Source organism: Melitaea cinxia, chromosome 7 (assembly GCF_905220565.1).
Source record: "Melitaea cinxia chromosome 7, ilMelCinx1.1, whole genome shotgun sequence".
Lineage (NCBI taxonomy): Eukaryota > Metazoa > Arthropoda > Insecta > Lepidoptera > Nymphalidae > Melitaea > Melitaea cinxia.
This window is the reverse complement of record NC_059400.1, coordinates 98,496-170,584: the sequence shown is the minus strand read 5'-3', so window position 1 is coordinate 170,584 and position 72,089 is coordinate 98,496.

Here is a 72,089-nt window from a genome sequence, read left to right as displayed (position 1 = left end):
ACGAACTGGGCAAACAGCTGCCGCCACACTTTGATTCAGACAATCAACATTTCCGGTGCTTTGCTCACATTTTAAACCTTGGTGTACAAGATTTATTAAAGACCTTAGCATTACACTGTGAGTCTGACACTAACGCGCAAGATCAGAAGTACGAAGACTATGCAGACGAAACTGAGGATGAGGAAGATGAAGAATCTGCACCAAATATTGCTGACTCGCGTACATCTGTAACAAAGTTACGCAGTATTTCCAGTAAAATAAAAAGAAGTGAGATAGTGAAGAAGAAGTTTCAGTCTGCTTGTGAAGCAGCTGGCGTGCCATCAAATCTAAATGCCATTCTTGACTGTCCAACGAGATGGAATTCCACACATGATATGATTGGATTTGGTTTAAAAGTGAGAGCGGGCATTGACATATTATGCAGTTCTGTCACCGAATTAAATGATTTTCAAATCACAGCTAATGAATGGCAGTTACTCGAAAAATTACATAAATTTCTAATAAACTTTAAACTTTTAAGTACAAAACTTGGTGGAGACAAATATGTTACATTACCGCTAGTCATTGTATCATTCAATCTCTTGCTAGATAAAATTGAATCCACGGTAAAACAGTTAGATGAGAAACCTAATCGATCTGAAGTGGATGAAAGGCTCATTCTAGCTTTCCAAGCAGCTCGAGACAAAATGCTTAAACATTACAAGAAGAGCAACTGGATTTATTGTACTTCTTTAATTTTAGACCCAAGGCATAAGGCTCAGACTTTTGACCTGACAATGTGGGGGAAGCAACTTAAAACAGAAAGTCTGCGCAAGTTCAATGAACTTTATGAAGAATATAAAAGTCTACACTCACTGAACAAATCTCTGGAATTACCAGAAAAAGAAAATAAAGTATGTGATGAAGATGAAGACGTAATAGACTTTGATAAACTCTATGAATGTCCCTCGACGTCATCTGGATCTTGTCTTCAAGGCTTAGTGATAGACGAGTTGGAGGAGTACCTGAGAAAACCAAGAACTGCCAGCTCGGAAGACATTTTAGATTGGTGGAGGACGCATGAGACAGAGTATCCGATTTTATCGAAAATGGCCCGTGATTTTCTCTCAATACCTGCAACTTCAGTACCTGCTGAGAGGTTATTTTCTAAAGCATCATTAGTAATTAGAAAACATAGAAATAGGTTAAGTGATGAGTCAGCCAGATGGCTATTTTGTATTAATTCTTGGTCAAAAAAATTGATATAAAGTATCATAACCTAATGATAAAGCTGTTGATTTGTGTTGTATTTTATTTTTTATTCAAATAAATGATAAATCGTAAAACTTTTTTATTAAATTTCTTATAAGTTGAGGGTTCAATCTCTTTCTAGACAGATAAGTATTGTTCTTTAAAATACAGTCAAGTTATTGTAATTAATTTGTTTTTTTACATGTTTTAGCAAATGTAAGCTTATAAATCATAAATGTTTATTAAGAAACAGTTACTTCCATGGAAAACGACATATAGGTCAGTTGATTTTTCTAATTTCTTATCAAATCTTCAGTTATTTATTAATCTGCTTGATCTTTACTATGGCTATGTTAATTCAAGCTCACAATGTTCCAATTCTAATACGTTTTTCTAAGATTTAAAGTAAACTTTAATAAATAGTAATAGACTAATAGGTAATTGCAAGACTTGCAAGACTCTTGCTGCAAGACCAAGACCAAGACCAAGACTGGGAGCGCAAGACCAAGACCAAGACCAAGACCAGGTGTATTGGCGCAAGACCAAGACCAAGACTGGCTAAGTCTCGTCTTGTTCTTGCATTTGGGCAACACTAATTTCAACTTGTCTATCTCCACTCCAGTGGCTATAACCACGGATATAAATTATCTGAAATCAATTATAAACCAAATTTTGTTAAGGTGTAACACAATGGACACACCCACTCCAATTTTATCCCTTCGACTTCCTATACATTTAAAGAATTACAGAATCTAGTAAAACCCACAACAAAATATTTGTTCTAAGCCCTTAGTACCTTTCGTGTTATTAGTATGTTTAACATCACACAACGGTTTCAACAAAAAAAAAAAACCACAAGCGGCGTGTGTCTGCGGGACGCTGCGTTGCAAAGTTTTAAGCTTTATTGTTCCCCGCGCTTGTTCCACCGCTATGTACTTCTGCGACGATTACGCGTGATTTACGCCCTCGCTGCCGCCGGCCGGCGCTGGGCCGGGACCGGGCCGGGTCGGGTAGGTATCGTTGGACCGCGTCTATTCATACGAGGTATATGAATCTTTCAAAACGAAATTGGGAGTGTCTCTTCAATTTATGTTTGTTTATTTATTGTTACTAACCCACGTATAAATTTGTTATTTCAATAACGATTTTTTTTCTAGAATGTGCACCTTATTACTAAGTAAATACTCTACTATTATGCTACTTTAGTACCTTACGTTAATGTTTTTTTTAAATAAATTCTGTGATTTTGTTTTAATTTAGTTACTTAAATATTCCACCAAAGTAATAATATAACAGTGAATTATACATATTCAAAAGGAAATACTTAAAGTTTAGGTAGGTAATCCTATGATGAATGTGTCCAAGATACGCATCTGAGGTCGATCCCTCTCGTTGACCCTCACATAAACAAGGTCCTCTGGTACTCAGCCGCCAACTTACATATCGTTTTGATTTATTGCGGAATTTTGGTTAGTTCTGTTTACGTTCTACATGCTTGAAATAAATAATGAAAATTTGTTTGCTTCAGACGTCACGAACAAATTTCATTAAATTTACAAATGATTATTTAATTTAAAATATTGACAAGATACAATCTACTTATTACATTACATTACGATTTTATATTCCAAAGTTGAACGATTTACTTATCTGAAGTGCATCCTAGATATAAGGCAAATATTTGGAAACATGTAGGTAATTCTCTTGGTGAATCTTCTTACATAACATACACATTACATGAACGTCTTTGGAAAAGAAAGAGCAAAAACAGCGCTGTACATTTCCGAGAGTCAATCAACTTTCCGTCCTTGTAATAAATTACATTTATTGCTAACAAAATTACAGCCAGAAACAGGCGAGACAAAATCATATTGAGCGCGTCAACCAGTCACAGGACTGAGCGGTGGCGGAACTTGTAATCTTATTTCCAAATCCTTTGTGAAATGGCATTAAGCTACACATGTCTCTTTAGCGATAAAGCGGTCTCTACCCGGCAGCAAAACATCGACTTCTTCAAAGGGAAATATGTAAACAAATTCTTCAAAGGTATTTGTGTCGTGCCTCTAATAATATTGAGACATTATTATAATTTTTAATGAAAAATAACATTATTGGTAATGGATTAATTAAGTAAAAGCTTTTTTTTCCTAATTAATCAAATAGGCGATTATAAATTGTAATTCATTATTATAATAATAATTCGTTTTGTTAATTAAACAAAAAAAAAAACACACCAGTAGTCAAGGCTAAGCCCGGAACACCCGTGACTCATATAAATTTTAATTAAAAAGCAAATGCTCTGGTTACAATGTATAACCAGTCTTTGGTCTTTACACATTGTTGTCGTACTCGCTTATTGGGTTATGAGTTAACGTTAACGAGTGTGATGTGTGGATGAAAATTACACAACAAATTATACGGCGCTACTCCGAGATCTCACTTTGAAAACGGAGAAAATAAGTAAAAGTTGTTTTATTGTTAACAAGCTGATATAACAGACACTGTTAATTCTTAATTTGATAAAACACGTTTCTCATTATAATAAAAAAAAAATTGCATGCGTAGAAAGTAAACATGTAAGAAGTTAAACTTCTTTGGAAACTAATTTAAAAAAACTAAAAAAAAAAGTCACGCGGTTTTTTCTGGCGGTCACCCATCCAGTACTGACCGCGCCCGACGATGCTTAATTTCCAGTGAACCGGTGTATTCAACGCGCTATGGACGTTTAAAAATTCGTGACGCGTGACGCGTTTGATCCGTAAAAATTTTACCTCTCATGCGCCTACAGAAGTTACACTTCAAAAACTAATTTTGATTTATGCCAAGATTTTTCGAGTATCATTTACAATTTTCTTCATAAATTGTTTCACAATGCTTAAACGCGTTGTCGCGATTTGAAAGAAATTTTCGAATTAAAAATTTATGTATATAAAGAAAACAAATATATATTAAATAAACTGTCATCATTTTCTGAAGAAAATTTATAATATACAATATTAACTTTTTCATCGTGCCTTATTTATTTCCCGTCATAATCTGTACTTTTATGCCTATTGTACAAAATAATTTCGATGTTTCACATCTCCCAGCTGTCACGTGACGGCTCATATTTTTTTTTGTGTCGTCGACAACTCACATTATTACATCTAAACAGAAAAAAAAGATAAATGAGTTAGACTAGGAGCGTTGTGTCAATAGTGTATAGTATAAATCATTCATCATCATTTCAGCCTATCTCAGTCCACTGCTGGACACAGGCCTCTACAAGTTTGTGCCAAAAATGGCGTGAACTCATGTGTTTTGCCCATAGCCACGCTGGGCAGGCGGGTTGGTGTAAATACAGTAAAGTAAAATTAGTAAAAACACCAAATCTAACTAATAGTGTAAATATAATGCTACAAAATTATTTTATAAAATTTAGTTTAAAAATGTAGTTAAGTAATATTATTGCAGAGCCCACGGAGCCTCCATCCTTATTCATACATTCGTTATCCATGGGTCCATCGATGAGCCTATGCAGGATAACCACATCAAAATGTTGTTAATCTGCTCGATAGGGAGTTTAATTTAAAAGTTTTAAGCCGGATATATCCTCCGCTTTGATCCGGAACTGAATCGCGTGAATCTTCTCTAATTTATAAAAATGGAACAAATTATGTTTGTTATTTGGTAACTTGGGTAATTTATATATACATTTTTTATTTTTATTACCATACAAACATGAAACAAAAGTACAATTTACACATTCACAAAAAAACCAATTAGGTTTACATAGGTATATGTCGTTCAACAATCATTCGCAACACAAAAATTACAATACAGTTCTTAATCAAAACAAAACAACATAATTATGAAGTTAGTATTAAAAGAAATCCGACTCAGTAAGCACTATAAAAAATATACATATACAAACATGTTAAATATACAGAAACAATATTGATACAGGCTGTTATAACTTTTTCAAGAAATGGATCTTAAGTTTGTATTTTATATTTGATGGAGTTATATTATTTCTTAATTCTAGATCAAGATCGTTGACTAAAACCGGAATCAAATAGGCGCTGGTACGTTTGGCGTATATATTTTTGATTTTAGGTATATTTAATTTTTTGTTTGTGACTTCATCATTACAGCCTATACAGTCCACTGCTGGACATAGGCCTCCACAAGTTCACGCCAAAAATAACGTGAACTCATGTGTTTTGCCCATAGTCACCACGCTGGGCAGGCGGGTTGGTGAAAGCAGTACTGGCTTTGTCGCACCGAAGACGCTGCTGCCCGTCTTCGGCCTGTGTATTTCAAAGCCAGCAGTTGGATGGTTATCCCGCCATCGGTCGGCTTCTTAAGTTCCAAGGTGGTTGTGGAACCTTGTTATCCCTTAGTCGCCTCTTACGACACCCACGGGAAGAGAGAGGGTGGCTAAATTCTTTAGTGCCGTAGCCACACAGCACGTTTGTGACTTGACGTGTGGCAATTTTGTGTTCCTTTAACTCTTGAATATCCAAATTTAAGAATTGTTCTTTAGGTAAATTGTAATTTACAAGGTCGTGAACGGGAAGTGTTTTACACATTTTATTACTGGACGTACTCAAGCATACTTCTGAATAGTCCAGTTTAAGCCTGTCTTAGATTTCAAGTTTTTTCTTAACAACCTAAAACATCGAAATATGTAGCTTAGCATTCTATACACCAAGAAGTAAGGAAGTGAACATATTCTCTACTTATTATTTGAATGTATATTACTATAGTTTCAGATATAATGTTAGCTAATAAGGAAACGGTTTTAGATAAAGTCATTTTCTATTCGATAGCGGTACGACGCGCTCTTAAAAAAGTAACCTATTAATTCGGTTGAATGTTGCGATATTTTCGTCGATTGTTCGCTAAGTTTAATGATTTTCTTATTGAATACGTCACACCCCGAGGGCAGTCCCGCTTCAATGAGATACATTTCAATAGAGAGCGCGACGCGACTGAGGACGACTTCAAGTACAAATAACTTCGTCTTTAAAATACGACTCCTATTGAAAATATTGCAGGAATCTGATATCAAATCAAATTTAAATAAAATTCGTTCAATAATTATTTTCGTATCATTAAAGTGAAATTGTATGCATCTTAAGCAGTATTAGTATTACTTTCTTATATATTTATTTTCAGTATTTATATTCCCGGTTGTTATCATGTACACCTTATAGCGATCGATAGCGTCTCATAGTAGGGAATATATCCGCCAACCCGTATTGAAACAGCTTTGTGTGAAGTAGCTCTGATCCTTCTCCTACATGGGGAAAGAGGCCTATGCCCAACAGTGGGATATTACATGCCGAAGCGTAACAAAAATATTTTACCTTTGAAATATGCATTTGTTTTTGTGTCAGTTTGTACTTTTGTCTATTAAACTATGTGTATATATTATGTAGATATTTCCAAAATGATTTTTTATTCTGTTTTCGTATTGTACTCCAGCCGGGTCATCAATTAAAGACGTTCACAATACAACCGAAAAGCGTGAGGAGACAGGAGGAGAGGCGGGGAGAGAAAATTTAGGGGGGCATTCCTCAAAGCTGATTAATTGTAAAACTAGGTGCTGGCTGTAACAAGGAAATTGAATTTGTGACTACACAGCTTATTTAGCTAATGTTGCAAAGGATCTTAGATAACGAAGTCTCTCCGCGAAATTATATTTCGTCCGTGTTACATAATAATATTTTACTAAGATTATACGAGTAATACTACATTTCTCTTTAAGAGTTTCCCGATTTTGAATTTTATATACAAGATGATATATACAAGAATTGCTCGTTTTCAGGTATTAGATTGACAGCTCAGGCAAAACAGTCGAGTTTTTACGGTCTAGAGATTTAGGGTAATTGATAAACCGATGGAAATTTTTTTTATATATTCGTATACATGACAAGAAAAAAAAAATAGCCGTGGGAATAAAATATTTAGTATTTATAAAAATGGAACTACAATTCACGTGCTACCAATCGTAATAAAGCAAATTTAAGCAGCGCGCCGCTTAAAATCATTTGCATACAGAAATTATGTAAAAAGGCTTCTGTAAAGCCCATTTGAAATTAAAAAGAAATCTTCCGGACTACATAATGTAGTAGAAAAAATTTGAAATCATCTTACTAGAAATAAAAAGAGTAAATTCTTTAAAACGGATGTCGTAGCAGTACTACGAACTCTACGAGTCTACGAGACGAGCGTAGAGGCTGATCACGAAACTTGCACGACGTGTGCTACGGCAGTAATTCTTCAAAAGCGTTTAATATGTAATCGCTAAATTAGAAAAGAGATTTTAAATTTAGCTCACGTATCATTAAAGCCTTTTTTATACATTTTTGAGTCATCGTTTATCCATGTAATATTATCATATATTGAATGTATTTTATAAACTTTTTACATTTATGTAGAAATACAGATTTTGTTTAGCTTTTGTTGCTTGCAAGCAGTAATATTTAGTTACGATCTTCTGTGAGGTGCTCAAGTATCAATATTTTATTATTCTTATTCTTCAATGTTTTTTCTGGATCTTCGATTTCTTCTCGTTTTGTACAAGACCTCATTGAAATAAGCACAAGCTAATTAATGAATAAAGGCACTCATTTAAAGTAAAGGAGGCGATTTTAAAAATGTCTTAAAATACCCTTTGTCTTAATTTATATTCATAGAATCCAGAATTTAATATAAATATCTTTTCAGTTTTCAGATATCGTTACATATTTGAATTGAGTTTATACATTTTTTTAGTAAATAAATATGTTTGCTCAAAAATATCAAAGTCCAAATTATTACACAAATATCAACTCGTACCTGTACGCTGTAAGTTCATAATGTGTTTGTGATAAAATTTCATAAAGGCAACGTTTAATACGATGTCAAGACGTGTGTGAGGAGTAATTCATTCAACACGTGAAAGTTCCTGTTACGTCACAGTTGTAAACGGCGATGGGGAAAGAGCGCCAGATGAGACGCCGGCGACATTAGTGGTAACAGCACATTTTATGAAGTACAATTTATTTTTTATTCAGGGCACAGCAGGGAAAATTTTGATCAAATTTTCAATGGGTTCGACTGTGGAAGTACCTACCTCGATCTTACAGAAGATCACAGCTTAATAGCACTATTCTCAAATGGTGTTGCGTTCGCGTGTTTGTGAGGTAGCCGGAGTTCCTGGGGTAGGTTGAGAATTGCTTTATCTGGCAATTGCCTCTGGTGCTGCTTTCGGTATCCGCCTTCCATCATACGGACAAACGCTTGTTTGATTTGTTTGATACCTTTGTTATTTATTTAAAAAATTAAATATTCCGATTAATTTGATTGTGATGATTATGAATGAGAAATTGAAAACTTACACTTAATACTTACTTGGTTTACACATTCGCGGTGGATACGAACGAGAGGCATTAAACAGGTCCACACATAGAACAAACCATTTACAAAATCATAATATAAAAGCTATGAAACTTACTAATTACTCGACAATAGTATATTGTTACATCCTAGATAATGTACTATTTCATTTGCCTTTTTTCATAAACGTCGTACCATTCAGTGGGAGATTCACAAACAGTTACCAAATTATTATTTCTTTCTACGTCACAGCGTGTGCCTCGCCCGCGCGCCACGTGGGGCGCTACGAGAGAAAACCGGCGACTATTACGTTCCGGGGCCGAAGATAAGCCGCTTACGTGACTCCTCCTGAATCGACTAATAGAATTATATTTCATACCTCCCTAATTGCGATAATGGTAATATATATAAATTATCATTTGTAAAGACCGTTTCAAACACTTTTGTGTTATTTTTTACTTACTAAAATAATTTATATAAATAATTAACGCCTTATTATAAACAACCAAGATTCAGCTTATAATATCTCACTGCCGGGCAGAGGCCTCTTCCTCCGCGTAGACTGTAGAAGAAGGGTTGCAGCTTAATTTACCACGCTACTCCATTGCGGGTTGGCGTATATTATTCCTACTATGAGTGACGATTGCTATCAGGTATTTATGATAACATGCTCTCAGTGGTACGGCTGGGAGACCCACAAGGATAGACATCCAAATCGGAAGGAAACATTTGAACAAATACAAACATCCATGCCGCGCAGAAATTAGACCAGTAGACCGTCTGTGCTTAGGCGACACGCACTACTACACCAATGCAATTGTTATAAAGAATAATTGGTTCTATTCATCAAGTTCTTGATTTGATTCGTTCAAAATCTCTTCACGAATTTCCGAATGTTAACAATACGCGTAATTTACTGATGATAATAATTCCGCAGATATTCCAGCGCTCCTGAATGGTTCCTCTCGGGAGGTAAATTAGCGACAAACGCTCGGTGTACAAAGTTAGCATTTTCGACATCTCGAAGTTTAGCGATATCCGTCGAATATTAATGAGCGCTCGGTCCCGCGGGCGCTGGCCGGCCGCTGCCGTAGACGCATGCGACGCCTTCGAGTAGCGGCTGGTGGCAGGGTTTGTTTTACTTTTTTTTTCATGTATAGAAGTAATATATTAACACAATAAATTGACACAAACTTATAAAATCAATTAAATTGTAAAATTACAAACAGTTGTTTATATATATCAAGACGATTTGGTTAACGCGCTCTTTAATTAAGACAATAATCTGGAGTTATCAATATTTTACGTTATTTTATATAGGAATTAATCTCTGGATAAGTTAATCTCTCATGGAGTCAGTTGCCATCCAACTTATGTAGAATTAGTTCATTACATTCGAACTAAGATGAGTCTCATAGGTCTAAAATTATTGTGTCATAAATTTCAGTTTTTTGTTTTTATTTCATACTATTTTAAGGTTTTTTTTTTAATTTGATACACTCGAATACCGGACGTATGACAGGGGGAATGAAGGGATCTGCGTTCTTAAGTTGCTTTCCTTTGTTAATACTTTTGCTGTTTCTTTGGTTTTGGATATTTGATTGTTGATCTATCTATTGATGTAACGATAGAACAAAGTCCTTTTATGTAAGGCTGTGTACTTCTATAAGTAACGAGTTCACCATAAACTGTTTTTTCGAATATTTGAACCCTATATTGTTAATTGTGAAAAAGTCGTTGAAGTACCTTTTTAAGAATAAATACATAAATAAACCCTCATATCCAAAAAACAACTTATAATTGTTATTTCAACGTTCACTTGAACGTATTGTTGTATTGAAATTAATATAAAGTTCCCCCGCGGCCTCCAAGGAAGCAATAACCGGTCACGTCGGTCTCTCAGACGTTCAGCGGACAGCTGCTCGTTCGACTCGCCCATATTATATTGGATCGGAGCTCTTTGAGAGATTTTCTTTATCTCTTATCGCTTTATACTGGCTTTATATGAAATTTTCAAATAAACTTGCTCTGTGATGTGTATAAAACGAATATGTATTTATTTATATAATATTTAAGCGAAGTTGCTAGACACGAGGATACTCGTGGATATCAAGTTTTAAATCTTCATAACTTCTTATCAATATTAACAAAATATAAAACAATAACGCGAATGGATGTCACGTTGTCCTGGGAAACATAAATTAGATTGAATCAAAAGTTTTCCAATTATTAGAGACATGGTCTGATAAAAACATTTCTGCCGTGTCACACAGATCTAAAGCCCCACTCGCAAGCCTCCACTTTCATAAGATTACGAGCTCGACGGACGGACACGCTCGCACAATAGCTCTTAATTGCGTGCAGCAATCAGTGTCTCCATAAACGACTGACAGCTTCACCGACAAGCACGCGATGCTAAGTTTTCTTTCCTTATTCATTTATTCAGTCAATACGGTAATCAAGATTGTAGCATATATTTTTAATAGCACGTAGTTTCGTTCCTGCTGATGTATAATAGCACAGTTATGCATTAGCGTTGCTATTTATTTTTTCTAGGCGACTGATTTAATTCTTTGGAATACCCTCGTATCGTATTACGTTGCGGTGCACCTTAGGGGATAGTTGTGTCGCGACGCACTGGGTTTGCTGTATATAAGCCTCAGGGCGAGTGTTTGCGGTCTCTTTGCTCTTTTCTTTTTTGGGTTGGTTTCTCTCGCCGTCTTAAGAGCCATTTCACAATTTTACGCTCTGCAAGTTTAGGTAAATTTGGTCGCATCGCGCGAGTCGTACGAGCCGCGCGATCTTTGTGCTAGTACGTATAGTGTGACAACCAAAAGACCATCGTGATCATTTTCTGATGTATAATAAAAATTATAACTGTGGTATAAAATGTTTTTTACATAATTAATTTGTTAAAAATTTCAAGTATGTTATATAACAACAGTCAATAAATTTAAAATAAAATTAAAAAAATCAATTTTATGAAACAATTTTTTTAAATTGATTTAGTTTTTTCAGTTTACGAATGAATCTAATATTTACGATATGAATAAAAAAGCATTTAATGACATCGACACCGACAAACATATTAATTAACAAATAACAAGACAAACAGATTGAAATGCCTATTTGTATTGATAGTGTGAGAAAAGAAAATTAAATTATACATTTGTTTACAGAAATTATCATTATATTATTTTACAGTCATTTTCGTAATATGTTTATTTTATTTATATTTTATTATGAAAGTATCAAATGCGTTTTATCCGCTATAACAACAGGCGCTTGGCGCGTGTGAGCGAAAGAGACGGCTGCGCAGAATTTGGCGTGGACCTTACCTCTAAGAGCGCTAGCGCTCGACTGATATACCGGGCTTGATGCGTGGCAATATATACTATCTTTTTATTATTTAATATAAAATGTATTAAAAATAATTACATCTTTTAATTACTTTTTTTGTATTCCTTAATAATGTAAGTTTACTTTGATGAAGATAGTTCGTTAAAATTTCTTAGTTTTCTAAGAGAAATATCGCTTTTAAAATTGTACTTATTTGGAAAATATTTGTAACTTTAAATTTTTTTTATCATTTAATAGAGATACAAATGGAATAAAAATCTATGATAGTGGACAACAAAATTATATTCCACATATTATGATATTTTTTTAAAATGGTTTCAACGTAGAGGTTATTGAAAAGTAGGACTTCAAAGTATACATTGCGACCGTTTACCCAGGGAGGAGGCTGATGAAAAGGTTAATAATTTTATACACATAATATAAATCAAAATTCTGATCTGACTATGGACTACAACAAAGGTTGCTCTATTATATTTCAAGAATATAAATTACATTATTGCATCCAACACTGAGATTAACGACGTCAAAATATTACAATTTCGCGGATTGTTACCGATTTTTGTGAAATGGCTCTTAAGATCTGAGTGCAATTAATTGTGGGTGAGGCATTGTAGTTTCTTATGGTATAAGCTTTGCTTAAGTGTAAGTTGATTTTGTGAGTTTTTGAAAAAGAAGATTAAGGTTCTTTAGGATTTTTTTTACTCTCTCTCTTGTAGTCTCGTGTTGGAAATTGTGGGTGACTCTCTGGCCCAACGAATAATTTTTTAACACGTAGCACTGGCGCCCCACGTTGCACTCAGATCTTAAGACGGCGAGAGAAACCAACCCAAAAAAGAAAAGAGCAAAGAGACCGCAAACACTCGCCCTGAGGCTTATATACAGCAAACCCAGTGCGTCGCGACACAACTACCCCCTAAGGTGCACCGCAACGTAATACGATACGAGGGTATTCCAAAAAATTAAATCAGTCGCCTAGAAAAAGTAAATAGCAACACTAATGCATAACTGTGCTATTATACATCAGCAGGAACGAAACTACGTGCTATTAAAAATATATGCTACAAGATTAATTATTTAACTAGCAAAAGCGTTTTGAAAGAGTAACCATTTAAATCTCATACTTCTGAGGAGTTTCTGCATCTATATAAATAAACTAAAAGTTATAATAGATATCAAGTCACAATAATTCATTATATTAACTCAAATCGAATTAATGACGTTTACTTATTCTTATGTTTATGCTGTGTGGTTACGGCACTAAAGAATATAGCCACCGCCTCTCTTCCCGTGGTTGTCGTAAGAGGCGACGAAGGGATAACAAAGTTCCACTACTAACTTAGAACTTAAAAAGCCGACCGATTGCGGGATAACCATCGAACTGCTGGGTTTGAAATACACAGGCCGAAGACGGACAGCAGCGTCTTCGGTGCGATAAATCTAGCCTTGCGGTCACCAACCCGCCCGCCCAGCGTGGTGACTATGGCAGTGACTATGGCTATGGTATATTAGTCTGAAGTGAAGTGAAGTGACTTTTTCTTATAAATAGAAATCATCAGAGTAAATATTTCCTACGAAACTCTAATAGTCGTTTATTTTCTTACTCTCCGTTCGTTTTACGAGTGATCCGAGAAATAAATAATAAAAGTTCACTTTATTTTTGTAATCGAGTGAAGTTTTTATAGCGAGATGTGAAGCGGGCGCAAGGACCGTAAACAAACGTCTGTTAGTGGCGCGCATCGACTGCGCTCAGGTCGGATAGCGGCGGTTCGCTTCCTACCTCTCCAAGTAATTAGCTACATACTTAATAGAGGCATATTCACAAAGTAAATGGCAACCCTATTTGACGTATTGGATTATGAATAAATAATAATCTAGATGTGCTAGATCGAGGCAATAAATAATTAATTATAATTTTTGCTTATAAAATTGTACGATAGGTACATAATTTTGTTTATGTGGGATGTTTTATAATTGTAGACTTTTTACGATATTAATTAATATTAAACGAATTTATTGAAATTAAGGAAGTAGGTGTTCGTTTTAATGTATTGTAACATATCTTTGTACTTATAATTTTATTGTGCTGTGTGGCTACGGCACTAAAGAATTTAGCCACCCCCTCTCTTCCCGTGGGTGTCGTAAGAGGCGACTAAGGGATAACAAGGTTCCACAACCACCTTGGAACTTAAGAAGCCGACCGATGGCGGGATAACCATCCAACTGCTGGCTTTGAAATACACAGGCCGAAGACGGGCAGCAGCGTCTTCGGTGCGACAAAGCCAGTACTGCGGTCACCAACCCGCCTGCCCAGCGTGGTGATTATGGGCAAAACACATGAGTTCACGTTGTTTTTGACGTAAACTTGTGGAGGCCTATGTCCAGCAGTGGACTGTATAGGCTGTAATGATATAATTTTATTGAGCACGGGTTCAGTAGGAATATCTTTCTTAAAACCAACTCATCCTAAAAAAAAAGTGTAATTATGTTTGTGCGCAAAAGAAAGAAAATCGACTTCAATTACATCGAACAGTAATACAACGTGACCTACATTATGTGAACGTGAAACGTGACGACGAAAAAATAATCATGTAATTACGCTATGTTAGAGATAAATCAAAAAGTATTTGTAATATCTCGATTAAATTAAATGGGACCACACGACAAGCGCCCCCTTTCCCCACCAAGATTTGAACGCGCTGCTGATATTCCGAGTATCACGGGTCCCACGTCAGACGGACAGTACACTTGTTTGCCACTAGTGGTATTAAACAGTATCTTTTTAGTAAAAAATATACCTCGACGTTTTGAGTTTATTGAAATTTAAGAGTCATCCCGTGTCCGTGACTCATAACTCATTAAATTAAGGTGCAAAAGTTGGTTTTTACATTTTTTCACGAATAAAATCGTTTATGTCGAGTGCTATTGATGTACAATATTAGTTTCCAAGAGTACCGCGGCGCTGCTCCGTCGGCTGAGAGCGTCACGAGGAGAAAGCTCGCAGCTAGAAATGTTTCTCGGAGGCCGGAGCGACGCGAAGGGCGCACTAACTCGAGAGCCACTTGCTTTTATATATTTAAAGGTTCTTTGTGAGCTCAAAACTTGATACGAATATAAAATTTTACATACACAGTGTTTTAATTTTAGTCTTTGTGTCGTAACATTGTATTTATACGCAGCATTGAAAATTGCCAGAAAAATAAAATAAAAAACAATGAGTTTCGTGTTGTTATACAATCAAAAATCGAGTCGCGTTAAACACATTTGTGGTTTGGAAACTATTGAAGCGTTGGATATTTGTTTTGGTTTATTTAATTTTCTGAAATATAATTGTGTTGGCTTGCAAACAAAAAAAAAACCGATTTCAATTACATCGAAGAGTAATACAACATAGATCGACGAAAAAATAGTCAAGTAACTACGCGTTATCAAAGATTACTCAAAAAGTAGTTATCAGATCTCAGAAAAATTTATATGTGACCACATGATAAACATTAGCTTTCGATTAAATTAAAAATTATCAAAATCAATATAACCATTAAAAAGTTATCGCGGATTTTCGAGAGTTTTCCTCGATTTCTCTGAGATCCCATCATCAGATCCTGGTTTCCTTATCATGGTACCAAACTAAGGATATCTCCTTTCCAACAAAAAAAGAATTATCAAAATCGGTACATCCAGTAGAAAGTTATGCGGTATAATACAATGTAGGTCGACGAAAAAAGCGTCAAGTAAAAACGCATTATTAGATATAACTCGAAAAGTAGTTGTTAGATCTCAAATAAATTTAAATGGGACCAATTGACATACATACATAAAAAAAATACAGTTGAATTGAGAACCTCCTCCTTTTTTGGAGTCGGTTAAAAATAATTTTATGACAATTTTTACAATTTTTTGTGTAAATACCTCTAATTTCTTAATGTACATCTCTGAAGATAAATTATAAAAATAATAAAAAAATCTTTATCGAACAAAAATGCTGGACATACTTTCAGAGTTTATGCGTACCCGAATCTGAACTAGGCCTGGCGTGCATATCAGACGCTAGTCTCTTCCGATTATGTAGGTACGTATGTAGGATTGTTTAGGTACAAGTTAAAAGGAACGTTAATGTCTTGGACAACTTAATACTAGAAAAACTAAAAAATATTTCTCAATACATTTTATTTGTTAATGTGGAGATTCATTCCAAAACTCCTAATAACTCGTAGGCTTAAAACTAAACTTTTATTCATATACTAGCTGACCCCGCAAACGTTTCTTTGCCATATATGTTATTAACCCGCTTAATCCCCCCCCCCCCCTTATCACTTAGGGGTATGAAAAATAGATGTTGGCCGATTCTCAGACCTACCCGATATGCCCACAAAATTGTATTAAAATCGGTCGAGCCGTTTCGGAGGAAATCAATGTTTAACAAACACCATGACACGAGAATTTTATATATTAGATTTTTATATGAATTATCTCACACTTGTCTAACAGCAATACTTGAGTCCTATATCGATAGAACTAGCCACCCTACAGCGGTACGGCGGCACCGCACTCTCTCACCTAACAAATGGCAGCACTTACCGTCTCGGGCGTCGCCGCGCGTGTCGCCGGCTTCTTCGGATCGCGCGATGTATCGCTTTCCGCTCGATACGTTTTTAGAGGGCGATAAGGCGGAGAACACTTTTATTTTTATTGCAAATGAAACACATTTATCTAAACGACGCGTCGCTTGCACTACAGTTCTGCTTGCATACATTTCTAAAGGAAATTCGTATTTTCTTAAAGAAAGGAATTAAATCCTTGAATATTAGAAGTTGATTCACTCAAATGAGATTATTATTTGCTGTTAATTCTCTTACTTATTAACTTATAAACAAATTGTAATTATTAGTATATTGTTTTGTAAGCCGTGTGTTCGATAAAACGTATAAAATTAATTTGTTTAATTTATAAAAATACTCGTAACAATAAGGTTAAGGTATCTGAAGTATGAACTTATTTATTGTATGTACTGAAGAATGTATAATACTTATTTATTTTATTTTGAAACGCCAACGGAAAGTTCACAACACTTAAAATAAAGTTGATAAAATATGTCTTTTTGAGTTTACGAGTAAAACTTCAAATTAAAAAGTTATTATGGTGAGGGGTGAGTTCAAGAAGAAAAAGGGTACGAAATTTTCCTCTAAACAAATCGCAAACTCAATTCCAGATGTCGGTGCTATATTTTAAATATATTTACTCTTGATCAAGATATTTGTGGTCGTGGATCTCCCGAGAAGTCTCTCCATAATTTGAAAAGACGAATAACCGTTTAATTTTAAAGTTTCATCATAAAAATGTTTATTCTTGGCAGGAAAATCGATTGCAAATCCGCAGTTCTAAGCTCCAATCCTTTCCACTCATAAAAGAACCTTCGACTGTTATATAAGCAGGCATGCTTGAGTTAAGTTTTATTTTACAAAATAATCAAAGTTCACGCGATACGACAACACCTATACTTTATAAGTATCTGCCAATATCCTCTTGTCACGACGTGTCTTACGCAGAGGTTATTCAACATTCAAAATAAAAACATTCAAGTAGGTTTCAAATGCGTACAAAAGTAGTTAAAATATGAAGCTACCGCCGATTTCGAGTGTAAATTCTAGAGAGAAGATAGGAAATGGAGAAGAAACTTCGCTCTTGCCTTAAAAAAACTGTATATTAATATAAATGGGTAATATCTTGCACGAAATACTGCGTTACTAAATTTAAAAAAAAAGAAGTGTATCTTTACCATCGATATGATCCTGCGCCGAATAATAAGCTATAGCTATTAATTTATTTTTAATACGAACTTTAAATTTAAACCGCAGTAACGCGAGGTAAGCCACTCTTAATTTTAATGAAGCTTATCTTATAGTGATGGTTTTCCGGGCGATCATTCGATAACCGATATTTATCGGACTAGTTTAAAACCAAGAAGTTCTAAGCTACGTCCTTTACTGTCTCCTTTAATTTCTCAATAAATAAACTTATAGAATATACACATCGTTATATATATATATTTTTTGCTGAATGTATATAAATTTTAGATAGATAGATATTCTTTATTGTACACAACAACAATCAACACAATAACATGTTACAAATAAAAAACAGTGTACAAAGGCGGTCTTATCGCTAGAGTAGCGATCTCTTCCAGACAACCTTTGGGCATATAGGACACAGCGTAGTGAAAGCGGTAGGGAAGTGTACACAGAGAAGTGACAATTAATAAAGGTAATTTTTAAATAAAAAATTAAAAATTATCGTTACGTTTCTAACCCTCAAGATTATCTTCATTTGTACTGATTCTTAGTAAGTAAATAATTTTTATGTATTTTTTTAAGAACTATCTGGGTTTTTGCAATTATATTTTTTTACAAATTTGAGTATGAGGAAATTTCATAACCATTTCCATACTTATTCTTATTCGATTAACAAAGATAATTCCATGGTTCGTATATTGGCATATTGTAATATAATTCCCGCCGCGCAGTTGTTCGCTCCTTCCGGCCGCTAAATCTTCCCTCTCGTGTGAAGCGACGGAGAACGAACTTTTGAGCTTTATTGCTACTTTGTACTTTTGCGAGGAGATTAGACGTGATTTACACGCGCGCGTCGCTCCTGCTTTGCGTATTAAATATCACAAACTAATTGCGTTCCCGCGAACTCTTGCGTGAAATATTTTGGAACCAATTGTGCTTGTGATTAAAATTCCTATAATAATGTTAATATATTTTTAACATAACAGATGTTATGTATCCTGGTATATGGTTAGTATTGCTTTTTACCAATAATAAATAATAAATACCTTAACATATGGCCGTCAACGAACAACAACAAATGACTGTCGTAGCTATTTTTTTTTTTGATAAACGTACATAGAAATAGTACATAAATATAATAAGAATATTATAAACAGACTCAGGCGGAAATCAAGCCCGCAACCCGTTGAGCAGAAACCAGTGTTACTACAATCCGTGCCAACGGGCTAAGGAATAGTACCTACACATTTACTGTACGTGTAAACTCAACTGGATCATACACTTATTATTAATGTATTCCGTCGTGTGAACTGATTTGAAACAAAAATATTCCCTTATTTCACGCACACGTTTACTCACTAATCAAAAGCTTAAAGGATTTAAGCAAACTTATTGCAAAAGGGTAAAATTGAGCGGTTAAAGTTTATATAGAATCCTGTTATTCCTTTACGGAGATTTGCAAATATTGTTATTTTGGGTAAATTCTTTAGTCATATGCTTTTGAGGGTTAAAGTTAGAATGAATTTTTTAAAGTAAATTTTGTTTGAAATACTCAAAGTTTTTTTAAATAATTAAATAGCTGTTAAATAATAAAAGACACAACACGATATACTTGCCTGAAATATTTTGTTTCCTGTGTGTATTTTGTCGATAATTTCTTATTAATGTATGCTTTTAGCTCATTTATAAATTGTTTACTTCTGGAAACTTAATAAATTGTTAACTTCTGGAACTAGTGATTAAATCAGGGCTCTTCTTAGAGACAGGGTTTGAGGTTTAGATTACAGTTACGAGAATCATTGGCATTTAATAACAAAGCGTCACAGCCATGTATTACCGTATTACTGCTCGTGAAACTGTAATGCATCATAGCTCTTTTATGACAACGGAGGTCTTACATCATTAACCTATTCAAACGCTTGCTTTGATCGAACCTCCGCCAGTCCCTTCGCCAGTAATATTCGCTCCTCTATCTCGGCGCTCGTATCGCGCTCGTATCCGAGTCCCCGCAAAAAAGTATGGTACTTATCGGTTCCACGAAGACGTCGAAAACATATCAACTCGCTCGTTACGTTGTGTGACACGCATTATGTGTTGGACTAGCTTTCACCGCGGCTTTGGTTTTTTTTTTAATTTTTTTTTCTACAAGTAGGTCGGCAAACAAGCGTACGGCTCAACTGATGGTAAGTGGTTACTGTAGCTCATAAACGCCTGCAATACAAGAAGCATCGCAAGCGCGTTGAAGACCCTGCCCCCCCCCCCCCAATGAGCTCTGGTCACCTTACTACTATATAGGAACACAACACTATTGAGAGCAGTATTATTTAGTTGTGATCTTGTCTAAAGTCGAGGAATGTCCCCGGACGAGCTGCTCGGTGTCGGTATATATTACAATCGTACCCTTTCGTCACTGTGAGTTCTATGATTTATTAACATAATTATAATTGTCGTGAAGTATAATCTTAGTAAACCATTGCTTAATGTCAATTCTCTAACTTTATTTCGAATACGTATTACGAAGAGAAATTTCGTCTGTCATGTTAACGAAAAGTATATGTGTAAAATGAAATGTGAATGTTACCGTTACTCGTATCGTGACAGGAACTACAGAGACACTTGCCCAGAGGCACCTCGGGACTTTTTGTGATGGGGGTTCACAAAAAATATACGAAAAACTAGAGCTTACCATTGATTTATTTGTATAGAAAATTTATTCCGTCCGTGCGAATTCAACACTACTGCAGGCGTGGGCTCCAAGCACCAGACACGGAAAACGAAATCATTTATTGCTTTCTTCACATCCAGACAACCAATGTTTTGAAATACTGTGCATATTTAAAAAAACGCGTAAAAGATTTATTTTTCGTATACTTTTTTGAGTAAGTAGTAAGTACAATTTCAGTTCAAGGCACGCTTTGACCAACACGTTTGTTTGTATACATAAGAACGGCAACAGCGCGTTTTAGGCAAATTATCCCCGTACGCCGCATGCCGCATAGTCAAACTACATATATAGCAAAAAATATGTAAAGCAAAGTCGCAAGTGAGCGGTGCTCCAGATTAGTCTAATGTATCGTCTGAAATCCTATACTTCACGCGTCGACCTGTCTCATTCGCACTCAATGAATACATTGCTAGGAATCGTACTAAGCTTCGTTTCATTAGAACGCAGTCACTGGCGCTCCACTCGTACAACTGAATGCCAAATGTACGTAATATATTAATACACTATTGTATAGGCGTAGTAAAATAGAAATAATTTAATCTAGTATAGTACAGTATTTAATGTAAAAAAATATAGGATTTAAAATTACACAGGTAATATTTGGAGTGGGAGTGCACTGCACTAGCGCTCTTTAGGACGAGCTGACCGTGGACTTGCCCATAGAAATAAATAAAAAAAGATGATAAAAATCGGAATACCCTGTAAAAAGTTGTGAGATAATACGCATAAAAATAGTCAAATCGAGAACCTCCTACTATTTTCAAAGTCAGCTAAAACTATTTTTAAACATACAAATATTAAAATATACACATTAAAGAGCTATAGTTATACAGAGCAAGAAATATTTCTAAAACAATCAAATAGTAAAAAATTCCGTCGTACATAAAATTTCATATGTATTTACGTATATCACTCAAAACCAGGAAGCGTAAAAACAGCGTGAAACAGTAGCTTACAAAAAAACTATTTCATTAAAGCTCGTCGCTGACGCGCGTTCCCCTGTACGTAATGCTGTGAAAATTTAAAATTTTACACTGAAAATAGAAGAGCGGGCGGTAACAGGATTACTTTCCTGACTCTATGTTTGTTGGGTCACAGTTCAAGTTTAAATAGCGAAAAAGTATTTCATCTATAATATATAATATATATAAAAGCGAAAGGTCACTCACTCATCACGAAATCTCCGAAACTATAACACCTACAAACTTGAAATTTGGCAGGTAGGGTCCTTATAGGACATAGACATCCGCTAAGAACGGATTTTACGAAACTCGACCTCTAAGGGGGTAAAACGGGGGTTGGAAGTTTGTATGAAAGTCCTATGTTTTTGAAGTAAGAGACTTGAAATTTAAAATGTATACTCTATAGATGATGAAAAGGTGTCCAAATAACGTATCTTTAGAAATCAACTCCCTTTTGGGGTAAAAATGGTAGGTTGACTCACTGATCACGAAATCTCCGAAACTATAACACCTACAAACTTGAAATTTGGCAGGAAGGCTCCTTATAGGGCGTAAAGATTCGCTAAGAACGGATTTTGCGAAACTCGACCCCTAAGGGGGTAAAACGGGGGGTTGGAAGTTTGTATGAAAGTCCTATGTTTTAGAAGTAAAAGACTTGAAATTTAAAATATATGCTCTATAGATGATGAGAAGGCGTCCAAATAATGTATCTTTAGAAATCAACCCCTTTTTGGGGTTAAAACGGGGGATGGTAGGTTGACTCACTGATCACGAAACCTCCGAAACTATAACACCTACAAACTTGAAATTTGGCAGGAAAGCTCCTTATAGGGCGTGAACATCCGCTAAGAACGGATTTTACGAAACTCGACCCCTAAGGAGGTAAAACGGGGGTTGGAAGTTTGTATGAAAGTCCTATGTTTTAGAAGTAAGAGACCTGAAATTTAAAATGTATGCTCTATAGATGATGAAAAGGCGTCCAAATAATGTATCTTTAGAAATCAACCCCTTTTTGGGGTTAAAACGGGGGATGGTAGGTTGACTCACTGATCACGAAACCTCCGAAACTATAACACCTACAAACTTGAAATTTGGCAGGAAAGCTCCTTATAGGGCGTGAACATCCGCTAAGAACGGATTTTACGAAACTCGACCCCTAAGGAGGTAAAACGGGGGTTGGAAGTTTGTATGAAAGTCCCATGTTTTTGAAGTAAAAGACTTGAAATTTAAAATGTATGCCTTATAGATGTAGAAAAGGTGTTTAAATAATGTATCTTTAGAAATCAACCCCTTTTTGGGGTTAAAACGGGGGTAGGTAGGTTGACTCACTGATCACGAAATCTCCGAAACCATAACACCTACAAACTTGAAATTTGGCAGGAAGGCTCCTTATAAGGCGTAAAGATCCGCTAAGAATGGATTTTGCGAAACTCGACCCCTAAGGGGGTAAAACGGGGGGTTGGAAGTTTGTATGAAAGTCCAATGTTTTAGAAGTAAAAGACTTGAAATTTAAAATGTATGCTCTATAGATAGCGAGAAGGTGTCCAAATAATGCACCGTAATCTATATATATAAAAGAGAAAGGTCACTGACTCACTCATCACGAGAACTTAATAACCGCTGGATGGTCCATCCATCCAGGATGGACATAGATGAGGCAGGGAGGTAGATTATAGTTAGTTGACGTCCGCTAAGAACGGATTTTGCGATATTCCACCGCTAAGAGGGTTTAATTAGGGTTGATAGTTTGTATGAAACATATACAGCCTGAAAATAAAACTAAAAATGTGGTGTATAGAGAGGTTTTATAAAAATAACTATTAAATTATACTAAATTGTGCCTTTTAAAAAGTTACTCAGTTTGATAAGCATTTCAAGTGACTGAAATAAAAAAAATATTTGCGTTAAACATCTTAATAGTAATGCATATCTTCATAACCACGCGGACGTAGTCGCAGACGACAGTTAGTGTATTATAAAACAAAGTCCCCAAAAGTATATGTGATGGATTCCTTCAAAATCTACTGAACGGATTTTCATGCGATTTCACCAATGGAGAGAGGGCTTGGAGAGAAAGGTTTACGGAACGGCTAAGCCGATTTCGATAATAGTTTCACTGGAAGTTTGCCGGGAAAACTTTGTGACGCACTGATTTCTACGCGGGCGAAGCCGCGGGCACAGCTAGTATAATATAAAAACCGCTTTTACATATAAAAAAGCGATTTCGTACGAAAATGTAAATTTGTTATATCTTTATTTTTTTTTCGGTTATAAAAATACGTTGTATTAAAATAGATTTAATTTTAAAATTATGCTGTGTGGTTACGGCATTAAAGAATAAAGAATATAGCCACCGCTCTCTTCCCGTGGGTGTCGTAAGAGGCGACTAAGGGATAACACAGTTCCACTACCACCTTGGAACTTATAAAGCCGACCGATGGCGGGATAACCATCCAACTGCTGACTTTGAAATACACAAGCAGCGTCTTCGGTGCGACAAAGCCAGCCCTGCGGTCACCAACCCGCCTGCCCAGTGTGGTGACTATGGGCAAAACACATGAGTTCACGCCATTTTTGGCGTGAACTTGTGGATGCCTATGTCCAGTAGTGGACTGCGAAAGGCTACTGTGATTTTGATGATGATGATGAGCTTTAAAAAGTCAAATATAATATTGTGATGAAGATTAAATGATTATTTCAGAGAGAAAAAGAAATTAAGTCTCTCTCAGGGTCTCTTACTCTAAACTTGTTACCTAACTACGCCAGAAGAATTGATCAGATCTGGATGGAATTTGGCAGCGAATTAGGTTATAGTCTGAAATAGCGCCGTAGACTACTTTTGTCAGGAAATACTCTGCAGTTACTGAGTAATTTCCAAGTGAATAGAGTCGTGGGCACTAACCTATAACCTAAGTTTAGCCTTATCATTTTTTCACCGTAAGCTTAAATCAGATCACCGGGCTTGATGTTGTGGCGTGATCTTGACCACGAACGAAATGCCGCGATTATGTTGTGTAGACCTGCGTAGCTCAGCTGTCTAAAGACTCAGTTTTTCCACTTGCTTTGACAGCACTTCCAGTTGAACGGACATAACTGTGTCGTTTGAAGTTGTTAATACTGGTATAATTGTAGTAAGTTTGACGGATGTCCTTCATTTGTGCTTTTTTTTTGCCATTTTCATGTCTGGGATCACCAGTTGTAGCGATTATAGGTGTTTTGAAGAGAATTGAAACTCGACATTGATTGATAATAATTATTTAATTTATTTTTAATATTCAAAATAATTTGTCATTGTATTTTTATGTTAAATGACAATATTGATAACAGTGGCCAGCGTAATATAGCGTAGAGTATATGTAATCGTACAAAAGATGCAATGCGTTACTTGGCTGTTTAATTATATAATCGGGCAACCAGTCGCGCAATCAGTCACGCAACCAGTCCGTATCGCTTCAACTGATACTGTTTATTTCAGACAATTTCCTTGCGCGATATTTATCACATTTGCTTTCTCCCTCGCACCTATCTCTATCTCTTTTGCACGAGCTCATTGCGAGTTTTTATTACGTGGAGTACCTGCTACTGGGTAGTTATAGTAAACTCGTAAATTTAATAATTAAAAAAAATCGTCACATTTACTGTAAAATCAAATTGATAAATATTAAATGTTAAGTAAAGGCAAATTATTTATTTTATCCGGTTCAACGGCGCAAAGGAATATAATCGATCAATCTGCCAATTACGCGTCCGAGTAATTGCAGCGGCGATATTCCTGGTACGACGGCCATACACAGTTTTTTAATTGGCGGCGCACGAGATAGTACGGTAATGTATAGGCTGGACCGGAACCATTGTAATAATTGATACAAAGGAATGATGTTTGTGTATTACATCACTAGATATCCCCGACTAAGATTGTTTTTTCCTCGTTTAGATATTATAGCCCATGTCACGCAGTGATAACGTAGCACTCTTCGGGTGAAAGAATTTTAAATCCGATCCAGTAGTTTTTGAGTTTACCCACAACAAAAATTTATAAAATTGAACCTTTTTTATAACCGTGTTGAATAACACTATAATGTGAATTAAAACGCGAAGACGATTTCGGATGTGTTAGATTCTATAATATTCAAAAAAAGTAAACACAATTTCGCTAAATAAATAATACAATCTAATCTTTCCAAGAATAACTTATAAAGAAGACTCTCAAGAGATCATATCATCGTAACTTGTGTCTGTTTCTCTCTGAAATTACTTTCTTAGCGTAAAGTCAACTGCGGTCGCGGGCGGGAGGTGCGGCCGGCCGGGTGTGGGCGGTGTGGGGGGTGGGCGCGGTGGCGGAGGGGGCGCGGACCTAAACAAATATTGGAGGCACTGTGAGACTTTGAAGCCTAAAATATAAGCGTATTACGCGAATACCACGATTATTTCAGGGATTAATATATTTGATCAAAGAAACGCTGACGAGAATTATTTATCGGAAAATCTTCGATAAGTGCTACTTATCGTTTCGTAGACATTAAATATGCATAAATTATTTTATTTTCGAAGACGGAGCGCTCGCCGTGTCGTTAAAGTTGCATTTAGCAGACATGCGGGAGATGATATCAAAAGAGAATCAGCGCGTGGAGCCGCTGCTCGTCGGAGCTACAAGTAAATGTGTTTTTGAATGACGCTGTATCTACGGCGTGAGCTGCTTTATGGTGTCATATTTGATAAAAAAATGTGAAATCGTAAAATTTTACTGTTGTAGAGTAATTGTAGGATTTTTATTCTTAAGAGTTTAACACAAAGGTGGCAAGCAAGCGTGTATATGGACTCGCTATACTAGAACGCCTCCTCACTAGAACCATTTCAAACGCGTTAGCGACCATTCTCGGAACCTCCAGCTACGGGATCGAGAGAATTATTATTTAGCTACGAATTTTGATATTGATGGTTTCTTCTCCAGTCTACTTCGATTTTAGGAGATAGGCCAGAGTAGAGGGATCAGATTTGATCCCAGGCTCCAAAACTAGGTCCAAAACTAGGTCTAGAAAAAATTTCGTGCTCGATCGATTATTCGAGGAAAATATTGTTATATATATTGTACTACTAAATTGCATGCCTCAAAAAAAAAAAAAAAACAAAAAAGTATATCTGCCAACTCGCAGTTGAACAGTGAGACCAATTAAGTTTGAACTAGTCTTAACAAAAAAAAGGCGTTTACAAGTACAAATGTTCTTTATTGTACACCACTAATAAACAAATAAAATAATGACAAAATAAAGTAAAGTACAAAAGGTGGTCTTATACCTAAAAGAACGATCTCTTCCAGACAACCTTTGGGCAAAGGACATGAAGAGAACCTGAAGAAGAAAAAAAGAAAGTGTACCAATGATATACATATATTAAAAAAATAGAAAAATTACGACAGTTACAAATAGGTAAAGTTTTTTAGTATCGAAAGTTTTCATTAAAGTAGCGACCGACGTCGAGCAGAGATGTTGCGGGCTTAATTACATAAGCGCGATCAATATAATTATGCGTGTACTGTAGTGTACCGGGCACTCGCCTCTCATTACCACCGCGCTATGGCATTCTGTAGGATATAAGTATAATTGTGTTTGCTCGCAAACGAAAAAAAACCGACTTCAATTACATCGACGAGTAAATTTACAACGTAGATCGACGAAAAAATTGTCAAATAACTACGCGTTATCAAAGATTGCTCAAAAAGCAGTTATCAGATCTCGATAAAATTTATATGTGACCACATGATAAACATCAGCTTTCGATTAAATTAAAAATTATCAAAATCAGTATACCCAGTAAAAAGTTATTGCGGATTTTCAAGAGTTTCTCTCGATTTCTCCAGGATCCCATCATCAGATCCTGGTTTCTTTATCGTGGTACTAAACTAGGGATATCTCCTTTCCAACAAAAAAGAATTATCAAAATCGGTACATCTAGTAGAAAGTTATGCGGTATAATACAACGTAGGTCGAGGAAAAAAGCGTCAAGTAAAAACGCATTATTAGATATAACTCGAAAAGTAGTTGTTAGACCTCAAATAAATTTAAATGGGACCAAATGTCACACACCACCTTTCGATTAAAAGAAAATTTGTCGAAATCGCTCCACCCTGTCAAAAGTTCTGATGTAACATACATAAAAAAAATACAGTCGAATTGAGAACCTCCTCCTTTTTTGGAAGTCGGCTAAAAAGGAACTGAAGAGTATTGATACAAGATAAGAATTTGCGGTCTTTAGAAATTAATACACTTAGAGAGTTTATTCTTATACTAGCTGTGCCCGCGACTTCGTCCGCGTGGAATTTAACAAAAAAGTTATTCTTTAGTTTTTAGAGTTATAAAATTAGTAAATTTCTGAGATAAAAGTAGCTTAAGTTAATCCTTATTACCTCAGCTATCTACCAGTAAAATTCCCGTCAAAATCGGTCCAGCCGTTTCAGAGATTAGCCGGAACAAGCAGACAGACAGACAAAATTAAAAAAAAATCTATATATGTACCATGTATACATCCATATGCATTTAGTAATAGAGGTTATTTTAATATTACAAACAGACTCCAATTTTATATATTTGTATAGATATACGACAAAGTTATTTTCAGGCTAAAATTTGAATAAACACAAAAAGAACAATATTTTTGTACGTTTTTTACAAGAATAGTATCAGGAAGACCATGCTTATTTAACTTAAACAAAGCACAACTTTAATTTCGAGTAAAGACCTAATTTAACTGATTCTAAAATACCAAAGAGAAACCAACTAAAATGAATAATAAACGCCAAAAGGTCTCGTAAATAGACTGCCTGCTATTTACTTTGGTTTCTGCGGTCAGCTGGAAAGGTACGATTCTGTATTATTAGTAGCTTTAATTGACATTAGCGGCCGCAGCTGGCGGGTCACGAGACATCGTCGACAAAACGATTACAACGTTACTCTATTAGATAATAAGACATTGTAGCGAGACCTATTTTAGTACTTTGAATAATTTTGAATCATAACTTGCCAAACTTAAGCGGGATTAATTCGGATCAAGGTAAAATTAATTAATAAATGTACAATAAACCATTCGGCGTTTTAGTTAGTAGGGAGAGTTGCTTATTATGTAGTGGGTTACTTTGGTTCCTGTTCCAGGGTTATGGATCCGATTCCACTTTAGATATATATTATACATATTTACTGAAAAAAATATACGAATATTTTTTGTTAGTAACCTAAAAAACATACAATATACATGCAATATAAACAATTTTGTTACCAAGTATTGCGTCTCAAAACCTGAAACTTGCTATGAAACACACAATTAAAGGCTTTACGTGATTTTATCAGCATTGAGTGTAACATCTTGTACCAAAATATACAACCAGAAAACCATCAGATATTACAACAATGGCAAATTCCACCTCGAGCTGGAATCAAGCCTGCAACCGCTATTGAATATTATACTTCTTCAATTCGTATATTAGGGCACACATTTCATGCTTCTAAATGTACTAATAAGCTATATGTAAGCTATATGACACACGTTTATGTCAAAGGGCATATGATTACGAGTAATTAAACACACATTACTGGCTGACCTAAATCGTAGGGCTCCTTTGTCAGATGCCATTGTTTTAATGGTGACTTTAGTATTGTGCAACGCCGCGTCCCGTTTAATGCTTTGTACACCAATGCTTTTACTTCGAAATATAATTTTGGATACAGGAATTTTGAACTTTAGCCTATGTTAAAGTTTCAAAGTTGATTTTAAGCCTTTTGATTATATAACTGAACTGAACCAGGCTGTTAATTCCTTGCTGCCGAACTCAGCTGGATTCTTCTTCATATAGGAAAGTTGTTGGAGCTTGATGCAGTACATTTCTCTGGGTTTATCTTTCATTGTTTGCTATAATTTTTGTGCTTGTACAAGTGATGTCGAATAAAAACTATTTTGGATTTAATTTTGGATAATTTACTTGTCCTGAGTTTGCCACACGGTTATTTGGCATCTAATGTAACAATTTAAATCAATAGCTCACGTCATGATCATCATCATCATCATTCCAGCCTATTGCAGTCCACTGCTGGACATAGGCCACCACGAGTTCGCGCCAAAAATGCGCAAACTCATGTGTGTTGCCCATAGTCACCACGCTGGGCAGGCGGGTTGGTGACCGCAGGGCTGGCTTTGTCGCACCGAATACGCTGCCCGTCTTCGGCCTGTGTGTTTCAAAGCCAGCGGTAAGACGGTAATCCCGCCACCGGTCGGCTTTTTAAGTTCCAAGGTGGTAGTGGAACCTTGTTATCCCTTAGTCGCCTCTTACGACACCCACGGGAAGAGAGGGGATGGCTATATTCTTTGGTGCCGTAGCCACACAACACACGTGCTGTGATTCAATTTTACGTACCAGACCGAAATAACTATATATGTATATAAGATATAAGTATCTGCACCGCACGGAAATGAAGCCGCGATCGTCAACGATGTGGCAACTTCTCACTATTACCAGGAAGGAACTTAGTTATATAAATATTCTTAATAATATTGCAATAATTATATAAAATATTCTTTAATGCTTTACAAAACATTTTTACCATATTTATTTTGAACTAATATATATTTTATAATTTTTGAAGATTAAATTGAAAATTAATTTTATACCATTAATATTTGGAAACAAATATTAGTAATGGCAGTTGCTTTAATATATTTGTCAAAAATTGTATGTAACACCCACAGTGTAATGCTATGTAACTATTTGCACATATACGTGAATCCTCAAGCATGCCGCTACTAATGCGAGCTGGTCGGACGCCGCCGGCCGCACACGCAGTACGTCACCGCAGTCCGACTGACATCTTGTACGGAATTGGGTCAATTGACGTACGAATTCATCGAAACTATAAGATTATTAATGTATTATTATGATTAACATTTTGTAAGGGTACTCTTAATCTTTATAAGAATAATTTGTTTGTTTGTCATTGCTATTAGATTTTATGAATAATGTTGCAGTTGTTCTAGTTCAAATTTTACAGTTTTATGCTGTTTTCATAAATAAGAAAGGTTAATACAGACAAACAGCAGATATTAATAATTTTATTAGCGATTGTGTTTGTTGAAATGTTTTCATCACAATAGACGTATACAAAATTTATAGACGCCACGGAATTAAGACGGACCTAACGTGAGCATAGAATCGTTGGAATTTCTTCTGCTCGCCTTACAGGAACCGTTACATGAGAATAAGTTTTCTGATTTTTAATGATCACATCTGTTAATTGTTTGTTAATTGATTGTAGGTGATCCTCGCAAGAGAATTCCAGAGCTTAACAGTTGTTACGGAGAAGGAGTATCTACCGATGTAAAAGGTGACCTCTATACTTTACAAAATAAAACATAAAATAACATAGCAATACGCTCTGTTGTACAAAATAGAAATAATACATAGCAAATTGATTTTAACAAAGTATCATAAATTTACAAATGGCGGCCTTATTGCTGATAAACGATCTTTTCAGGGCGACCTAGGGGCAGAAGAGATGGTATAATAATAATAATTGTTATTATTTATTTTCCATCACAGTTATGTTGATACAATAAAACCTTACCTTATTAATGATATACCTACAATACAAAGTTTGAAAACACGATAAGCGAAGGACTGGTGCTCACAAACGATATAAAATACCTGTACTATGAGTCACCAGGTCCCCCCAAGTTAGGAATACAAGATCATGTATAGAACTGGGTGAAATGGAGACAGACCTCGTAAATGATGGTATATATAAGCTTATTTATATATAAGCTTAATTTAATATCAGGAATGATAATACCTTGGCTTCAGAAGTTCCAGCGCGGATCTCCGCCGCTGCTGCCTGTTTCGGGCGGCTCTATGGTCGTGTCTGGGGGTCTCATGATCTCAAACTAAAGATGAAAATTAGTGTTTACAAAGCGCTAATCATTCCTATCCTCCTATATGGTGCAGAAACATGGTGCACGTACAAATCAGATGTGAAAAAGCTTGACACTTTTCACCTAAAATGTCTGAGATCTATTATGAGGATCAGATGGCAAGACCATGTGCCAAATACCGAGGTCCTACGAGTTTCTGGAATGTGTGGAGTGGAGGTTTTGCTTATCCAGAGACAATTGAGATGGTGTGGGCATGTCCTTCGCATGGATGACCGTCGTCTACCCAAAGCGGTCTTTTACTCTGAGATGGCAGAGGGTAAACGAAGGCACGGCGGTCAACATCTACGGTATACGGATGTGCTCAAAAGAAACTTGAATGCTTGTGCTATTGATCCCGAAAGCTGGGAGGAGCTCGCATTGAATAGGTCATCTTAGCGATCTACTATAAATCATAAAATTAAATCATTTGAAGAGAATCGACTTCTAGCGCTTGATTCAAAACGCCATGTTAATAAACAGAGACCTAAACCCTCCTATACTTACACATACAACTTTGCGGGTCAGCTTTACTGCCGCACTTGCTCTAGGACATTTAAAACTAAATGTGGATTAGCGAGCCATATTAGGGCCCATCAGAGAAATTAGTCATGACTCCCTGGGTCGCCGTCATCGAAATCGATGAGGAGGACTACTACTACTAATATATAAGCTTATTTTACAAATCTATGGTAAGTGCCAACAAAGACCCAATAGGTTCATAGGTGTAGGTTCAAACAAACAAATTGTAATACACCATTTAAAGTAAACGTGTAAATAAACTTATATAAATAAATAAATAAAAAAAAAAATAAAAAAAAATTATATAAACACATATACACATACATACAAGCATACGTAATATATTCTATCTTCTTAAAAATATTATTAGATTCATTGGTTTTCACGAGTTGTGTAGCTTCTTAAGAATTATAGAAAGTTTTACACACATTTTTTTTTTAGTTTAATCTATATTTGTACATATAAGAAAACTGCTTTTTCTTTACATCATATTATTGTTTTATATTGCTTAACTGATCTAAAATTGAAAATAAGTACACTTTTCAAGTTGTAACGGGTTCAAATTGTTACAATCATTGTCTCTATAAACTCTGCGGATATTAATACCGATCTATCTCATTGTTCGGAGCGAGCCCACCTTGATAAGTAATAATATCCTATTCCGCGTACAGAATCAATAGTGATGAGTTTCGAACAAATTACAAAACCGGGGAGATCTCAATATTCCGGCCTGCAGCGAGCTTACAGCCAAGTTCCAGAAGTTTCCGAGATTCCTCCGAGATCACAACTTGTAATCAACATTCAGATGAAGTAATCTCGGCTCTCGTATAACGGTACAAACTTGAGTGGTTTTGCAATTTAAATATTAGGAACCACTTGATAATTACTTTTTGTTTACAGATGTTTAAAGCTTGAAATTATATTCAAAGATAGCTTTTGATTTTGACTCGTTGGCGCAGTTTGTAGTGACCCCGCTTTCTGCTCCGAGGGTTGTGGGTTTGATTCCCACCCTGCGTCTGGATGTAATATAAATATTTGCTTATATATTTATTATCGAAAAAAAAAACATGTGTAGCGATACCAGACGACTGTTACCTATAACACAAGCATTAAGTTGCTTACTTTAGGGACAGACGACCGTGTGTGTATTGTGTAGATATTTATATTTATTATATTTAATTGTAATGATGATAGAGTGACGCAGAGATTATATTAACTGACTCGTTGTGAAGTGAAAACTATTTGATAGGCCATTCAGATGTATTTGCGAACTAGACGTTTAGGTACGCTTAACTTGGGAAGTAAGCTGGTGAATGCGTAACGAGACCATTATGAAAAGTGTTATCTGGCGAGGTGAGCGGTAGTTGAGAGATATAAGTTAGTGAAGATAGCAAGAAAGAGAGTTACGTTTCATCGGTTATCTCAAGCTTTTTAAAGACTTTCTAATTAATATTTTGAATAATATGTTAAAGCATTTATTAATAAAACAAAAAATTAATGTCTTCTTCTTCTTTGCCTGGCTTCTTCCTATTATATTTGGGGTCGACCCACCGTATCATGTGCCTCCAGACAACACGGTTTTGGGTCGTCTCTTTGTTGACTTGGGCTTCTTTGAGGTTCTTATTATATATATAAAAAAATATGTATAAAATTTTAGTAAAAAAATGAAAATGTACGTAAAACTTTAGTTTAAATTGAGTGTAAGAAAAGTGTCTCCACGACGAGTTTCCTCAGAGACGGTCGACCGCAGAGCTGAGAGGCTGTGTTTAGTGAAAGTGACGGCGGAGTCAATGACGTGTCGTAAAGAGGTCAAGGGAACGCCACAGAGCCGCGAGCCCCAGGGGCCGTTCACATAAACGGCGCGAGGTGAAGCGCGGCTCGCGTCACTGTGTTGGGGTTTTATTCGTTGCTTCGATAAATCGTATAATTTGAAAATTAATTGTAGAACTGTTTGTTTATATAAAATAGATTAAAAATCGACACATTCAATTAAATTAAATAAAAAATAACAAACGCAAAGAATATTTAAAGTTCGTTACTCTTTAATTATTATACGTAGCCAAAGTTATTTATACTGGAACAAAATCATTTTCCTCTATGTATGTGTTTAGGTTTTTTTAAACACATATTTGATTAAAAATATGTATTCAATACGCGATCGATGCGCTTTACTAATATCAGAACGGTCACAGAAACCTGGAAAAACTCATAATTTTTCTCCATTCGTCGTCAATTCTTCTTGCCTTTGATAGAGAAAGATTATGCATCAGTAAGTGTAGTATAGTACAATAGATCTATGAAGTATAGAATATAAACATCTGCGTCCTCAAATTCATAGCTGTGCTAATATTTAAAGCCACACAAGTGTAATAAATACAGATGCAATATCCATAAACCGTATTTGTTGGAAGCGCTTGTGTGATAAAAAAATATTTAAATTTCGTGTTTTATTGCAGAAGTCGGAAACAAATAGTAATAGGACGATCGACACTCGGGATTTATTGGCTTCGACAGTTTTATACGAGTTTTGTTCGTTAACTTTATGGTATCACAGATCGCCGCAATTTACCGTGAACATGTGATTATAACGACGCCGCCATATTGAAACGTATTGTCAGTCTTGCTTTATTGACTGGACTGATCACGAACTTGCAGTTAAATAGCTTAATATTTTATTTTTTAATGTGTGAACAGCGATTACGCTGAGATTTCTGAACCAATTTACGTGAATTTTTTTGTATAATGCGGAATTGCTGCCATTTTGTCTCTTAAAAATTTGATTTAGTTTGTATTCAGTTTATGTACATTTTTAATCACTTGAATGACGTTTGAATGAATTTTTGCGATTTTTTTTTTGTCCCGATTTAATTTAGAAAAGTCTTACTGTAGTTTTGAAAACAACAAATGATATACACTAAAAGTAAAAAAAAAAAACTACGTTTAAAAAACCGACTTCAAAACTAAAAGCAAAAACTAGGTAACCCAATAATGATTCAAGCCAAAGTAACACTCGCACCTTGAGCGGGGTGGTTTAGTTTAGAACAAAACGACCCAAGCGTAGTAGGAATTTCATTGCAGTACCTGTATTAATATAAGCTGTTTGTAATATTAAGATAAGATTTATTTTGATTAGAGCGCGGCACTGACTTCAAATCGGTTCGTCGGTTGGCAGCGCATAAAAATAATATTATTCCATTAAATTTAGCAAGTTTGCATAAGAATGCATGTTTCAAATTGAACGCTCGCGAAGCGCATGCCGGCCAGTTGCGCCGGATTCCTCCAGCTTCTGCAGGGCTGCACGGTGCGACCCGGCGGCAGAGGTCGGGCTGGTTGGCGGAGGGGTTGAGCGGTGACCGGTTCAGCACATCTTTCGACGGGGCCGAGAGGCTGTACACCGGGACGTCGTGGCAATAGGCGGAAGCGATGGGTTTTAATGGATAGTCTGACAGTCAACCTCCTGACTGTCCAGCTATAACAGTGAGCTGTGACAGTGGGCCACACCGTCAAGTCGACACCTTTGGCGGCGGGGTGCGTCAATAGCATTTCCCATATATACAAAAAAGGTGAATCGGATGGAGTCTGCTTGTGTTTATTACCCCAATCGGTATTTAAGTATTTAAATCTTCTAATATCTAAAATGTACCAATCATAATAAAAATTGAACCTCAATTAGGGAAATCCATTTAGCCTACCTTTATCGTACACCTTTTGATAAAACGTTAATTGCGTTTCAAGGCTTTGTCTGAGTTACTTAAGATATTTAATGAGCACCTAAACTACTTCACTTTATGGCTATATTTGCCACATTTCCGCTACATATACGTGGTAATAATACTATTATCATCGTGTTATAACGCGTGTGTTATTTTCGAATGTTATCAGAGTCAATTATCTTCAACAGCTAGCCTATCTTGTTAATTATATCGTGATATTGCTGCTGTACAACGTTTTAATCTCGAATCTTTGCTATATTTTAAAATTATTTTAAAATCTATAATCTCTAATCTATAATATGTATAAAAGCGAAAGGTCATTCATCACGAAATCTCCGAAACTATAACACCTAGAAACTTAAAATTTGGCAGATAGGTTCCTTATAGAGCGTAGACATCCGCTAAGAACGGATTTTACGAAACTCAACCCCTAAGGGGGTAAAACGGGGGTTGGAAGTTTGTATGAAAGTTCTATGTTTTTGAATTAAAATGCTTGATATTTAAAATGTATGCTCTATAGATGGTGAGAAGGTGTCTAAATAACGTATCTTTAGAAATCAACTCCCTTTTGGGGTTAAAACGGGGGATGGTAGGTTGACTCACTCATCACGAAATCTCCGAAACTATAATAGCCACAAACTTGAAGTTTGTCAGGTAGGTTCCTTATAGGGTGTAAACATCTGTTAAGACCGGCTTTTACGAAACTTAACCCTTAAGGGGATAAAACGGGGGTTGGAACTTTATATGAAAGTCCTATGTTTTTGAGTAAGAGACTTGAAATTTAAAATGTATGCTCTATAGATGCTGAGGAGGTGTCCAAATAATACATCGTAATCTATATATATAAAAGAGAAAGGTCACTGATTTAATCATTACGAGAACTCAAAAACCGCTGGGACCATCCAGTGGTTTTTAATCCATCCAGGATGGACAAAGATGAAATTTGGTAGGTAGGTAGATTATAGTAAGTAGACGTCCGCTAAGAACGGATTTTGCGATATTCCACCGCGAAGAGGGTTTAATTGGGGATTATAGTTTGTACGAAACATAAACAGCAGCTATAAGTTCGCCTGATAGGTTATTTATACCGCAGCCTGAAAATAAAGCTAAAAATGTGGTGTGTAAAGAGGTTTTATAAAAATAACTATTAAATTATACTAAATTGAGCCTTTTAAAAAGTTACTCAGTGTGATAAGCATTTCAAGTGACTGAAATAAAAAAAAGTTTGCGTTAAACATCTTAATAGTAATGCATATCTTCATAACCACCCGAACGTAGTTGCGGGCAACAGTTAGTGAATTATAAAACAAAGTCCCCAAAAGCGTATGTGGTCGATTCCCTCAAAATCTACTGAACGGATTTTCATACGGTTTCACCAATGGAGAGAGTGCTTCAAGAGGAAGGTTTATGGAATGAAGCCGATTTCGATGAGAGTTTCACTGGAAGTAAGCCGGGAAATCTTTGTGACATTAATTTCAACGCGGGCGAAGCCGCAGGTACAGCTAGTAATAATATAATATTATATATAATAAAATGGTAGGAAAGTCAAAACTGTACATTGAATATTTTTTTAAAATAATACTTGGGGATAGATCACAATCTACAATCGCTACCGAAGCCAAAAACAATCCCAAATGTAATATCCCAAGTGTGGTACCATGATAAGGTAACCAGGATCTGATAATGGAATCCCAGAGAATTCGAGGGAAACTCTCGTAAATCGTAGTGATGACAAATGCATTTGTTAATTTTTTTCGTCTACTTACGTAGTAGGTATTACTTGTCGATGTAATTGAAGTCGGTTTTTCTTCGTTTGACTGCAAACACAATTATTCTATTTTCGTCACATATTTCCACTCAACGCTGCTCTTGTCTCACACAACGTACGCAGCACTAACGAACTGTACGAGATCATTCGACTATGAATTACTATCGAAGACACGTCTACGCTAAAAAAGATACTCATATATTTGTATTTGTGATATACCTTTTTCGGGCACAGCACTTAGCCGCAGGCGGTATTATTTGGTCATGTAATCACACATTTTCACATTTCTTGTTTATTCGTCTTTTTTTTATAACTTCTTTGGAAATTTTTATTTACATTTTTTTTATTTACTTTTTTTTTGTGATGTTATAGTTTTTTTGTAGTCTATATTATTGGTCTTGTAAATTTTTTTTTCTATATGTATACTATTTAATTGTGATTTTTTGGGTAAAAACTGTCTGCGTTTTGTGTGATGCTCCGAATAAACGTGTTTCTTTCTTTCTTTCTTGTACAAAAATTACCAGTGTTCTGTGTTGAGGAAACGAAGCTATCTTCATCCTACAATAATTGTGTTTGCTCGCAAACGAAAAAAAACCGACTTCAATTACATAGACGAGTAATACAACGTAGATCGACGAAAAAATAGTCAAGTAACAACGCATTATCAAAGATTACTCAAAAAGTAGTTATCAGATCTCGATGAAATTTAAATGTGACCACATGATAAATTTCGGCTTTCGATTAAATTAAAAATCATTAAAATCGGTACACCTAATAAAAAGTTATTGTGGATTTTCAAGAAGTTCCCTCGATTTCTCTGGGATTCCATCATCAGATCCTGGTTTCCCTATCATGGTACTAAGCTAGGAATATCTTCTTTCCAACAAAAAAAGAATTATCAAAATCGGTACACCTAGTAAAAAGTTATTGTAGATTTTCAAGAGTTTTCTTCGATTTCTCTAGGATCCCATCATCAGATCCTGGTTTCCTTGTCATGGTACTAAGCTTGGCATATCTCCTTTCCAACAAAAAAAGAATTATTAAAATCCGTACATCCAGTAGAAAGTTATGCGGTATAATACAACGTAGGTCGACGAAAAAAGCGTCAAGTAAAAACGCATTATTAGATATAGCTCGAAAAGTAGTTGTTCACTTCACACACACACTTCACTTCAGCCTATCGCAGTCCACTGCTGGACATAGGCCTCCCCAAGTTCGCGCCACACATCCCGGTCTTCCGCAATCCTCATCCAGCCTACACCGGCAATTTTACGTAGATCGTCGGTCCAACGGGCCGGAGGACGTCCCACACTGCGTTTGCCAAGACGCGGTCTCCACTCTAGGACCCGTCTACTCCAACGGCCATCGGTCCTGCGACACAGATGACCAGCCCACTGCCACTTCAACTTGCTAATTCTGTGGGCTATGTCGGTTACTTTCGTTCTCTCGCGGATAGTCTCATTTCTAATCCTGTCTTTGAGAGAGACCCCAAGCATAGCCCGTTCCATTGCACGTTGTGCGACTTTAAACTTGTGGACCAGTCCCTTGGTCAGTGTCCACGTCTCGGCTCCGTATGTTAACACAGGCAGGACGCATTGCTCGAAAACTTTTGTCTTCAAGCATTGCGGAATCTTCGAAGTGAAGACTCGACGGAGTCTGCCAAACGCCGCCCAGCCCAACCGAATCCTCCTATCGGCCTCCTTCTCGAAGTTGTTGCGGCCTAGTTGGATAGTATGGCCTAGGTAAATATAATCCTGAACAACTTCGAGAAGGGTACCATCGACCGATACCGGTATCGGTATGACTTGGTTGTTAAACATAACTTTCCTCTTATCCAAGTTCATACAGAGACCGACACGTCGGGAGGACTCGTTTAGGCCGGCCAGCATTTGGCCTAACTCATCCAGCGTCTCCGCAAAGATGACAATATCGTCGGCGAAAGTAGTTGTTGGATCTCAAATAAATTTAAATGGGACCAATTGGCACACATCACCTTTCGATTAAAAGAAAATTTGTCGAAATCGCTCCACCGAGTCAAAAGTTCTGATGTAACATACATAAAAAAAAAAAAAAAAAAAAATACAGTCGAATTGAGAACCTCCTCTTTTTTTGGAAGTCGGTTAAATATATATCTTATATAACATTCACACACGGTCGTCTGTTCCTACGGTAAGCAACTTGATGCTTGTGTTATAAGTAACAGCCGGCTGATATGGCTAATTTTTTTTTTTCATAAATAAACATTTATACAATATATATAAATACAAATATCACACCCAGACTTAGGCGGGAATCAAAATCACAGCCCGCAGGATACAAAGTAGGGCTACTACAAACTGCGTCAACGGGTTAGCCAAAAAAATCTAAAAAATAATTCGAAAGTTGGTTTTGATGGTTGAAGTTCTATGAAAAACCTATTTAGATGAAACTTAATATGTAGCTAGAGAACCTAAACAACACATAGGCCCCTGCTTATATATGAAATTCCCATTGATTTGCATATTTACTGAGTAAACCCGCGAGCTGCCACCGATGAGTCTAACAGTTGAACTCGTATCTCTACAGATAGGCCTTATTTGCGTTTAGTTAAAATTAATACAATTACTAATTAAGTGTTATATTTATGTTTTAATGGATTGATGTTTGTGTTTTAAGAGTTTAATGAGCGAATAATGTTACAGGAGTCGTCTACTACCGTCGAACATAGACTGAAGAGGCGTTGTAGTTTTATGTATACGAATAAATGAAATTGGAGTGTCTGTTTGTAATATTAAAACAACCGGTTTTTTACTTAATTCAATATGGATGTTAACACGGTACATACAAATAAACATTTTTTACAATTTTTGTCGGTCTGTTTGTTCCGGCTAATCTCTGAAACAGCTGGACCAATTTTGACGGGACTTTCACAGGCAGATAGTTGATGTAGTAAGGAGTAACTTTGGCTACTTTTATTTTAGAAATTTATTTTTTTATAACTCTGTACTCTAACTAAATAACAACTTTTTTTTAATTCCACGTGGACGAAGTGGCGGGCACAGCTAGTTAGCCTTTAATTTTGATATCTTGTTCAAAATCCGTAGATGCCGTTATACGGATATTAATGATTGATCATTCATCAGCCGTTGTTTACAATTTAACAGCAAACTCGCATCCTAGTATTAGTCGATGTCAAATCCTAGTACCAGTAACACAGCCACGTCATCTCGACGCGATCAAAGTTCGGAGCTCCGGGACGTTACTGTCGCAGCAGTAACAAAGCAAACGATTTACGTCGCCTTACAATTACCCCGGAGAGTCAACTTTCTAAACGTTCGCTCTCGCTTCACGTTCTGGCGGTTTTAACTTAATTACGCCTAATGAATTTATTTACGCGATTGCGCGCATTGTCGTAATTCAGTTTATTACGCGTGATTCTTTTTATAATTGATATTTACGAGACATTTTATACAATGTTGTAAAGTTTTTCTTCTTAATATTTACTACGCTAGACATTCCTCTGGCGTAGTGACGCGTGCACCGTGTGGGCGCTCACTTACCGGCGATTGTGGGTTCGATTTACCCTCGGGATGTATATTTGTATTTTCACAAATAGTTCTTTCTCCGTCTGTCTGGTTGACTGCCCTTGTGGGTCACCCCACCGTGCCTCGGAGAGCAAGTTAAGCTGACGGTTCCAGTTGCTATCATAGCCTCCTGATAACGTTTGTTACTCATAGTACATAATAATTAGGCTAACTTACAGTGTTCCAATGCTTCTCTGACATGGAGAAAGATGGCTGTGCCCAGCAGTGAGATGTAACAGGCTAAATCGATTTACGATGTTTGTCCTCGGTCATTTTGAGATACAGGCATGAATATACCTATGAGTTATTATCCAACTTGCAATAGCGCCGAAATACGACATTTAGATCTCTCTCATTATACAACTTACGTTTTCACATATTTTTGATATTTATGGTCAATATACTGTGATTCAGTTTGTCTTTAGCCTCTCGTGCTCGCTGCCTCAGTACGGTCAACGGTAACCTTAAAGCACTAGGATTAAACATATTTTACTTTCAACATTTAATTCTTAGTAAACGATTTATTCAACAAATTTTCTTCGAATATTAGTGTAATATTATGAATTACTTTTCGAACGTCGGTGAGTAATTTATATATAAATTTTAACATAATAATGTGGAGTAAAGCAAGAATTTGCAGGAACGATTGCGGAGTTCTCGAGGTAGCGCGCGATGCGTGTCTGAGACTCGCTTAAATATTAAAACTCAGAGGTGAGCGCCGCGGAGCGTTTATCTGAATACTTATTACTTACATTTACTGCTGTCGTATTTTGCTGAAAGTTTCCTAAAGATAATTTAAGTCATTCAGCGTCTTCTACACCTGGTGGTATAAGTAGTACTTGTGTATATATTCAGTTATATTTTTCGCCAGTGATAGAAGGATATTGTTAACATATTGTGTTTGTGATCAAATATATTTTCATTCAGCCGTTTAGAAGATATTTTTATAACTGTATTGTGTATGTGTTGTAAACAAGAGATGTTTGTACGAGTTCGTTTCGTTCGCTTCTGTTTAGAACTAAAACGTTTGTTTTAATTCAGCTCCTGCAAGAAGCTCTCTGTTTCCTGTGTAAATAAGACATTTTCTATTGTTCGCGGGGACTGCGCCTGATAGCACATACATTATGCAGCGGCGCGAGGAGCGGCGTGTGTGCCTGCTCCGCGACTAAATAAATAAAATTACAATTGTTCGTAAATAAACACCACATTGTGTATTGATAGATAACATATCAATTTCAAATTCACCTTATTGCGAATATAAAAAGAAAGAACACGTTTGTTCGAGGCATCACACAAATCGCAGACAGTTTTTATACAAAAAGATTAATACAAATGAACAACAAAAAAAAAACTAAGTAAAAAAATTACAAATAACAGTAATACAGACAAAAAATAAAAAAACAATATCACAAAAAATACAAAACAAAAGTCACAAATTCAAAACCGAACCTCCAAATAGTCACCAAAATTAAGTAAAAAAGAAAAATGACAGCTATTGAACATATAAAAACTCCACAGCTAAGTGTTGTGCCCCAAAAAGGTGTATCGCTCAGCTAGGATTGGTACTATTGGAGTTTGTTTTCATTAAAAAACCCAACACTGATGATCAGTATAGGCACATAAAGATATTACATTTTAAATAGTTTCAAGCTGTAATCTGCCGAGCGGCGTGCAATGTCGTTAATATTACTTTCATTTGAGTTTCATGATATAAGAACACGTGTTTAATATTAAAACATTTGTGAAATATTAACTCTCCTCATGAATTCTTAGTGTTGAAAAATGTACAAAGTGAAATTATTAAAGTACACCTGTAGCACATAACAGCAACATATTAATGCCTGAACTAGAATGTGTTGTGGAGCACTAGTTTGATTTGTCGCAACGTAATACACGATCACAAATTAGCCTGTAACATCCTCTTCCTGCATGTAGGAGAAGGATTTGAGCCTAATCCACTTCAACGACAAAATACACATTTATTTTATCAGATTTCTTTGAAATTAGTGAATTATTCAATTTTGTAAATAGAATTATTCTGTAATTGTTTTCTAAAATTCTACATACCGGGTGTTTGAACCCCGATAGATGTATTTTAGTAGTATTAATGACACTAAAAATGAAACGTTTGTGAAAGAGATTTTATTACACGAAAGATTGATACACGGCATTAGCAGCTGAGGGTGATTCCGGGAATATTGGCGCAACAGCTGTTTTCGGAAAAAAAAGCGCTTTCGGGAATTGAAATTTCTAGAAAATAGAATTCCCTCATCGATTGTTCTCATGAATATAAAATAATAAACGCTTCAACTCAACTCAATTTTTTCAACGTCAGGGGTCCGAAATGACACACAATACAGAAACGCAAATTCCCAGACTACGGCCAACATCGTCGGAGATCGAACCCGCGACCGCAAATGTAACACCATAGCCAGAACTGTGACCACTGCGCCAGCGCGTCGTCATCAAATATCAAAGAAATTTAGTTTATAATAATCAAATGGAGTTAATTTCACTACAATAATGCACTTGTTCTTCTTGTTGCAGCGAGACTGTAATCGTGTTCAGGAATTAAGTCCGACCTCACGTCGTATTAGCTGTTTGCAGCGCAAACTATGTTCGTCAAAGGCTGACCCGACCACTAACGCGGCTGATGTTGTTTGCATACCTACGATTTGCTCAAAAGTTCTCATTGTAGCGAATTATAAACAATTAAGTTAGTTGTAATTTTTTATTTTTAAATAGACATATTTAAAAAAAACGACTGTGCTTTAGACCACACAAGATTTGGAAGTAAGACTTAAATTAACTCTCTTTCTTTTTATCTACAATTACTCATATCTCCCTCTCAACTTCCGTTCGCCTCGCCTGATCACACGTTTCATAACAATCTTTTCACGCATTCACCGGCTTACTCCCTAAGTTGAGCGTGTGTAAAGAAGTTTTACTTCGATAATTGCTTCATGTAGAAATATACACCCAGACATAGCGCTGGCCGGGTCACTACCAGGTAACATACGTAAGTCAACACTCCAGTTAGAGAATATTTACATCTTAGCAATGTCCACGTAATACGAAACCAAGTTAAGAGACAATGTTATTCGTAATGATTATTGCTAGTCAGGTGTGTCGCAGGTGTGAACATTACGTGCATACAGTTAATTACGCGAGGACAGGAGCATACAATACACAGAACGCAAACCTTTGAAGGAAATTGACTTGCGAATGGTAATCCTTTACAGAGCAAGAGACGAAGTCGACTTGACTGGAAATATAATACGTTTGAAATATTAACTTGAAGTAGGTATTAAACAAAATAGAAATAAAAGTACAAACGTATGGTTATAAACTTCTACTTAAATTTAAAAACAAACCTTTACATACACATATTTCTGAAAAGATTTACTAAATTATAAATATCTAGATATACGAGTAGTATAGTAAGGTAATTTATTAATATCTTCACTTCAGAAAGACGCTCGCAAAAAGATACCTTTATTGGCAGCAAATATGAACATAGTAACACAGAATGTTCTAAGGTAACATATAAATCTACAAAGTGAGCTGAGATAAAGTTTTACCTGTCTTTATCCTGGTCTGGTTCTTGGCAACCGTCTGACGAGCACGAGCCGATACAGTTACAAAAAAAACTGTCGAGTTTTATTACTACAATATCTTATTTATAATTTATTTTAATGGAGAATCATAAATACTACGCAAGAATAGTATTATTTAATTTATAAAATATTTAGAAACATTGAACAGCAGTGAATTTTCTTCAACTGAGATAGAGCATAGCAAATCTGGAGCAGCCCGACTGGGGAAGTACCTCGACCTTACAGATGATCACAGATAAACAAAAAGTGAATAACCTACTGGTTCCAAGCCGTGTTGTTTTCCTATGGTGAGCAAGGTGACCAGGGGGCTTGTGGTAGGGTCGGCAATGCGCTTGCGACGCTTTTGGCATTGCAGGCATCTATACGCTACGGTAAACGTTTACCATCCGATAAGCCGTACACTTGTTTGCCGACCTATTTATATAAAAAAGGGAAGACCTTTGCCCATCAGTGAGCCGTGTAAACTAGTAGCGTTAGATAGTAATGTCCAGAAAGTAATTTTTATCAATTTTATTTGTACCACCGATGCGCCAATACACGGTTGTTTACGAAGCTCAGTTGGCAACGGCCCTCCTCGTGAGAGGATTATTGCACTATCTCTCAATTCGAACTACCGCGACACATACTCGTAGACTATATCGATTTAAATTGACTTCTTTTTACAAAAATTGTATACACGATTATTATTAAATGTTTCCAGATAGCGAGTTCTTTTTTGTAGTTTTAGTTTATTTGTAGTTTTGATCGAATATAAATTTCAAACTATGAACTTCCTTTTGGAAAGGATTTCCTTTTCAGTATTCAGAAGAATAGCAGACAACCTCATCAGTCTTAGTCTTTCTGGTATTGTGTCATGAAAGCTCATCCACTCGGAGGAATGAAGCACTCCATTTGTATTTACACAAACATTTGTCTCTCTCAGTTGTTCAGTTGTTTGCTCTGTCAGAATATTTGTTGTCAAAGCTCCATAACAATCGAATGCCTACCGGATGTACGCATCTCCTGTAAAATTAATACTTTGAATTCCATATTTAAAATTGGTGCTCGCCTTAATCTTGTAGTATCATCGTTTAATAGACTGGCTGTAATAATTTATGCAATGATGTAATAAATTATTCAAAAGTAGCGTGTTAAAGTGATCTAGCTTATGTATATTCGTTAATTAGGTTCAAAATGACATGACACGACGTTGACAGCACGTTAGCGTAGCCGTCACGTCGCTGGCTTGATACTGTTGCGCTAGTACGCAGTTTCGATCCCCACACATGGCAAAAGTTTGTATTGGTCATACAGATGTTTGCTATGGTCTGGATGTTTGTGGTTGTGTATGTGTTCCCGGACCCCCGACACAGGAAAAAATTCTTGTGGGGCCGTTACGTGTGGCACGTTTATAGTTTAATCATTCAAACAATTTTTATAAATTCATAAACTATATTGGGCCATTTGTTTAAGACCTCCATATTCTGAGACATGATGCATGTACAACATACATCATACATTAATAGTTTTACTACGTACAGGTAATCATTCATCATTGATTAAGGTTTAGAAGAAACTCGTCCTGCAATGCTGTACATATAATACTTCAATGAAATTCAACTCGTAGCATTTATCGATTTCCGACCAAAGTAATATATAAAAAGAATTCCTATAAATTTCGTTTTATATTGAAAATGGTGTGCGGGCAAGGATTTGTCAGTGACCCAATAATACGAGTGCGCTTGTGATTTATTGCACCAATACACACGGCCATTCCGCAGATCCGAATATTGTGAACATGTGTCTGTTATTTATGCCTCCGCCGCCGGACGCGGGGACGAGGTCATCTTAGCGTTTTATTATTTTTACACATCATCCTCCATTTATTATGATGAAGTGGTTTTACATAACGATGAGGCTATGAACAGCTCAAACTAGAATAAAACTAATGGGGTGTATTTAAAATTGTGTTTGCTCGCAAAGGCAAAACCGACAGACAACACAACGCAGACAATCGAAAAAATTATTAATTAACTAGCTGACCCGGCGAACTTCGTATCGCCTAACACAAACTTTATTGTATGGTATTAAAGTTCAAATTGAATTTTAAGTATTATAACAAATCTTTTGTATTTAAATGGAAATTTAATTTTTTTTTTTAGAATTTCTTTCTCCGTAAGAACCATCCTCGTACTTCTAGGAATATTTTAAAAAAAGAATTAGCGAAATCGGTCCAACCGTTCTCGAGTTTTGCGCTTAGCAACACATTCAGCGACTCATTTTTATATTATAGAAAACGCATTATTAGGATCCGCCAACCCGCATTGGAGCAGCGTGGTGGATTAAGCTCTGATCCTTCTCCTACATGGGAAAGAGGCCGATGCCCAGCAGTGGGATATTACAGGCTGAAGCATACAACAGCATTATTAGGAATAGCTCAAAAAAATACTTATCAGATCGCCGTTAAATTTAAATTGGACACACAAATTTAAGAAAAAGCATATTCACATTACAAATATCAAATTATGAACCTCGTAATTTTTTTTATGTCGGTTAAAAATACACATTTCTGATATATTTTAGCGTCAATTTTGAAGTAGTCCTTATTAAAGGTGTTGTCATCTTCTTAAAGAATCTAATATATTATCAATAACATTCTGTAACCAATTCTATACATTACGCAATACCCGAGAGTGGTTTGACCCATTGTCGCCGACTTTTTAAAGGTTCCTAGTATTTTGTAAAAAAATATCATAAATTGAAAAGTAAAGGAAATTGTCCAGAAAATGTAAGGATTATTTTAGTGGCCGTGCTTAGCAGTTTACAGGACTGAACAAATACTGTCGCGTCAGCTTGTTTGTAATAAATTCCTATAGCTCTTAACATATAAACTAATTGAACTCGGGCATATCTTCACAATATCTGCTAGGCGTATATTTCACCTTTCAGGTATGGACGTTATGGCCGTTGTCGCCCGAGGGGGAGTTTCATCATCATCATCATTACAGCCTATACAGTCCACTGCTGGACATAGGCCTCCACAAGTTTACGCCAAAAATAACGTGAACTCATGTGTTTTGCCCATAGTCACCACGCTGGGCAGGCGGGTTGGTGACCGCAGTACTGGCTTTGTCGCACCGAAGACGCTGCTGCCCGTCTTCGGCCTGTGTATTTCAAAGCCAGCAGTTGGATGGTTATCCCGCCATCGGTCGGCTTCTTAAGTTCCAAGGTGGTTGTGGAACCTTGTTATCCCTTAGTCGCCTCTTACGACACCCACGGGAAGAGAGGGGGTGGCTAAATTCTTTAGTGCCGTAGCCACACAGCACAGTGGGGGAGTTTATTCCACTAATATTTCGCTACAAGACATCTACGAGCGACGGCCGCACGTACGCCGCTATAAATCCGTCAGAGCCAATAGTTGCTATCGTCAATAACACATGCTTTTACTACAGATACCTAAAGATAGCAAAGCTAACTATTTTAGAAGTCTAATAAAAAGTATTAGGACGCTTTTATTTCGAGTAGCATTATTACATGGCTCAAGTAGCCACAAGAAATATAAGCTGGTTTAAGTTTTAATATAAATATAGACAGGGTCGCTAGGTCGTCAAGCCTAGTAGCCGGACAGAATTGCCAGTTTGGCCGGACATTTGGTTAAAAAGACCGGACACCCTAAATTATTACGGATTTTGTATCTTTGTGTCGTATACTATTATATATTTTAACTGAGGTAGGGCACAGCAGGAATTTCCTGCTCAAAATATGGAGCCGCCCGACTGGTTTAGTACCTCGACCTTACAGAAGACCACAGCTAAATAATACTGTTTTCAAGCAGTATTGTGTTCCTGTTGGTTAGTAAGGTGACCAGAGCTCCTGGGGGGGATTGGGATTGGGTCGGCAACGCGCTTGCGATGCTTCTGGTGTTGCAGGTGTCTATAAGCTACGGTAATCGCTTACCATCAGGTAAGCCGTACGCTTGTTTGCCGACCTAGTGACATTAAAAAAAAAATACTATGACAAAAAATTGTGCTCGCTTGCTAATTGCACTTCGCTGAGGGGTGTGAGGTGACTGGTCAAAATTAAAAAGCCAGATAATGTTTAATTTGGGCGGACAATCAAATCAAAATTTTCAATTCCATTCAAAGGCCATCGCAAAAGCATATTTATGTACAAGTTTACCCGGACGCCTGACAACCCTAACTGTTAACACTCGAAAACGTGAAACACAACGTCGCTGACAGAAGTTTACACCAAATGTTGTAAAAGTTCAGCGGTCCTCGGTGCTTATATATATATATCTATCTATATTGAGCGTCTCGAGACCGTAATACGTTTGACGAGTTCACGAGGTGGAAGAGAGACTTCAGAACAACTCATGTGTTATCGCTTACACTCCTTGCTGTTACTTGCTCACAGCAGAATAACGATAGGCTATATTAAATATAATATAGTAAATGTTCACAAGAAAATTGGATCTTATACTTAACAAAGTAGACGATTATTTGGAAGAAAATACAATATAATATGGCACTATAACTATGACATTTAAACACCGATAATTTGTAATCTTATTAGATACGTATGTATTTATTTAGAATCGACAACGCTCCACAATCGTACGGGATGCCTGAATGAAAGTAAGTCATACTATTGTGAATCGTTTGTAATGGATTAACAAAAAACACGGCTAAAGTGTGATCGTCCTTCATGAGCCTCTTTCTCTCTGCTGATAGTCTCGTTATTTAACTCTTTGTTGAAATGATCCACGTCACACATTACAAAGCATCACAAATGGCTTAAGTCCTGTCTGAGCTCACTCTATACATTTATTTCAGTGTTTTTCTTCAAAATTTTAGGTTTAACTTTCTATAATTTCGTATCGATGTCGACTTAGGTTGAGTAAGAGTTCTACGAATGTTTACACTTGATTTTTGAACTTGATTACAACGACTAGTTCTTTCGTTGTATTCCGTTCACACGAGTAAAAAATAATATTAATTCATGTAAAAAATGTCACCGTATAAAACGCTTGTTCGTCGATAAAATGTTTATTCGATAGCCGGTAAAAAATTGTCGTTATTCAATAAAGCAGCGGCGCATTATTCATTCTTTAATACCGAACGTCGCTGAAAGGGTTGAAGGGACGAACCTGCAAAAACCCTCCCACTCCTGACGACGTCGCTACAAACTTTATTATATATTGTGCGCTCGCCGCTATATTAACAGCCTTTTTATAGGAGCCGCTGAATACAGATAAGTTTATCGCAATACCTCGCTCGCTGTAATAAATATCGGTTTTAACCCTACAAAAAAATGCTCAATTTCACGTCTTGTGTTCGCCAATATATTTATCAATTGCAAAAAAATGATAGAACTAGGAGTACAATTTAAAATTAAGCTGATTAACATTATCTCCCTGTCTGGTCAGTCATTGTTTACTAGTTAAAAGTCCAAAGAAAAGGCATTTATATTTTACTTAATTGTAATTACATTCAAGTGCCTTCCCATATAACATTTCCGGTCCAACTCCATCCCTTAAGGTAATTTTATCGTTGTGGAATTTAAATATGAAAGTTATGTTTCACCATTTTATGATTAAATATGATTAAATATGAATTTCTACAAAAGTAAAGTTGCAGTTATCTTTTTTGAAAATTCATCTTGTTATGGAATTATAAATCACAATAATAATTTTTTTCACATTGTATAACAGCTCCATTACCGATGGCCTCCGCGATGTTCGTTCGCGGACATTAAACCTCATTTGTACCATAAAAACTGATTAATTGTTAAATTTAATAAAAATTAACGCAGCAATGAATGTTCGAATGAATCACGATAAATTATCAATTATTAGTGTCTCATGATATCCGCTACGCTGCTTTCGCTTGCAATGTCGAAGTGCGCGCGTGATGACTAAATTGATCAATAGTAAATAAACACCTGTGCTGTGTGGCTACGGCACTAAAGAATTTAGCCATCCCCTCTCTTCCCGTGGGTGTCGTAAGAGGCGACTAAGGGATAACAAGGTTCCACAACCACCTTGGAACTTAAGAAGCCGACCGATGGCGGGATAACCATCCAACTGCTGGCTTTGAAATACACAGGCCGAAGACGGGCAGCAGCGTCTTCGGTGCGACAAAGCCAGTACTGCGGTCACCAACCCGCCTGCCCAGCGTGGTGACTATGGGCAAAACACATGAGTTCACGTTATTTTTGGCGTCAACTTGTGGAGGCCTATGTCCAGCAGTGGACTGTATAGGCTGTAATGAATGAAATAAACAACTCACACTCAAGGGTCAAGTGATGAGCGGTGATCGAACCCTCGACCGCCAGCACAACAGCCATAAGTCAACGCTGGGACCGCTGCGCTAACGCGTCGTCGATGTGTAGAAAAGATCACAACTTTTCTGGGAAAGGTCTATAAAGTTATTCAGGAGCGCCTGTCACGGGGAGTTTTATTTGTCAGGCGTTGTGAAGTTTTTATTCGTCCGCCACGTGCCCTGTTACGCGAGTTGTACGATGTTCGTCCTATGTATTATGTAACGATCCTTAAGCCCTGCCGCACGCTGTGTGTACATCTGTACCGTTGCCGTGCGTCCTCCGCCTCCGACTCCGAACGTGTATTATAAATGTAGCCGTTTGTTTATTACAGGGCCCTACATAAGAATCTGTCCTAACATTTTTCTTAAAAATACTATTTAATGTATTAAACCACTGTAACAAAATACAAACTTATTTTAAATATATAATTATTACGCATTGACAAATAACAACTTAAGAACTAACATTATTTATTAACAGTTGATTGCGGTATAAATTACCGTTGAATCGTAATACTGATCCTCTGATCAAAAATGCACCAGCTCACTTGTCACTAAGACACCGCCCACGTCAAGTCGATTCTTTTAAAAACTTTTAGCGCTGCTATTCCAAGATCTCACTCTTAGGTAGTTGGAAGAAATCTAAATAAAGTCTAAATCTAAGTTAGATGTGTCATAATACATTAATCACTTAAAATGTTTACAAAAACACTTAAAAGCCAATAAACTCTATCTGATATATAATCGATTTCAAATTCACGATGGCATTAAAATTTAATTTCAATAACCCTCCGGATCGGAAGGAGAGTGAACATTTTATTACGAATCGTAAAAGCTAACATAAGTAAACGCTGTGTGTACATCGAGCCCACTTCGTCCTAGGCATAAATAACAGTCGGACGGGCCTTCCCCAACTCCGTGACCCCTCGCCCTCACTCCCCCGACACCCTCCGTCGTCAGTATACGCAGTATCTGAAATGTAATTAGCAGATGATCGCTTTAATCCCTTAGAAATTTTCTTGTCACACACACAATATTCACGGTATTATTAATTTAAAATACAGCAATTTGTGCCATCATCGTGCGATCGATTGCTCTTTATTTATTTATTTATTTATTTATTTATTTATTTATTTATTTATTTATTTATTGGATAATCCAACAGTTGATACATAGCTTATTTTAGTTAAAGTATAATATAACAATTACTAGAACCAAAATAGGATTACACAGTTTGTTTAAAAATATTATTTAACAAATTAGAAGACATCTCGTATTATGATCGTTTATAAAAATTAAATTATGAATCTAGTTGAGTATTTGTGTGTGTTTGTGTGTGCGTGTGCGTGTGTGTGTGTGTGTGTGTATGTATATGTGTGCGTGCGTGTGTTTTAATTAATTACATCTTTACTTTTGAGTGCTTTTCTTAAAATTGTTTTTGTCATGTTGAACAAATCTATTTCCGAATAAAAATCATTATATGTGATGACTATACGGCTGAGGATAGAATTACGTGCATAGTTTGTATGTACTTTAGGTGCATAAAATAGTTCTGTGTGACGGGTACGACGATTGGGCACTTTAAAATATAAAGCACTGACTAAGTCGTTACAATCAATATGTCCAGCCAGTATATCGTATAACATAAACACATCACATTGCCGACGCCTGATTTCTAAAGCTTCCATTTTATAATATTTACAGGTTTCTGTATAATTTTTATATTCTCTAAAATCTACAAAACACAGAAATTTTAGAAAATGTTTTTGTATCGCTTCTAGTTTATCTTTATACTTTGCATAATTTGGTGACCATATGCTACAGCAGTACTCCAAAACACTTCGAACGTATGAAAAATATAACATTTTTATGGAATCAACATCAGTAAATGTTTTGCATACACGTTTAATATAGCCTAATTGTTTATAAGCTTTGTCAGTTATAATTTCTATATGTTCTGACATCAGTAATTTATGATCTAACTGAATTCCAAGATCTCTCACAGAATTTATCTTTTCAATAGGATTATTATCAATGTAGTAGACAAATTCAATATTTTTTGCTTTCCTTGAAAATGTTATATTTACTGTTTTTTTAATGTTAACGAATATTTTATTTTCTTTATAGAAATTGGAAAGATTATTTAGGTCATGCTGCAATTCCACACAGTCCGAAATTTTACTTATAGCCTTATAGATTTTATTATCGTCTGCAAATAGTAAGAAGCGAGAATATTTGAAACATCTATATATGTCGTATAAATAGGCGTTGTATAGTAATGGGCCCAGAAGAGAACCCTGCGGGACACCTGAGGTTGCGTGTACAAAATCACTACGAGCGCTGCCCATGACAACAGCTTGCTGTCTTTTTGATATATACGAACAAAACCATCTATGTAAATCACCCTTGATTCCGAGGGCTTGAAGCTTTTGTAATAGAATTACATGATCTACCCGGTCAAACGCCTTCTGAAAATCAGTGTATATCACATCTACTTGTTGTTTTTTATCCATAGCCATATGAACAAAATTGGTAAAAACAGCTAGATTTGTTTGTGTTGATCGCTTAAGCATGAAGCCATGCTGCTCTAATGGGATGGATTTATGAATAGTAGGCGCAATCGCATTGTAAATCAGTCGTTGTTTAACTGTACAATGTAGCAGTATTATTTTGATCGCTGACTAAACGCTTCCTAATTGTTAAATTGTGTTCTTTGAAATGCAACTGATGAAAAATAAACTAAACGTATTACGTTTACTGCTGTGCGGTTACGGCGCTACGAAATACATATGCCGAAGACGGGCAGCAGCGTCTTCGGTGCGACAAAGCCAGCCCCGCGGTCACCAACCCAGCGTAGTGACTATGGGCAACACACATGAGTTCACACAATTTTTGGCGTGAACTTGTAGAAGCCTATGTCCAGCAGTGGACTGTGATAGGCTGAAGTGATGATGATGATTACTAAGATAATCTTTAACTCAAAGTAATCTAAAACTCAACAGTTACGCTCAAAGTAACATTAATTGGTAAACCGATGATTATCTCCGCAGAGAAACTGGAGCGTGTGGCGAGACGTAAGCATAGTTAGTCACTAGGCCATGCTATCGAATTTGTTAAAAGCTACACAACTTGGAAGAGACTTTTGAAGTAAAAATTCTTTCCACACGCTTGGGGAGTAAGATGGCGAGAGCGTGACGAGAGCGTTACAAAAAGTTAATCAGGCGAGGGGAACGGAGCAAGAGAGAGAGACAGAGATGCGAGCACACATTTTTTTCTCTTTCCCTCATAGCCAGTTACGTTTCGTATATCTAAGACACGGTGCAGGCGTATCGCTAAAGAAGTGGTCTAAAGCACACTCGTTTTTTAATCGAAATCTGGCGCTTCTTGTGTGATCTAATAAATGGTTTTTGAGTTATTCTTAATAATGCATATTTAATTCATTATTTTTACGACAACCAAAGTTATATTACTTGTCAATATGATTGAAGTCGGTCTTTTTTCGTTGGCAAGCAAACATCATACTTTAAACCAATATTTAAAAGACACCTAAAAGAAAAATCCAACTGACGCCCTCAGTAGTGGGTTTTTCGAAAAGCAATATCTTGGAAGACGTCCGTGTGACTTGAATAGCTCACGTGTGAAACTTCAATATCCAACGACCAGCGGCCCGCACCTAAGCTGCTTACCCCGCGACGAACACCGCATAAAACTGCTATAATTTTCAATGTACACATTAAAACAAAATAATACCGAAAAAAAGTTATTTTCAAATCTCATTAATTTGCTTACAAATTTACAAAATTTTTCAACGCAAAATGTTTGCATATACGAGTACAGTAAACTCTTATTATTAAGATTATATGGTATTTCTAAGATGCAAATTGTATACGAGGCTATTTTCAGAATAAGATTTCAAGTAAAAGCTAAATGATTTTACAACGACTCGAGCTTTAGAGAATGAAACATGACAGGCTCACGAAGTAATTTTATTGTGAGTAAAAAAAAAAAAGAATTGCGAAATAAGACACGAGAAATCAATCAAATTAGATTGTTTTTTTATTATTATTATTGAACATTGTCTTTTTTTGAGAACAGACGGTAAAATGAACCTTAAATACGATTTTCCTTTGCTTCCTGTTTGATTGAAGGCAGCTCCGCTTGAAATATTATCATAAGTCCTCGTGCCGTTGCTGATGTCGAGATAAGGACATTAGCCATTTAAATAAACACAAATAGGTTTACTCGTTTATTTATAAGCGTGCTCCGACAAATACTCGCTCTGTCTAAATTTCGTGTCGTGTGGTTTTTCGGAAGGCTTTAATATTTGTTCGAGCATAAAAGAAGCCCACCTGCTGCCGGCTCGCATCGACTTTGCGGGCGATACACATTGAATGCGGTACAGCATTACGCGCATGATGTAACCCAGGTCGGTTTGAAAATCTCAACAAAAACCGCGCGACTCTATGTATTGTCTGTAGAGCCCCTTATTACGAAATATTAGTAGAGTTATAAGCGAGGCGGGAAAAATATTAGATAATAAAGTTAAGGGCTTTGTCCAACACTGTCGGGTATTATTGCGAAAAGATAAGCCGTTGAATGAAACTGCGAACACTTCCGATATATATTCTATCACCATGTAATCTCTATGACCTCTGTGTCGTTACAGTTGATCGAATCGGATTTGTTGAGTCCGTCCTACATTCACTCTTCTTATGTATCGTTTAATCAAAATGGCTGCTATGTAATTATCATTCTTCGTTGATCTCATATTACCACTCATTTATTATATCGCTAAACTAATTTTAGGGACAAAGATTGAAGCTCTAATAATAAGTTAAGCTAAAACCTTGAAGTTGTTTAAACTCTGATTTGAACTTATTAATCATTTTATTTCATTTTTTATTATATATTAAAAAAATACTTTATTTAATAAGACTAACGAATAAATTATTTTGCGTAAAAGTACATATAAGCAAAATGTTTATCTGGTTTGACGCGCCATTGCGAGTAGCTGCAATGATACTCATACATACATACTTCTTAACTTTGTTGTATAAATCTATGGGGTCACTAGTCCCTCAATCGTCTTCTATAATAACCCGCCATCGACGATTAACAAGATAAGATAACTAAAGGTAGAACCACACAGGTTAACTTAAAAAAAATGATCATTATCAGCTAAAGCGATATACATTTATTGGTCGATATTATTTTTTATTGATAAGACCTCACAGGTGATTTCCATTCAGATACTGTCGTCCATCGCTTCTTTTACTCCGGCGTACCGCTACTATTATAAGTTTTACAGCTACCCTCACTAATGTATGAGACAGCTTCGTAACGCGCACAGGCGCAGGTGTTCGTCGCAATATTTTAGGAATTTACTTATTAATTCTACGTAAATGCTGATAAAGTTTTACCACTCACGCTCACACAGTTTCGCTTTAACTGGAACTTCATCGCTATTGAATGAACGACATTAGCCTTGAGAACGTAATCACACTAAGACGTGTAACTTACCGCTTGGTTATAAATTTATTTTTCGTACCTCTCATCTCTGCTATATTTCCTTCAGGAGCCGCGCGGAGACAAATGTCGCATACATAATGTATGGTATCGCACCTGCACCGAGCGGCGCCGTTGTGATCTCGTCACGGCTACATTTTAATATCAGCTGTCAACAACGTTATTTTGTTAATTTATTTCGCCTCGTGTCGAGCCCAGAACTGATATTTTATTTGATCTCTTCCACGTACATGTACCATGTTTTTTTTTTAAATGTAAGTGATATATCCACAGGCTTATAATGCCCGTGCTTTTGTTATTCCATATATTTTTTATTTTTTTTAAACATGCATCGGTACTTCACTGCAACTTTAGAAAACTTAATAACTAGCCTTAGAATCTCTAAAGATCGACGCGAGTCCACTGACCAAGACTATTCTATATATTGTTTTTTTTTTTTTTTATTTACCATGTACCATGTTAGAAACGGTTGTATTGATTCGATCTGAAACTGAACTAAGAGATTCTGTTTGTTGCTTATTAAGATTTTGTTGTTAGTCTTAAAATAATGAGATAAACATTTTATAATATACTCTCAGAGAAAAGTTTTTAAGTTTTTAATATGTAGACGCACAGTTGCTTTTTTTCTAAATTTTGTATTTTTTTACAGTTTCAGAGCCAAAAAATGGTAAAAGTTTGCAAATATCAAACGTACTTAATTACCAGATGCAGATAAGACAAGAAAAATGGTGATATTAAAATTTATGCCAAATTATGTGTCTGTAAAAAAAGATGAATGATAGTTTCCAACGATAGCGTCAGACATAGGAGTTGTCCGTTAAAACAAGCGCATCTAAAAGATGAAAGACGTGTGTGATGTACATAGAAAGTACACTAATCTGTAGGTCTGTAATCTGTAGGATAGGTACATATGTAGAAATGGATAAATAATTATATAAATGTATTTATAAGTATGTGTATGCTGTGTGCATGAATGAGTGCTAGTGTATGAATACATAAAAAAAATCCGTCAGCATCGGACCACGTCCTAGCTTTACTGGGCAATCACAGGACTGTCAATTTGTAGTTCGAATGAGAAATCGCCTGTTGTATTATAATGCATGTTCAACAAAAGTCATAGGCATATTTTAACTGAGGTAGGGCACAGCAGGAATTTCCTGCTCAAAATATGGAGCTGCCCGACTGGGGTAGTTCCTCGACCTTACAGAAGATCACAGCAAAATAATACTGTTTTCAAGCAGTATTGTGTTCCTGTTGGTGAGTAAGGTGACCAGAGCTCCTGGGGGGGATTGGGGATTGGGTCGGCAACGCGCTTGCGATGCTTCTGGTGTTGCAGGTGTCTATAAGCTACGGTCACCAACCCGCCTGCCCAGCGTGGTGACTATGGGCAAAACACATGAGTTCACGTTATTTTTAGCGTAAACTTGTGGGGCCTATGTCCAGCAGTGGACTGTATAGGCTGTAATGATGATAAGCTACGGTAATCGCTTACCGTCAGGTGAGCCGTACGCTTGTTTGCCGACCTAGTGACATAAAAAAAGGCGTTTTAGAGCCCGTGGGTGGTAATTTTAAATAAAATAAAAAAAGACGAAAGACTGGCGTTGGACGATGGATATCAGCACTGTAGAGTCTGCGGCGCTTTCATAAACATCCAGGTGAGTGTTTTCTGCTCTTTTTGAATCCAAATTAATAATTAGGCGAGACTCGAGCCCCGAGCTCCGGTTCGTCGAAAGCGTGATTATGTTAAAGTGTTTTTTGTCTCTCATTACTACCCGCACATTTTGCTGTTTGTAGTCGAGAGATTTACAAAATGTCGAGTATAATTGACGTGAAAAGCACTGCGATTTCACGTAGGCTTTATACTCTAATGTTTGTATTTAAGCTCAAAGAATTGCGCTTCACGAATATTTAAAACACGGATGCTGTAGAAATTACTCGCCGGCGTAACAGATTCGCTTATGAAAGTGGTTGAATAACACGATTAATGCTAACGATGAAAGTATTTACAAATCACACAAACTCGACGAGCAAAAACAGAATAAATTTATCGAAAAGCAATTATTGTTGCTGAAACTAATCCGAAGTCCATCGGACGTGCTTGGAATGAAACCGTTGAAATAGCGCGCGACCGCAGAGCCGGCGCTGCGCCGCGGTCGCGCTGCGGTCGCACCGCGATTGCTTGTTAGTTCGATACGTCGTATCGACCGGTGCATGCGTCCGATGAATGTTGAATTGTGTGGTGTCTGCAACGTTGTTGTTCACTTTGACGTTCGCTCCGTCCATACAGAAGGTTTTTAATTAAAATAATATATTGACTTCCCGTGGGTGTCGTAAGAGGCGACTAAGGGATAACAAGGTTCCACAACCACCTTGGAACTTAAGAAGCCGACCGATGGCGGGATAACCATCCAACTGCTGGCTTTGAAATACACAGGCGGAAGACGGGCATCAGCGTCTTCGGTGCGACAAAGCCAGTACTGCGGTCACCAACCCGCCTGCCCTGCGTGGTGACTATGGGCAAAGACATGAGTTCACGTTATTTTTGGCGTAAACTTGTGGAGGCCTATGTCCAGCAGTGGACTGTATAGGCTGTAAAGATGAAAGATTGACTGCCAAAGTCCACAGAAAAAAACATAAAAGTTGTAATTTCTTGGTAAGGTCAGAGGTGTACAACAGTTTTCTAAAAATAAATATAAGAATTTCAAGGGAATTACGTTTATGACAGCAAAAAGACTTAAAAACCGAAGAGATCTAAAATTTAACATAAGTACTAGATTAGCTCTACAAAACGAGCTAGCACCGGTCACAGAATTTGTTACACTACAACTATTAGTTGATTCTGAGTGCGCGTCTTTTAATTAATTTAATATTTCATCTTAAGACACTTAGGTGACTAAGTTTATGCTTTAAACTTCATTTCGTTCATAATTTATTTTATGATTTAAAAGTATCTCTCGAGCTCCTCGTGGGCGGTCGAAACTTTGTTATGGCCTTTCTTTAGCTTATGAAAATTTTGTTATTTGAATATTTTATCATAAATGAAATAATATAATGAAAAGAGGTATAATCATTTAAATCAAAATCAAGCTAAACACATCTTAAAATTAAAGTGAGCCTGGATGCTGTCTATTCCGCGTCACATGGTGAATTTCAAGATTGTCTCATTATCGCTACACACGTGTCGCAACCGGACGCAGAATCAAAACGCTCTAAAAATTCACGAACCGTTTGAAAGCACTCAATTTTATTGCATTAAAATTTCATCCAATTCGTATTCACAAACGTAAAAATGATTCTAAAATGAAAATTATGAAATTCGCAGCGTGACAGAAATCTTTTCATCTGAACATAAAAAGCAGAAAGCCTTACGGTTTGCTCGCTCTGGCGTTATTTTATTACTTCTCTAAAACGGAATTCGTAATACATGTGTGATAAAAATAAAATTAAAAACTCGCTTCATGGAAACAATTAAATATTTATATTCAATTCTATTCGTTCGGTCGCGTCTCTCTCGCCGTAAAAAATTAATGAGAGATCCGCCTCGTACTCGCATTCACTCGACAACCCTTTTCTAAGCTTTCTTAATGCATATAAAGTAGAAATCGGATCCGGCGCATTTCTAGAAACTTCCGATGTAGGTGTAGATGAAAAGGAACAAGTACGTCGAAGATATGTCCACCGTCTGCAATCTATCCGATATCAGCTGTCGCTATGCAAGGAAATAAAACGTTAAAATGTTTTGAAATGTTAGCATTTGTTGATGCAACTGATTCCGGTCGTTAAGACCGGGAATTTCTTGATGAAACACTATATTAAAACGGTACCTTAAAATTTCGCTGTTTTGGGGCTGTTTGGCTGAATACGTAGCAACAGAACATTACACCCAGCCTATTCCAATCCTGAATTTTAGTTTTTATATTTCAAAAAAGTTAAAAAAATAAAAAACACCTCTAATAATATTATTCCATATGAGTTAAAAATGATATCTGTCGGTAGTTCTGCGGCGGTACTCCGCGTCACGCTCAGGTGAGCTCTTTGATATTGTTTGATGTCCTCTAACCCTCTATCATCCTCCGCGCCGAGCGCTCGCTGCTCTAAACTTGTACATGTGGCTCTCTGCCATCTGATTATAAAGTCCTATTTTAATAACAAACACACAAAGATAGTTATAAAATTTTTCAATCACATTTCTAAACAATCTGAATTATAAATATTCACATTTATTTTCGCAATTCAACAAGTGTCTTTTTACTCGCTTAGACTTTAATTGTTACTGCTCTGTGTATCTGTTTATCCATAGTAAATACATCGGAATTTGCTGTCGAATTACGAGTGTGGTATGATTTCAAAATAAATGTTTATAGAATGACTTCATTCCTAAACGGTGTGGTGTGAAACATTCAATAGATTTTAAGGCAGGTCTCTAGAATCACAACTGTAAACTGCGAACAGTTTCATACAGCAGATGTTGCTGTGCGGGTGTAAGCAATCTTCTAAAATAAACATTCGATTGAAAACATGCAAAATTTGAAATATGACTGCTTAGACTTTTGCTAGAACAGTAGCCCTAAAATTAGTTTCTCAATACAGCTAGTTATGCAAAGTCCTAACAGAATAGTAACTTATCCTGACTTATTAAGCCATCGTTCGAATGAAATTTTATTATATGTACTAGCGACCCGCCCCGGCTTCGCACGAGACCCGATTTTTAATAATATTCGTGCCAAATTTGAAGTCCATCCAGTACTTTTTGAGTTTATCCCGGACATACATACAGACAAACAGACAAAATTCTAAAAACTATATTTTTGGCTTCGGTATCGATTGTAGATCACACCCCAAGTATTCTTTAAAAAAAAAGTATTCAATGTACAGTTTATGACTTTCCTACCATTTTATTATATGTATAGATTTATATTTGACAAATGAAATAAGTTCCATTGAATTTGTAACATGAGTGTGTATATTTGTTTGACGATAAATTCAGTTTCCCCGACTGCATCGACAGCACCTGCTCCGCTGACGACAAACGAGCATGAAAGACAGAAAGCCATTTCGTTGCGACAGATGACACTCACAATCGCTATGTTAACTTTGATATTTTAAGTCGATTTTCGCTGATACTAGTGTCTTTTTGTGATTGCTTTATAATATAACAAACGGTTTTTTCAATAAAGCGTTTAGCATTAAAAATATAATCACTGAAATAAACACCGCAGGAGAGCGATAGAAGAATTTATAGTTAAGAAAGAGAAAAATTGGGGAAGAAAGAAAAAAAAATAAAAGAATATATAAATCCTCATACGTACAGAGATAGCTTTTAACATATAAACTCCAGGACAGTTCTTAGAAGCAAATAGAAAAATGCGTCTCGATCATTCATTCTAAAAGCAAACGGCTTAAAATAGCTTTAGGTTTGGAACCGCGCTCCGTTAATAATAATTTGCTATTTCTCAAAATGCAACGTCGAGTTTCGTGAAGCAATTTAAAACGTCTAGAACTAAACTATCTCTTTATTGCAGCTCTCCTGCGCGCGGGAGCTCGGTGTCCGGCGTTAGTTTCGCTATTTTGGTTCGCTTCTCATTTTTGTTTACTTAAACATTTAACAGTACTACCTATTTATATTATCCAAAAGAATTAAACATATGAAGGGTTTAATATATATGTCGGAACTAGCACTGTCGTACGCAATTAGCAAGGAATTTATAAACAACAAATGCACATTGTTCGATAGTCAACTACCCTCACTCATTATATTACTCGAGTTATTCTGACGTGTATAAAACGAACGGTGCAACCGCTGCTAAGGCAGTCTTGGCTCTGGCTTCGCACGATACACTTGTTATATCCTGCTAGTAGCTTAACCTAGACTCATTCAATAATTAATTTGTGCAAACGAATTAATTGTTACATATTAGGGCGGACAACTCGAGCAGTGAAGGTGAGCGTTGATGCGCATCTCAAAGGGGGCCTCCTTAAACCTACACCTAGGTCGCAAGTCCTAGGCACTGCTCTGAGTTACTCCCTCTGCTACACGATGAACGAGAGAATTATACCTTCATTCCGACATATATATATATAATATGTGAAACATTATTGTTTTAGTATTTTAATGAATAACTCAACCAACGAATTCACTAACAACATACATTGTACGATGCTTATTTAACAGCAAAACAAAGATATTTTTAATCATTTATAATCGATCTGTAAGCTGTTTTTATTATTAATATAAATTTTAAAGTAGTAATTGTGTTTGCTCTCAAAAAAAACTGACTTCAATTACATCGATTATTTTTGTATTACTCTATACAACGTAGGCAGGCGAAAAAATAATCAAGTAATTATAAAAGCGCGTTACAAAAGATTACTCAAAAAGAAGCAATCAAGTCTCGAGCAAATTAAAATAGAACCAAAAAACAAGCATTAGCGTTAACTATTTTTAGTTTTTATTATTAGCTAGTTATTAAACCAAAAATTATTAAAATCGGTAAGCGTAGTAAGTTATGAGGTATAATACAACGTAGGCTGATGAAAAAATAGTCAAGTAAATAGGCATTATTAGAAATAACTCAAAAAGTTCTTGCCAGATTTGGATTAAATTTAAATAAACCTACAAGGCAAGCACCACCTTTTGATTGAAAAAAGAATTATCGAAATTGGTCAACCCAGTTAAAGTTCTAAGGTAACATACACGGAAAACAGGCGAATTGAGAGAACCTCATCCCTTTTTTTGAAGAAGGTTAAAAAGTAATATAAAAATGCTCCACACTTCGTACAACTCGCTCCATGCGACGGTATCTCGAGCTCAGGCGGAAGTCGTGAGCGCTCGTGTGGCGCCGAGGCTGCCCTTAGCGACACAAAGAGCCATCTTCTCGTTCATATCGAGCAGGAAATTGTATATTTTACTACAAACGTGTATCAAAGACTTTGAATAATAGCTGAGCCTTCGTGCGACCGCAGCACTCGGCTATAGTGTTCTTGGAAACTTGTGAGTTATGAGTGAACACTAGACATACAGTGCTGTTGAGAGTTTCGTTACATTTCATTTATTTTTAGTACGTATTCATATTTCAAAAAAAAAAAAAAAAACGAGTGTGCTTTAGACCACACGTCTGAAGTAAAAATTGCGAAACGTAACTTTCTCCCTTTCTATCTTCACTTGCTCTCAACTTCCGTTCGCCTCGCTCGATCACACTTTTCATAACGCTCTCATTACGCATTCACCAGCTGACTCCCTAAGTCATGGGTGCATATAGAAGTTTTACTTCAATAAGCTAAATGTTCCAATGTTTATGTCAAGGGTTCTTTCGTCATTCATCCGTTATAAACTTAGTTGCGCTGAGAGGATAGAGGAGGATTTTCATTTTTCAACATCTCTGAGTCACTGTGACTGCATCCTCGAGCCTTCATTCGCGTTCACAGCTTGCGAGTAGGACCAGTGACCCGCAGGAGCCGGGCGCCGCGCTCCGCGGGAGAGAGACGACGACAGGAGAGAGAGAGAACAAAACACACATACAGCGGTCTGATAATTTATTTCTCGCGACTGAAAGTGGCCGCTTAAATAAACGTCGCTACAAAATGAACACGGCACTCAAAATTAAAATTAATAATTAAACCCCCGAGTATTACCATAACGCTTTTGCATAAATATTATTAAATTTATGTTCGTGTACGTCTCTTTTTAAATAAATCGCTGTCCCTGCGCTAGTTGGGGTCGCCACAAATATTTCTCATTTCATTCTTGTATTCAAATTCGCAGAGATATTCAAGGAAGCGGCGTGAATGTACAGGTGCGTGTGTACCATTTAATAAATAACAAAACGCAAAGGTAGACTCACTTGTCTGATATCTCGATTTGAAACCTGAAAACTATTATACAATATATTAAACGGAGCTTTCGCTACATAAAAAACGGATGCTACCACCGGGGCCGCAATGACCCTGGCCGCGCCCTCAATACCATACCTAAATAACTGAATTGAACTGGAGATCGCAGGTTCAACACCCGCTCAATAAAAAGTGTTTGGGTGATGACCACAGAGATGATTCTCGTGATCTGGGCGTTTTTTAGTTTGAAGTTTCGGACCCCCAGCAGAGGTATAAATCGTGGTAAGAACCGTCGAGTGTCAGTGGTTTAATAATTTTTTTAAATTATTTAAATAAATGTCTATTACATTCAGACTTGGGACGGGACTCGGACTCTCAAAACTGCCAAGATCGCTACGCATTAGCGAAAGTCTAAATTAGTATTTAATTAATCAACTAATTTGTACAAACTCCTTCCAACAAATTATAAAACAAAGTAAATGCATAAGTTATGATCATATAATGAAAGGCAAGTAGAGTAGGTAAATGCTAATTCCCTTTGTGAAATTGGTCTAGAACCATCATCTTCTAATTACTTCGTAAAAGAAATGGTAGAATAAAATAAACGTTTTTACGCTGCCACGTTGCCGACATCTTTAAGCTTTGTGAAATATTAAAATACGGGGCAAAAGGTATTTACGGTAAAAATAATATTATAAGCAAACCAGTAGAAAAAGAATGATTTTCTAAATGTAATGTTTGAAGCAGTTTGACTAACCTTAGAAAATGAATCAAAACAAGTAAAATATACTAACATTTAAAACAGACGGTCGGGCGTTACAAGAAATCATTGTTCAGGTTTCATTTACAGTTGTCTATATTCAATTTCAATATTTAGTGGGGTAGGGCACAGCTGGAAATTTCCTACTCAAAATATGGAGCGGCCCGACTGGGGGTAGTACCTTGACCTTACAGAAATTCACAGCTAAATAACACTGTTTTCACGCACTGTTATATTCCTGAAGATAAGTAAGGTGACCAGAGCTCCTGGGGGGTACTGGAGTCGGTCAGTCGGGGGTCGGCAAAACGCTTGCGATGCTTCTGGTGTTGCAGACGTCTATATGCTACGGTAATCGCTTACCGTGAGGTGAGCCGCACGCTTATTTGACGATCTAGTTACACTAAAAAAAATTAAAGTACTGAGTGATTAGTTAGTCTTTTTCTTCTTTAAGACTAATGGCTTTTAATAGTGCCAATCAAGCACAGATGATTTCCTCAATATCACTCAGGACGGAGAATACACCAAGGAGATTCATCGGTGCGGTCGAGGTTACAACCTTCCTTAAAATAATTCTTTAAAAAGTATATAGAAAATAGTAGTAGTTAGTTGAAAATAAACTATCTCTTCACCAAGAGCAACACAAACGATAAAGTTACAAAGGACTATACAACTATGTTATGGAGTGAGTCTCAAGCGTGGTTATCGGGCGCCGCCTTATCAATTCAATGCAAATGTCAAGCATGCCTCTGTAAAGATGGCCGCCAATCCGCCATCAGCAATGACGTAATACTTTTTTTTATAGAAGAGGGGGCAAACGGACAGTTGGCTCACCTGATGGTAAGTAAAAAACAACATCCACAGGCACTCGCTACATCAAAGGATGAGCAGGCGCGTTGCCGGCCTTTCAAAAAGGAATATGCTCTTCTTTTGAAGGTCTCTAGGTCGTATCGGTTCGGAAATACCGTACTATAGACGTTCATCATATACACTAATACTACTTTATTTTTTACTATATTTTGTCGTTTAAAAAATAAGAAACCTTAGAATCCTAGAACCTCTAGAATGCCTGGGATCTTACACTGTTAGGTCTAACATCCGAAATACTGACAGTCCAATACGACACATAGATATATTGTGCATCAGAGACAAGGCTTTACGAAGTTGATATTGGCCGATTGTCTTTTTCCAAAGGTCGATGTGCATTATTTATGGCCGGGTACTGTATAGTACATACGCCGTCATATTATTAAGCATAATATTTCGTTTATTTTTTCAAAATAAATAAAATAATGCAAATTTCTAACTGTATGTCACGCATCTGTGGCGATACATGCGCCGCGAAGCGTTGAGACGGAAGACTCCCGGAGCCGTAGTTGATATGACAACGAACGACAACTTTGAAATGTATTATTTTGATAATTTTTAAATTAAGACATTTAAAAAAGCAAGCAGGGTTCATTGTTGAAGTTAAACCAGACACTACCAGAACTAGACATAGTAAATTATTGCAAAGAAATGTTTGTCTAATAGTTTAAAAGAACGCATCACTAAAGTCCACGGCGGTTCGATTTCATTGCATTCAGGAAGATATGAGGTCCGATCTGTCTCAGTGTGCGGGTGTTGGCGAGCTCCCAAATATCATAATTATCAATTTCCATTATATTGCCGACGTGAGTAATTTCACTATCTAAAATCTCTGGTAATTAAAACTGGAATGTTCCTTCGTTCTGGAAGTTTAATCTGTTGGAAACATGTCTTTATTGAAATGTATTTCAGTCGAGCAGAAAAGAATCTAACTATTTAGTGAAATAAATTGCCGTTGCAAGAATAGAGCAAACTTGTACGGGCATTTTAGTATTGTCGTTATAGCCTGTATTATGTTCCACGGTTGGTTAGGGTATTTTCTTTATATGTAGCGAAGGTTAGAAGAAACCGCTGTGGCTATATTACCTCCAAAGACTTACATACCCCAATTTTAAGGAGAAAAAAAACCCGAAAGTTTATACTTATCTATGCACTATATACTACTACATAGTAAAAAGCATTTAAGACACATTTGTTACTTAGACATCTCAACACACACATTTTAACACAGAGCTCAAAATTGCGCGCTAACACCATAACTATAATACATACCATAAAGCCGATCCATATTAGTAATATTATATACCAAGTAGTTTGTCGCGTTAGCAAGCAGAACTTTGGGGAAACAAAGCGTACTAAAGTTTGCAAGCATTTCGATTACACCATGTGTCTATGTCTGGCTCCACGCGGCGTGTTAAAGCGCACCCCAGCGCTCCTTCTCAACTCATCGACTCCTGACGAACATGTTAATCACCGATCGACTTCCAAAGCCGAACATTCCGCAATCAATTGCGTGTCGCAACCTCGTGACTTTGATGAAATTCTGCTTGTAATTACTTCTATTGACTACTTCGTTTAAACTTACCGAGCGGAGCTCTCCGTAATAGCAACCTCGTACCACATTTATATACATTACTTACTTGTAAATACCCACGTGTATCCGTAGTTTCCAGAGGCGTGAGCGTGGGCTTAAAACATGTAATTACATTTTAAGACAGGAATTCCCTTATTCGAAATACCACTTTTTGTCACTAACAACAAACTTAGTAGGTCCATACAGTCGAAGAATTTTTGTAAATCTACAATACCCTATAAGAAATTCACGAAACATAATTCGTAAACATTAGGCGGAATAGCTTAAAGAGGCCCGATATCGTATCTCGACGCTTATTTGAAATAAAAGCCGGCTCGAGGCGGCGCACCACGAGCGCTGCTCCATTATGCAGGCCTCCTCAGCAGACCGCGGCTTTCACTTACCGCGCTCTTTATTTATTCACCGATAACTTTCGCCGTCTCGTTTCCCCTGTTTATTACTGCTTCAAAGGAAACATAAACTTTATTAAAACAAATAGAACTTTTAAACGAAGTTAAGCAAATCACTTTCCACGTATGCTTCGCTTATTCTTTTTTAACGAATATATTCGTTCATATATATATAGCTATATATATATAGCTTTGTCGTCAGATTTAGATAGGTAACGAAATAAAGTGAAAAGAAGGGGCCGTAGATGGAAATGATGGGCCACTTTGTCAGTATGTATACGGGGTCACACTATTCAACAGGAGCGAGGTGACAGAGAAGTAAGATATTTGTCCTGTAAACGTTTTTCAGCTTTTAAATTGAAATTAACATGCAATTAAATTCAATGTCGAGTAGATCACAGGTCTTTGCGTCTATAATGACATTGTCACATTACCTCTAAGTTTTTGAACTATCACAGCGTTCTATATTTTTGACGCTCATGGCTTAAAGTCCTTGGTATAGAAGTATGTACTAGGATACATCTTGTAACTGACTCTAAGTTAGAAAAGGAAGTAAACAGCCGAATTTGACGCGGCTGAGTTACGTTTGAGTAACTTTGAGGCGACTTTTTCATAGGGCTATCGAAGTGGTATAAGTTTTCGTATATGTTCCCAGTACTGTGTAGTATGTACTGTGTGGCTACGGTACTAAAGAATATAGCCACCCCCTCTCTTCCCATGGGTGTCGTAAGAGGTGATTAAGGGATAACACAGTTCCGCTACCACCTTGGAACTTAAAAAGCCGACCGGTGGCGGAATAACCATCCAACTGCTGGCTTTTAAATACACAGGCCGAAGACGGGCAGCAGCGACTTCGGTGCGACAAAGCCAGTACTGCGGTCACCAACCCGCCTGCCCAGCGTGGTGACTATGGTCAAAACACATGAGTTCACGTTATTTTTGGCGTAAACTTGTAGAGGCCTATGTCCAGCAGTGGACTGTATAGGTTGTTATGATGATATGTTCCCAGTGGCATGTACATCCGTACTTTATTCCTGAATTAGCAAAGGGCAATACATATTTAGAAAAGCTAATGTTCGATTGGATTACATGGGACTGGAATGGCGACCCCACATCAGGAAAGTCAGGTAATCAGGGTATAGGTAGAGCTCTCATCAGGCGGATAGATGATTTAAACTAGTCAAGGGCGGTGCTCTGGAGGCAACAGATCGTCAACAGTAATACGTGTGGGTCTGTGCCCAGCCGGAGATGACTATTGGATGCCAACGAATATGACTTATTCTAAAGATCAAGGAAAAATGCAGAAAAAAATTCACATGTCTTAAATGACACATACATTTATTAATGTACTTTATTATTTGTGAATACTATGTTACGTTCAAGTGTGATAACAAACACGCACATATTGGTTTGCAGCGAGCAACTTTGCTTATGGCGAAAATTTTTTCAATCGTTATACTACTATTTCATTAAAATCGTAACCATGGAGCGTAAAATATGAAGTAAGCGTGGGACTATTCTAAAGCCCCGAGCGACTTCGCCGCGCTAGTCCAAGCGGGCGGACGACAGTGACGCCGCGCAGATGCACTTAAATGAGCGATATCAGAATAGCGTACTAAGAGGTATCACATGTATGTAGGTGCATTCTGGAGCATCGATTTCTATTTTAATAGAAAAGTGGGTCGCGCTGTTGACCGAGTTTCGTGTGAGCCGTTGCTGGCCGCCAGCGAGCCGCGCGCTGCCACGGCCTCATCTCCATAATGGTTAATTTTGACTGTTTTCATAGTAACATAACTTGAAGTCTTAATATTGACTTATATCAAACTATAATATTTGTTTGGGAGATGTAAAATTACAAACATTACAAAAACCAACTTTACTAATGTCTAAGTGTTAGGTTACTCATAAAGCTGTAGATAACTTATGTTTAAATCTCTTTTTGTTTTTAAATAGTTTTTTTTTTATGTCACTAGGTCGGTAAACAAGCGTACGGCTCACCTGATGGTAAGCGATTACCGTAGCTTATAGACACCCGCAACACCAGAAGCATCGCAATCGCATCGCGTTGCCGACCCAATCCCCAATCCCCCCAGGAGCTCTGGTCACTTTACTCACCAACAGGAACACAATACTGCTTGAAAACAGTATTATTTAGCTGTGATCTTCTGTAAGGTCGAGGTACTACCCCAGTCGGGCTGCTCCATATTTTGAGCAGGAAATTCCTGCTGTGCCCTACCTCAGTGAATAAAATATTTAGACAGAAAGTTGTCATCTGATGATAACAACAATGCTCAAGAGGCAGCCTCTTACTTGCACCGATAAATAGAACGTGAGCAACAATAAAATTATTTTTAAAACACTCAGACACTACAATAAATAGTTTTTAAAAATAGTCGCCGTTAAATGCGGTTATTTAACTAAATATTCAATGACACGGCCCAACCGCGCTGCAACCGCCACCTGGCCGGCGCCGGTCGGAGCAGATCCAATTAGAGGCGCGGAGAGCGGCACTCAGCTGGCCGACGAATACCGAAAAATTAAATTACGCGATATTACATTACAAGAAAAGCCTCAGCGGATATATTCAAGCGGAAATATCATTTCCGCCGTTCTCCGTTGCGAACACTCAATAGCTTACGTATATTGTGCAGACGATGTCGAGCTCGTTGCTAGGTTGGTTTATCGGGTTTCCTCAATTATTCAAATCCCTTGTCACTGGGAGCCAGGACGCCTCCTAAGTTAAAATCCTTTAAAACTCGCGTCACCAACAGACTCGCGCGGCGGTCGGGGATATTAAAAGTTTTCCAAAACATTTCGCTGTATGTGAAAAACAATCCGTGAATAATACATCAGCTGTCAGTGCGTCATAAATATCCTATCAGCAAACAATCCGCGAAGTTTGAACAGCTTTGCAAAAATAATTCTCGCCGCCGACTGTGAGCTCTGAGACGCAGGCGATACGAACCAGAGTCGCGTGAAGCCACGCACTCCGGTATTATAACGCTTTAATATACATACCACATTTGTTATCCGGATTACGAGGAAATTGAAAATTAATAATTCGTTGCAAACTCATAGCTGGCATCGGACCTATTCAAATACATATTTTTCTGATAGTATCAGAATTAATTGAACTGTGTTTGTCCAAACTCACGCCATATTAAACAAATGTCTGGTGAGTAGTTGTTTACTTATTTCCCGTATCGTGACTGGCGTGTGTTGGACGCGTGTCGGACCTGCGACAGCGAAAATGCTCGCCCGACACTCAGAGCGCCGCTCCTACACGCACGTTGCATCTTACATGCATATTCTTACTTTCTATTTATTTGTATTTAGTTGTATTTACTGTTATGACTTGTGTGCATATTTATGTACCTATTTGTGTATATGGCTTTTCTTCATTGCCACAACGCGTTTAGATCGAATAGCATATAAGCCACGACACGAATTTCGCTATTTGGTCTTTCTTTGATTGCCACAACGCGTCGTGCGCGTTTTCATTAGAGCCATAACACGAATTTCGCTATGTAGATGTTTTACTGTGACCACATCGCGTTGTGAGCTATTTTTCCGCTCAATGAGGTATCTTTGACGAATGATCACATATAAGGAATGGTTAGGTCCGTCGTCTTTAAAATCTATTTTAGTGCATTTTTTATCCCTAATACATTTGTGGGGTAAGAGTGTCTCATTGATTGTGAGTATTTTCGGAGAACAATATCTCAATACAAAACGAGCTCATTGCGCAGTGATGGCAATGAAGCGCACGATCCAACAACGAGCTGTGAACATCGCTGATTAAGATGTAATTACAGGACATTAGGGGGGAAGTACGGTGAGACGACACGGTCCCCGTCGCGTTAATAATGCAGCCGGACCGACGATGAACCGCCACACTGCGGGCGACTATACTTGAGACGGTGGCAGCCGGTAGCAGCCGGTGAGGGCCGGCAATGTTGCGGCCCGACGCTTGTAGCCTTTATTCATTCAAACCTTTCTAAGTTCAATTCAAAGAAACTTGTACAGCGAGTGCGATGGTTCTCGCACTTTTTTGTGAAAGTTGTAACGAGAGAGTTAACGATTTTTATTTAAGTAAATGCCCTGTTTTACAAAATGTTTTCTTTAAGTTCTTGTGATGTTCCGCTTCTGTTGTAGGTTCATGGATCTCAAAATAACCTGTAGCTTTTAATGCAAATATAACATGCACTTTAACGGTAACTCTAATAATGGTTACTATTACATTCGTCGAGGCAATCGTAATAATGAAA